Source organism: Vanessa cardui, chromosome 4 (genome assembly GCF_905220365.1).
Source record: "Vanessa cardui chromosome 4, ilVanCard2.1, whole genome shotgun sequence".
Classification (NCBI taxonomy): Eukaryota; Metazoa; Arthropoda; class Insecta; order Lepidoptera; family Nymphalidae; genus Vanessa; species Vanessa cardui.
In genome coordinates, this window is record NC_061126.1 from 1,116,710 (window position 1) to 1,188,798 (window position 72,089).

Sequence of the window (72,089 nt, forward strand, 5' to 3'; positions counted from 1 at the left end):
TTTATATACGAAATCGGTAAATCACTGAATGGTCCCCACGGTATGGTGATTCTTGGTAGCGCTCGATGTTCGGGAGGTCTTGCGAAACAAAGCAGCGACGCTGGCAACAGGTGGTAGCTTCAAGGAATGCATGGTGTGATTATTTCTCACGGTATGGTAATTCTTGGTAGCGCTCGATGTTCGGGAGGTCTTGCGATTATTTCTTAACACAATCAGTATAATTATGATATTTTTCTGTACTCAATATTTTCTACATGAAGGTTTTAGTTTTAAAACAATTATTCACAATTTATTACTCACTAGTGACAACCACGTTATCACTGGGAGGAGATAGCCCAGTGATTAGAACGCTTGCATCTTAACCTATGATTGCGTGTTTAAATCCAGACAAGCACCACTGAATGAGATCATGTGCTTAATTTGTTTTCATAAATTCATCTCGTGCTCGGCGGTGAAGGAAGACATCGTGAAGAAACCTGCCTGTGTCTAATTTCATAGAAATTCTGCCAAATGTGTATTCACTTACCCGCATTGGAACAGTGTTGTGATATATGTTCCAAACCTTCTATTCAAAGGAGGAGCAGTAGGAAATTTACAGCCTTGTATGGTTGTTGATAAACACGTCCCTTACAATTCAGTTCTATGTACTGCCTTCACTTCAAATATACATTTATGTTTATATATAGTCCACATAAATACTGTAAGTACTTAATATATTTAGTATTACCATAAAGGTACAAGTACTAATGATCTAGTACATTTTCTATTTTTTCCGAATATTTCTAATTTTCTCCTACTGCTTATTTCTTAGCAAATTAGCTAAAAATATTAATTGATGTAAATATTAGGTTGGGGAAAAAGTCTTTTCGCATATAGTATGTATGAACTTGTAATAAAATCTCTTTGGCCATACCATTTGTATCTGGCTGGTTTTGGTATCATTAAAAAGTTTTAATTTTAAAGAAGGCACTTCCAAATTCAAATTAGGAATTTGTGTGATTTTCATTTGTTTTTGTTGTTGTTAAAATGAGTGAATCTAAAGAAGAAATTCGATACATTTTAAAATTTTACTATAAAAAAGGTAAAAATGCAACTCAAGCCGCGAAAAAAAAATGTGATGTTTATGGACCTAATGCAGTATCTGTGAGAGTAGCGCAAGTTTGGTTTAAGCGTTTTCAAGCCAGAAATTTTGATATCAAAGATGCATCTCGCTCTGGTCGCCCTGTTACGGACAAAATTGATGCCATTTTTGAAAAAGTGGAGCAAGATCGGCATATTAGTAGTTACGATGTAGCTGAAGAACTGGCAATTGACCACAAAACGGTTTTGACTCATTTGAATAAAGCTGGGTACACAAAAAAGCTCGATATATGGGTGCCTCATGAACTTACTGAAAGAAACCTAATGAACCGTGTACTCATTTGTGATTCTTTATTACGACGTAATGAAACCGAACCATTTTTGGAGAAGCTGATAACTGGTGATGGAAAGTGGATCACATACGACAAGAACGTGCGAAAAAGATCGTGGTCAAAGGCCGGTCAAGCTTCACAGACTGTGGCAAAACCCGGATTAACTCGCAACAAGGTAATGCTGTGTGTATGGTGGGATTGGAAGGGCATCATTCATTATGAGCTGTTACCGCCCGGCAGGACCATCGATTCAGAACTGTATTGCGAACAATTGATGAGATTGAAGCAAGAAATTGAGAGAAAGCGGCCAGAATTGATCAACAGAAGGGGTGTGGTTTTTCACCATGCCAACGCTAGACCTCACACATCTTTAGCCACTCAACAAAAATTACGAGAGTTTGGCTGGGAGGTATTAATGCATCCGCCGTATAGTCCTGACCTTGCACCTTCAGATTTTCATCTGTCTCGGTCTCTGCCGAATTCCTTAGGCAGTGTCAGGTTAACATCACGAGAGGACTGCCAAAACCACTTGTCGCAGTTTTTCGATCAGAAGCCCCAAAATTAATACAGCAATGGGATCATGTCACTACCAACAAGATGGCAAAAAGTTATGGAACAAAATGGCACCTACATACTTTAGTCAAATGTAAATAAACTATAAAAAAAACTTTTTGAATTTTCATATAAAATACGAAGAAACTTTTTCCCCAACCTATTATTTCACAGGACTATGCGTTATTTCGTAAAGGTGAAATGAATTATTTATATTTAACCAATAAGATATACTACCATTAAATAAAATATATATAATAATTAATACAGACATCTAAGTCGTCCTCTAATCACCGGATTCGAATTAAAGTTTTATTGTTTAGTGTCGTACTGTGATCACTTATTATTTGTGAAAATATTATCAAATAGTCACAAATTTGATAATACAATGATTTTGTCGAAACTCGAAGTTACGTATTGCACTGTTCTTACGTACACGATGCTCCGAGACTTAAACGAAGCAAGTTTATCGAATTTCATACACAATTAAGCTTCTTTACTGGTAAGTCTCTATTAAACTGGTTAGTATTTTTTACAACACCACTGTTTCTGGGCTAAATCTACCGATCTACCTATTTCATAAACATAATTTAAGTAAAGACAAAACCTAGCCCTATATTTATATTAATTAAAATAACAAGAAAATTTAATTGGAGGCAGGATATATAAAAAATTAATAGTTCTTTACGAACAAACTTTATTATTAAAACAGTGAAAAAGAGTAACTATTGTGTTTCTTGGATATTCTTCTCCGTAGAATTCACTTTCCGAAGTTTAAATTTAATTCAACGTTGTATGTAACATGACGACTTAAAATTGCTTTTATGCGCCTACATGACATTGATATAACTACATATTATCTATTTATAATAGCAATATTTTAAAGGAAATGTTTAGTCTCATTGCTTATTTAGCGTTAAAAAAAACGTTTCCATTTCTTTTATTTATTTCTTTTTAAATTGTAGTAATTTATGTAATCATTCACATTGTATGGTCATGGTTATATATTAAAGATTTAAATACCTTGAACACGATTAAGGGTCAAATTATTATTGGTCAAATCTGTCTGGGATAACGGAAAGACAAACATAATGAATCGGTGTTCACTTAATCAGAAAACTGTATATTAATGAATTATAGTGCTTTTGTTGTTATAAATGTATAATGTCGATAAACACTAAGCAGCCGTAGTGCATCACGCTGTACAAGAACTCACTTCCTTAATCTAAAATTTATGAGTGTGTATAAATGTATAAATTAAAAAAGAAAATAAGAATTAAAAAAAAAACAATCTGATAATTTAGTTCTAATCCAAACTTAATGAGTGTTAGCACTCAACTTCAAATGTCATACTGCCGCACATCAATGCTTCACTGTGAAGTTTGTATTGTCAATGTCAAATGTCATTTTCATTCCAAGCGTAGCGTGGGGTTCGATGTTTTGTTACCAATTTTATGTTTGTAATCATTTAAATTAGGGAATACAATATATTAAACAAAAATGTCACGTGACTTTGCACGTAAAACGTATTATAGTCGTGAGCGGGAAAGGGATCGTGATCGCGAACGCGATTGGAACCGTCATGATTATCGTTTCGAAAAACGCCGACGATCGTTGTCGCGGAAGCACAGCCGCAGTCCTCCTCCGAGAGATCACAGGGAGGTAGACAAACGCAGAAGTCGTTCGCCGCGGAAGAGTGAAAAAGATTTGCTCGATGAAAATATACTTAGCGAGATATCCAAATTGCCAGAGCCGAGTGAACTATGGGATAACCAGTTACAAGAAGGTTTCTCCGGACCTCCGCCACCGGCATTCTTACAAGAAGTAAGCGACAATAGATTAAGCGGCAGGATGAGTTTATAATACAGTAGTATTATAATAATGATAAAAATGAAATTGTGATATTAAATATGACACTACTGTGTGAATAAAACTGTTCATGTAATATTAATGATGTGACCGAATTTTGTTTACAGGGAAATAATTACACCAGCAATTATCAGCCGTCGTATTCAGGAATATATGATGATTTTCCGCCTGTAGCTTCAATGCCAACAGCTCCCCATCCTCCAGAAATGTCATCTTGGAACCAAATGTCACTACCGCCACCACCGGCCCCCCCAGTATATAATGTTGAAGATCAGATTAAAAAAGAAGGTAAAGTTGTGGAATAATCTTATCTTACTCCAATAAGCAATAAACAGTATATCATCGTTGCTACTGCAAAAGTCACTTTGTGTTTTTTTTTATATTTTTCTATTGTTACGCCTTTTTAATCATTATTTCCATAGGCACAAACTGTGAAAACAGTTTTGTCATTACTTCTATAGTTTAAAAGTTTATAAATTTAACTATGCAATATTCATACATTGAAATTTCCAAGTATTGAAATAACGATTCAAGTGGCACAGCAATAAAAAAATACACAAAGCGACTTTTGCAGGAGCAACAACGATATAATATGTGAAATAGATAAATATGAAGTATAATTAGAATCTGCGTGATTTGAGTATAACAGGTTAGTAACTTGTAATTGTAATATTAATATATTTGCCATCTTCTCTGTGGGAATACTATATGTTTATATGAGGGAAATTTCATAAATATAATTTATAATATGTATATATTTATATTATAATTAGTGTTCTAAACAGTAAATAATTATTCTGTTTTGTTACTATTATATACACAATGCATGAATGATTGATGAATTCCTTAGAGAGTGTCGACCTACATTGATAACAGTTAAGTTGGTTAAGGGTTAAAGCAATGTCAAATTATTTATGGGTAGTAAAATAACTACATAAAATTTTCTGATAACAAAAATATTATCAGAAACATCAGTCAGGAAATTAAAAAATTATAAATAAAGTTGTTTTAAAAACTGTTCAAATAAAATTTATATATTAGTGACATTTAGCCAAATATGTAAGTGAGTTATTTTATGCATGAGCTTTGCCTCAACTGTTAGGTTGAAACCTTTGTGCTATTTTTGTGCACACTCATAAAAACACATTGGGCTTAATTGGAGGGTAAAAGTTCTATTACTAATAAGTAAAGCCTTGATAATTTACTCGCATCTTTTTAATAATGCTTTGGCCATAATGATTAAGTTCTAATTATTTTTTTCAGGTGTATTGTATAATAGTGGTTTGTTTAAATTTCTACTCTGTGTGCATTTCATTCAACATTCATTTCAGTAACATAATTTTGCCTATGCACTGCACTATCGGGCCAGTCCAGGATTTTGAGCTTTGCATACAAAATCAAAACATGTTATTTGCTATGATATCAAGTGCAATATAACTTAATGGTAAAAATGAAATGCTACAATTTGAATGTAATTTTTATTATTGTTAGTACGAATGTAATCATCACCTATGCTTTCCGTCACAGCGGCCATAGAGACCGAAATGCGTCATCAGAAGGCCGCTCTGTCGAAGCAGCGCGAAGATTACATAAAGAAGGCGGGAATACTCAAAAAGGAACTCGACACGTTGAAGGATCAACGGAGCGAACTGCGCGGGGACTCCAAGCGCTCCCCGAGCCCCGACACGAAAAGATTTCTCAAAGAGAACACCAAACTCCAGGTTTGACTATGTTCCGCTGTGATATGTTCAATTTTTATTAATTCCTTGTTCATGCTAGCTGAAGAATTTATTGTGAAAGACATTTGCTTGTTTATATCTAGGCTTGTATATAATTAAGAATTTAGGGAAGGAAGCTAACCCGGCATCGTGTTACCTTGCATTGCATAGTTGGAGATCCAGAACAAACTGAAGACAATCAACAACGTCGTGGATATGTTGAACGGTATCATCGGCGAGGAGGCACAAGAGATACACGACTCTGACGAGTCCGCGGACCGCGGTTCCAAACGTAAATCGAGGTTTGTTGCTTCGGACTTTTATTTCATCGCTTCTATATGTAGTATATGTAAATATATCTCATGTATATTTTGTCTTTCTACTGAATTTCTCTGATATTTATTTTTTATTATAATAATGTTTGGTGGTTATGACTACTATGTACAGCAGAAGTGCACGGTTTATCAAAAATGCAAGCTTGACTTTTTATCATGGAAACATATCAAGAAGTATGCCCAAGGAGTAAAGATGGGGAGCGAAGAAATTTTTTTTTTTTTTATTGTGAATTTATTATTTATATTTGTTGTAAGCTTTTTGATAATAATTGCTGGAATTATTTTTGTATCTAATTCTTGATTGCAAGCTTTGTTAATAGATTATTAATATTATGAGCCACACCAATGTTACCTTAAGTATTAATTGTTAGTTATTGTATAAATTCAAATAAATATATGTTATGTTACAAGTTTGTCGTTTTATTACAGTAACATAGAGCGACTTTTCGCTCCATTCATATTATTTTTTATTTTTTTTTAACGATTTTAAAAAAACGTCTTCGTAATCATCGTTTTCGCGAAGTGGAACATCACTAAATATATGAAATCTACTGAGATTCTTGCCGGTTTTTCTCAGTATAAACTTGAATATTTAACGTGCTCGCGTCCTGTGGTGAATTTACATTTAATTCTTGTAAAAAGAAAAATGAGTACACATTTTTGTGTATTCGAAATTTAAAAGAGTTTGTGTATGTGTTTCGTGATTATTGTTGGTGTCCATGCGTGATCATCTGAATGTCGTAGGTCTCCGTCGGGCAAGAAGTTCAACTATGTGTACTACGACCCGGAGATGCACTGGTGCCGCGTGTGCAACGAGTTCCCGCCGACCGCCAAGGAGTACCTCAACCACCTGCACTCGCCCGCACATCACAAGTCAGTTGCAACACACACACACAGACACACGTACAGATATACGCGAATGGATACACAGATATGCACATGCACCAAACAAACACCCACACACATATGCAAACACCGATACACACATGCATGCACACAGATACGCACATGCACACACATACACACACATGCTCACACAGATACGCACATGCACGCAGATACACACATGCATACACACGGATACGCAGTTGCACACACACAGACATACACAGATACACACACACACACACACACACAGACTTTAACTGCTGACTCCAGTTGGTATACGTTAATTAATGATTTAAAATTGTTCCTTATTAATATGTTTGATAAAGCTTATAATGATTTGGTACTAGCATTTCTATAATTCATAGTTGTAACCTATTATGTGGTAATGTAACATGTAATTGTAACGACACCCCGTGCGCCTGTGTCAGGATGGCCGCGGCGCACATGGAGGCTCCTTGGCATTCGGTGTCGGGCGTCAACGAGGGCTTTCCGAGCTTCCCCGCAGCGCCCACGAAGCGGACGCCCATCAGAGGTATTGTTTCGTTATATAAAATATCATTCAAAAAATCAATCAAAGTATACTTTATTCAAGTGGGCTTTTACAAGCACTTTTGAATCGTCATTTAACAATTAAGTGAAGCTACCACCGGTTCGGAAAGTAGATTCTACCGAGAAGAACCGGCAAGAAACTCAGTAGTTAAAAAAAATTATAAATTGAAATTAGTGTATTGTTTAGGAGCACCTTTAAATAAATAAATATGAGACAACATCACATATATGTATTACTCTGATCCCAATGTAAGTAGCTGAAGCACTGGTTTTATGGGAAATCAGAAGTAACGATACCACAAACACCCAGACTCAAGACAACATAGAAAACTATTAATAATCTATATCATCTCAGCCGGGAATATACACATGGAGGTCTTTGTAAGTCGACCATGGAGGTCTTTGTAAGTCGTTGTTATTTGTCCAGGTCTGCAGTTCTTCGTGCCGTCGACGGCGTGGTACTGCAAGCTGTGCGACCAGTTCATCGGCGACTTGCACTGCGCCTCCGCCCACCTCAAGTCCGTCACGCACTCCAAGAACTACACTGTAAGTCATACGTAGGGCCACTTGTACTTTGGGAACCACTGTTGGGCGAATAGTTTGGGATTTATGGTACCAAGCTACTCCGTTGTCAATTGGTAAATTGGTATAGTAGGACACAAATTAGATGTAGCATCGGAAAATGCAATGGAATGATAATAAAACCGTTTACTGCCGATTTGAACAACCTATAGAAATAGCTCCTTATCGCGCTATTCGACGCTATTCGTCGCTATAGATTCACGCGTCAGAGAAAACAAGTGCATGTAAATCCACGTGTCAAATTGACGAATATATTAGGTCATATGATTTTACAAGTTATTACGTTTGTGCAAAGATCATATTCGCATGACAAATAAATATTGATAATTTGGTATATCGTACACAATTCGGGTGTGATCGGTTTTACGAATTTTGCCGATGCTACATCTAAGTTGTGTCGTACTATACCTAAGTACTGCTTGAGCCTCATTCGTCTCCTCCAGATCTTTGATTTGGATACGATTAAAAAAATTTAGTCAATCAGGTCTTCTAAAATTCGTTCGAACCTTTGACGATCGTAAGGTATTGGAGCAGCGGGTTAGTTTGATCCGTGATCTTTCCAGAACTTCGTGGAGCAGAACCCGCACTGGGAGACGGACTGGATGTCGGACCGGCAGAAGGCGTTCGAGAAGGCGCGCGGGAAGGGCAAGGCGGAGGCGCCGCCCTACGCCGCGCACACCATCACCTTCAGCGAGGACGGCATCACCACGCGCAAGCTGTCGCCGCGCGCCAAGCCCAAGAAGGGCAAGCGCAAGCGCAGCTCCAGCTCCGGCCGCTCCAGCTCCGACAGCGAGCCCAGGAAGAAGAAGAAGAGTGAGTACACACACCGAACCGCGAACGCCAGGGTTTGTGACTCGGGTCATGTCAAAACATAGCTATATAATGATGGCCCAGTGGTTAGAACGCGTGCATCTTAACCGATGGTTGCGGGTTCAAACCCAGGCAAGCACCGCTGATTCATGTGCTTAATTTGTGTTTATAATTCATCTCGTGCTCGGCGGTGAAGGAAAACATCGTGAGGAAACCTGCATGTGTCTAATTTCATCGAAATTCTGCCACATGTGCATTCCACCAACCTGCATTGGAACAGCGTGGTGGAATATGTTCCAAACCCTCTCCTTAATGGAAGAGGAGGCCTTATCTCAGCAGTGGGAAATGTACAGGCTGTTACTTTACTTTTTACTTTACTTTACTTTACTCCATTTATCATTCATTCTCCTGCCCTTATCCCAATTTTATTTGGGGTCGGCACAGCATGTCTTCTCCTTCCATACTTCTCTGTCAGACGTCATATCACAAGTAACATTCTTTCTAACCATATCGTCTTTCACACAATCCATCCATCGTTTCCTTGGTCGTCCTCTACCTCTATATCCATCCACATCCATGCTCAAGGCCTTCCTCACAATGTGTTCCTCATTCCTCCGCATCACATGTCCATACCATGATAGCCGCCTTCCACATAACTTCTCGGCTATCGGTGTCACTTTCAAACTTCCTCTTATGTACTCATTCCTTACTCTATCCATTCGCGTAACACCACACATTCCTCTCAGCATTCTCATCTCCGCAACATGCAATTGTCTTTCAGTCATCCCTTTTGTAGCCCAACACTCTGATCCATACAGATATATTATCCATTTACTACTACATTTATATATGAGCTATACATTGTGTCCAATAAATAATAATAAAATTAATATAAATAAAATTGGAATAAAGGTTACGTTCTATGTCTGTATGTATACAATTACTTCATACAATTACAAGTTTTCGTTTCAGGTAAAAAATCGAAGTCCAAGTATGACTCGGATGACAAGTTAAGCGAATGGATGTCCTCCATACAAGTTGAGCGCCTCAACGACAACGACCGGAAACTGCTCGACAACATTAAAACGAGGTTAATCAGGATTTCTTATTATGGTATTTTTTAAATGTAATTGTCATATCCAGTTTTTAATTTTTGTACTATAAAAAAAGGATCCATTAAAAAACAGTTGACTACGATACTACTCATATTATGATAAAACCCGTCAGCTTATCTCTGATAGCGTAAGTCTTCACCACCAGTAGCATAATAACCAATCGTGTAACTAATTGCTCGCCGTCCGCAGGATCACGCTCGACAAGCTGCAGAGCGCGCACCGCTCTGAGCCGCGGCGCGACCGGTGAGCGCACACACGTACCCGCACACATCCGTACACGCCAGCACACACCCACACGCACCCGCACACATCCGTACACACCTGCACACATCCGTACACACCTGCACACACCCGCACTCACCCGCACACATCCGTACACACCCGTACACACCTGCACACATCCGTACACACCCGCACTCACCCGCAAACATCCGTACACACCTGCACACATCCACACGCACCCGCACACATCCACAAGCACCCGCACTCACCCGCACACATCCACACGCACCCTTACACATCCACACGCACCGCACACATCCACACGCACCGCACACATCCACACACACCTGCACACATCCACACACATCCGCACGCGCTGTAACGTACGGTCCCTGTGCAGCGAGCAGGAGCGCCGCGAATCGCGCTCACGTGACGAGCGACGCGACGAGTCGCGGCGGCGTGAGGAGCGCCGGGAGGAGCGGCGCGAGGAGCGCAGGGAGGAGCGGCGGGAGGAGGGCCGCAGCCCGCCGCGCCAGGAGTCCAAGAAGCCCGATATACGCAAGATGCCGTTCATCGGTGAGCGTTTGCTGGGAAATATGTTTGCTTGCTGGTAGCGTTTTGTGCAAGGCCGTCTGATGAATCTCCCAGTTATCATACATTCTATCGCCTTGAAGCAATGCTTCGTATGGTTGTGTTCCGCTTTGAAAGGTACCACAGGCACGAGGGACATAACATCTTAGTCCAAAGTTGGTCGTATCGATATTGTTAGGTATGGTTATATATTTCTTACAGTACTAATGTCTATGGTTAACAATATCTATGGTTAAGCGCTTAACATCGGAAACTACTGACTATGTAAATTTTTATATTAACGATTTTCCTTTGATTGATTTGCTTTTCGGAACAGTCGACAGTGTGATGTTTGTAATAAACTTATCTGGTATCATTTTTTCCCTTAAGGTAAAATGCCCGTTTACAAGAACCTGAGTAAAAATTCAAAGGTCGATGAAGTGAAGAAAGAGGAACAAAAGAAAAAAGAGGACGAGGAGGTATCGAAGAAGAGGCGCGAAGAAATGGACGCGGAGATACAAAAAAAGGTTCATATTTATATTGAATAATGTGAATATGATTCAAATATTTCGTTATTTCATAGATCATTCATCGTTACTCATAATGGCAATAAAGTTTGTTTAACATAGCAACCTGTCATTTTGCAGGTCTTACAGGTAGCACAAGAGTAAGACTGGAGACGTTGATAGCTTTTTTTGTGTTGTCTTAAATTTTCGCGATTATTACACATTTAAATAAAACTAGTTGTACCGGATTTGAATCGCGTATATTCACATTTTAGTCACGGGTAGACTGGTCTACTACTGGACTGGACAGTCTACCCGTGACCACGAACGCTGTAAAGTGCTCGAAACGTCGGGATGCCAAAAATAATTAATATACGCGATTCAAATCCGGTATAACTAGCTTTTTTTGTCTTTAAAAATAAATAATTATAATTGTATGAACTAACAAAATATTTTGCCAGTAGACTCAATAAGTAACGTGCCTGTCCATCCAAAGTAGCTCGTGCCCGAAGTGTTTCGGGCGGAGTCTCACGTGTGTTGTGGGTCGCAGGTGGCCGAGTTCAAGGAGAAGATAGCGAAGGCGCAGCTGGAGCGCCAGCAGGCCGAGCTGGCGCCGCCCGTGCTGCTGCCCGGCCTGCCGCTGCAGCGCGCCTTCCTGCCGCACGCGCCGCCCGCGCAGCCGCCGCCCCCGTGAGACCCCCCCCAACCCCCCCCCCCCCCCCAATACTATTACTCGTATTACTTTCCGCGAGCACTCTGTTGTGAACTAACAGGCCTTCCTGCCGCCGCCCGCGCAGCCGCCGCCCCCGTGAGACACCACCCCCCCCCCCCCCCTTATACTATTACTCGTATTACTTTCCGCGAGCACTCTGTTGCGAACTAATATTTATGCAATTGGATTGAGCCACCTACCCCCCCCCCCTTATACTATTACTCGTATTACTTTCCGCGAGCACTCTGTTGCGAACTAATATTTATGCAATTGGTTTGAGCCACCCCCCCCCCTTATACTATTACTCATATTACTTTCCGCGAGCACTCTGTTGCGAACTAATATTTATGCAATTGGATTGAGCCACCTACCCCCCCCCCCCCCCCCCTTATACTATTACTCGTATTACTTTCCGCGAGCACTCTGTTGCGAACTAATATTTATGCAATTGTATTGAGCCACCCCCCCCCCTTATATTATTACTCGTATTACTTGACCCTCTGTTGCAAACTTATATTTATGCAATTGAAATATTTAATGTAATAATTAAGCTACTTGTGATTTCGTTTCCAGAGCGACGAGCGCGCCTCCGCCTAACCTCCCCAAGGATTTCCAGGATGCGCTGGATATAATCTTTCCGTCGGAGGTGAAATCCGCCGAGATGGCTCAGCAGGAGCTTTTCCCCGGGCTGCCCGGTCTGGCGCCCCCGGGCTTCCCCCCGGGATTGGGATTGGGGGGCGTCATGCCCTCGTTCCCTCAGCTCAGCATCCTCGGTCAGCCGCCGCCCCACATGATGATGGGTTTCGACATGAACTCGCCGCTCTTCCAGCCTCGTCCGCAGCTGTACGACACGCACGTCCCGATAGTGCCGAGTCCGAAGCAGCAGAGGCAGAATAATAAGAACAGGCAGAATCAGAACAAAGTTAGCCAGGACAAGAAGAACGATCTGGTTAAGAATGCGGCCTCGGCGAATGTTAATTTAACCGGCAATCAAGCCGAGAAACAGAACACTGCGACCCCGATGGCGCTGACTAGGACGCCCACGCCCACGGTGACCACCAAGAACAAAGAAGAGTTGGACGACCTGGCCATGCTCGGCATTGACGCAGACGATGTCGGCGCTGGGATATAAAAGAACATTTTGTTGACACTATGTACAGTCAGTAAGAAAACCTTCGTCAGTTTTCAAATTAATTTCTTCATCGAGTCTTAAACTCTTAGTACCTTTTGAATCTAAACATCAAATCATTGCGACGCAATATGTCATTCTCGATCGGTAAAGCAGATTGTCGTTCACACTGAGCTCACGAAAGTAGGACTTAAGGTGACGAACCTTTTTTACCCCGACTGTACATGTAATACAGTTGTATTACAACTAGTAATAAAACCAATGATTGATTTATTTTTGTATTTTGTAATATCAGACTTAAAATGTCACTGAATATATTTCAATCTCAGTCTATCAAGTAGCCATTGACATTAGAAATCGAAATTGTATCTAATAGACCGTATTGCGCATTTATTTTTAAGATAAAATAATTTAAAATTTATATCTGACTTAATTGATTAAATAAAGTGTTGATAATTGAAAATTCTTAACATATGTATATCCAAGTAAATATGAGTTATTTACCTTTTCAGTTTGTGTAGTATTGTTTTCTTGAAGTCTGATTTGTAAAAATCTCATTTAATAATTTGTGTAACATGTGCTTAATGGATAAAACTTATTATGAATCAAATAAAGGCTGCACAAAGTGCGAAATCAGAATGGGAACCGACGACCATTCGGAATAGTCGATAGTCTCGGGGTCCGCTCGCCAGCCGTGGCGTCGGCAAACTCGCGTCTATGCTCGACGATTATTGTAGTACACATCATAGACAAAATCTCCTTTTTGCAAAAAACATAAATCTATTCTTTTTTTAGTCCAAGTCTGATAGTTATTGTTCATAAATTATTTCAGATACTTTTTTAAGTTTCGATATTCTATGTATTCTCATAGATGTATATATCTTCCAGCCTATCCAATAGCAGGAGTAATGAGCAATAAACAATTTGGGCGTTGAATTGGCGCGATATTATTGGCCCGGATCTTGAATTATCTGTGGATATCATGATGGAATCTGAATGATTTTAATGAATCGGACATAAGTATTGAAGCCTTGTGTATGTTAATCCAACGCTTAATATAGAAGAACTAAGAAAATATGGAATCTGTAAATCCAAAAGTTTATTCTGTTTACTCCTTCGATTGTAATAGATTATATTTGTAATTCTTTTTGTTCAGTAAGGCTGAAATGTCAAGTTTCTCAGCATATACCCCCCAAAAAGTTTCCTTATATATAATGTTCATTGAAAAGGTCATATAAGAATGGATAATGAGGGACAAAATTATTAGGTTGAGATATTACGTCATCATTGATTATTATGTATACATTTTGACGTATTAAAATATTGGCGAAAATTTTAATTATCAATCTATAATAATGGGTGTGATATAATTATGTATATTTTTTTTCTATTGACGATTTGATTAGTTTTGTGTAGATAGAGTATATCTATAATTTTGCAATATACTTGGTAACTTATCTTTAATTGTATTATTCACCTACAAAAAGTTTGTACATGAGCATTTCCGGTTTACAATTTACTTAAATTTTTATAACGCTAAGTTAAACATAAGAACTTATAATATATATTTCCTGTAATACATTTCTTACAAATATATCGTTTGTTTTTTTTTTGTTACCATTTTAGATCTCGTTTCTTTTTTTGTCTTAGCGTTCTATTTACCGTACGGTGTCCTGTGCTTTTCTATGTCAATAATTTCTTTGAGTCATCTCCAGCCACATAAAAAAATATAGAAACACAGGGAAATAGCATGTGACAGGGGTCCTATTGAATTTAGCAGCTAAGAAATCAAAATCAAAATCAAAGTATACTTTATTCAAGTGGGCTTTTACAAGCACTTTTGAATCGTCATATAACAATTAAGTGAAGCTTCAAGCCTCTGCCAGGTGTTCCCCACTGCGCATCAGTTGGGGTTGGTCCGAGACGTCTCGAGCTTAGGCACCAATGAATTTTAGGCTCTTGTTAGATATTTACTACCTTGTACAAATAATTTGCTTAAAGCCATGTCTCATGTATTGTTTCAAATTAACGATGCGGTAATTTACGTATCTACGTACGTACTTATATACGTATATATACGTAGGAAGCTGATTGGTTGTACAATCTAATAGTATGTTAGCTATAGTATATGTATTTATTTCTTTCATGAAGAGCACGTCTATAGATTTCTAATTTTAATGTAGAATTTCGTAACAAGCCTTTTGATAAATATGTTAGTTATTTCTTACAAATATATATAACATTCAACGTAGGCACAGCCGTGAAAAAAATTGGGTCTTCAGGACCGTCTCACGATGGGTAGGATGGCCCGTGTGAAAATGTGATAGATTTTATGGGAAAGAAGGTAATGTGGTTTGTGCGTGGCACACTTTTGTATGGGGACAAAGTCTAAAGAAGCGTCCCCAGTGTTTGAATTAAAGAATATATCATAATGGCACTTATATTATTTTCAAGAGATCAGCAGAATCATACAAAAACGTTTTCTACAATAGAAGATAAGGCTTATTATTGATACAGAATAACGATTTATCTCTTGTTTGTATCGTACGAGACACGTTTATATGTTTATAATAAACGACTGATAATATACTAAAAAACCGTATTAAACCGGAATCTTAACATTATCTTGTAGCTACTTATTATTTCATATTATAATCATAATAAAAATATATATTTTTATAACGAAACCTATTGCAGCATGATTCAGTATTATTTCACTTGAAGTTGGTACACAAAACAATCAATTTAATAATGTAAAAGAAAATATATTGCCTATTAGCTAATAAAGCTTATTATAATAACTCAATTAAAATAAATTTGGTACATACTAGATTAATATTATAAATAATTTATTAGTGTATATCCTACTTGAAAAAAGACCAAAATATATTATTTTAGAATAATTTGGTATCGTTAACCGAGTAATGATGCAAAGTGTATTTATGTTTAAAGCAATGTTTATAATATGTTTAAATAACAATCAATATTATTACAAATTAACATAATATTTATGAAAATATACATCGTTGTGATGCAATTGTAGGTACGCCTTTCATTCAAAGGTAATCTGAAGCATCAACTTTATAAAAACTTTGATCTAATTGTACCTATACACTGATATTTCAAATGCGAAAGTACCTCGTCTGTTGCCTCTTTGAGCTTAAACCGCTGAACTAAGTTATGTATGGAGATTTAAAGACATATGCTGGTTTTTAATATGAGGTCATTACATAGTATAAAGCATTGTCGCTTACTTTCGTCTGTCGCTATGTTTCTTTCTTTCTTTAAAATCTTTAAAATTACGCAAGAAATTTAGTGCGGGTATTTTAATAGATAGAGTGATTCTAGAGGAAAATTTTTGTAAATAATACTTAGACAGTATAGTAAAGTAACACTGAAAATTTTAAAAGTTCTAATGTGATATCGTAAATAATATATTTAGTATTACTATTGAACCCGTGCAAAACCGGGCTTGTCGCTAGTAGATAGTAGATATTTAATTTTATTAAAATAAAATTAAATATCAACGAAGTATCAGTGATACATTTTAATTTTAATTTTTTCATGTATCGTATGTTTCAAATGATTTGTATCTAATGGGTAGTTACAAACCAGGTTAAAATATATCTATCTTAATGCATTGTATAACGTACATGTAGGTAATAAATAATGACAAAGCACAATACTAGCAAAATTTACATGACGTATCATACGTAAGATTTTAAGGAAAATATCATCGTGATAAGAATTGAGTGCCAACTAACAAATGCTTGGTTGTTTATGCGCGATAATACAATTAAAATGGAGAAATACTAAGATTAGTCTCAGTAGAGACCCAGTTTCGTTTAAAAATAAAAGTGATTTCTTTGATTTTCGGTAATTCTTCTACAGTAAGAGGCTTGAGCGACTCTATAACTAATTATTATAGAGTCGCTCAAGCCGATAATCTCTAATATTGATTAGTTGTAGGTTTGCACTTTTTTAAAACGGCATAAGACACTTTTTGGTTTACTTGGTGGTGGGGCTTTGTGCGAGCCCGTCTGGGTAGGTACCACCCACTCATCAGTTATTCTACTGCCAAATAACAGTAGTCAGTATTGTTGTGTTCCGGTTTGAAGGGTGAGTGAGCCAGTGTAACTACAGGCACAAGGGACATAACATCTTAGTTCCCAAGGTTAGTGGCGCAGTGACGATGTAAGGAATAGTTAATATTTCTCACAGCGTCATTGTCTATGGGTGATGGTGACCACTTACCATCAGTTGGCCCATATGCTCGTCCGCCAACCTATACCATAAAAAAAAAAAACATTCATACACAATACGACTATACCTACGTATAGTAACTATTCAAACTGGCAAACATCAATTGAAATTTGAATAAAAACTATTATGATCTAAATATTCAATTTTATTTAATAAAAAGTATTTTCTCCAAATTTAAATTTAAAAGCTAAGCGTTTATTCCCGTAAACTTGATATTCAAAATCAAAATAAACGTTATTGACCGGCGTGGACTCAGACGCCAATCTTGTAAGGAACAACAATATTACATCACACGATGCGAAAACAAGATATGCGAGAGTTGACGGGCATCCGGAATGATGAATTGAGGTTTATATATAACTTTATCGTAATGGAAGTTTGTGTGTAAATTTTTAATTTCATATTAATTGGGTAGTTCCCAATAATTTCGGAATTGTCAAGAATCCTAAGCTAGAGAATAAGTGACGTTAGATATCAAACCTTTTTTTCTATCACTATCGCGTTTTTTTTAATTATTATTTTTAACCAATTCATTTATCTATTTATTATTATTAAAAAATATATTTCATTATGTTGAATCAGAAAAGAATATCTACATGTCATCATATATCTTCTACGATATGAAACGAAATAATTACGTCCAAAACATATAAAGGTCAGCCTACGCCTCTCATCAATGCTCATGTTAAAAAAAGCCGGGAAACATGGCTAGTGATATCAGATTTTTATCAAGCGAGCACATTTGATTTGCGGCAGTGTCGGCATGGTAGCGACGGTGACTGGAAGTCTACAGTCAGTCACTCGACACATTCTCCCGACGCACGCGTGATTGCATCATAATAATGTGAGTTGACTATCGTTTTACTGACGGTACTGTTACTGAATGCTTTGAACATAATTTTTTTAATTATTTAAATTTTGAACACCATTTTCATAAAACCAGTATCATGTTACAGCTAAACCTTTGTACTATGTGTAGTATATTTACATGAACTTTGAACATTTTTCATTTCAGACATATAATGGATTATGTTTACAGATTTATTAAAATAGACTATAGTTCGGAATTAAATTAAAGACTCAAATGAGTAGAAGATTAAATAAAATAATCGAATAAGATAATCAAAATTTAAAATTTTCTCTACTTAATTAAATATAGAGTTAGTTTCTAACGAATTATATTTAAGTAAAATATATATAATAATAACGCGATTAAATTAATATATTGCCTTAATTACTTTATCGTACGTTGTATGTTATATAACTTAATTAACCTGCTTAGGTATTATTATATTGTATTTGTTTTGGGATAGGTATACCGATTCAATTCCCGTTATGAATTGTTTATAGACGCATTGCGGTTCAAATGTTTGTAGTGAATACGTTCGTATATATGTCAATAAAGCGGTTATTATCACGCGTCACTTTGCGGCAAGGTAGCCTTAATCAGTGCATGTTTGTATGTCCCTGCTAATTACCAAAACTGTTTATAAAATATGTAGTTCTAAAATATACAGTATGTTATTTATAAGTGGTATCTTATGTATGTTCTAAATGATATAAGTATCTAGTATGTTAATTAATATTCGATTTCGAAAATTCAAAACATTTTAAATTAACTGGTGAAATTTATTTATTGCTTTTTTCGAAAAAGGTAGATAATAAACGTTAGGGATTTTTCATCATCACTGTAAAATATTATACAGGCATTCTTCACAACCCGGGAACTAAGAAGTCTTTCTTGTGTTGTATAGTTCAGTATACATATAATAGGTACACCAAAAGTAACCATTGCTGATTGGCGGTATACATTATTGAGTTTAACTGACACAATTTATAACGAGAATATTAAATTATTATTTACAGTAAACCATGTCTTCGGATAAAGTATTCCATTCCCGGTCGCAAGGTATCCCGTCTGAGGGTGTCAAGGACCAGTATGCTGATGGAAAGGCAGCCAGAGTGTGGAAGAAGTACATCGGAGATAGTAACCAAAGGACTAAGAATTATAGAGACTTCTTAACTGGTTTGCTCAAAAAACATGGCTGCGTACGAGTTTTGGATGCTGCTTGCGGTACTGGGTAAGTCTATAACTTGTGTTCATTCATCTTTGTTATATACTATGTAAACACAATGTAGACTAACCGTGGAGGTGCTGTCGTTACTTCGGATTTTCCATAACACAAGAGCCTTAGCTGCTTTTTTATTATTTTTTATGGTATAGTTTGGCGAACGAGCATATGGGTCACCTGATGGTAAGTGGTCACCATCACCCATAGATAACGACGCTGTAAGAAATATTAACTATTCCTTACATCGTTAATGTACCACCAACCTTGGGAACTAAGATGTTATGTCCCCTGTGCCTGTAGTTACACTGCTTATATTGGGATTAGAGATTGTATGTGATCTTTTCCAATATTAAAAAAAAAAAGACTAAACACATGATAGAGATAATCAAACGGCTAGAATAATTGAATCGTAACTGATGATTGCGGTTTAAAAACTGGGTAATTATCGTCGAATTTATATCTCGTGTAAGGTGGCGAAGAAAATTATATTACTAGGAAACTCGCCTGTATTGAAGCAGCATAGTTAAATAAGTAACATAAGTCCAAACAGTTTCCTAGGTATAGGTAGCTCAGACATAGACGTTTTTCTCTTTCTAGGTACTTACTTGAAATATTTGTTATAGAAAGTATTTTCTTATTAAATTTTCTACTTCAAACAATTGTTACAGATGTGTTATATCACATTTTTATCTCAAAATTATAATTATTTATTATATAAAACAATCGTTTTCGTGTGAATGAATAGGGTCACCAATTGTTTTTTTTTTTGTATAGAATATATGTTATGTATATTTATATTTTTTATGCTGATATATATATTTATTTTTGCTTATGGTGACAATTTTTTTATCAGAGTCCTAAAAATAATAAAAAAAACATATAAGATATCTGTGTACTGAATATCGAATAAAAACTGATCAAAGACAATGAGAGTTAGACATAGACCTCACTCCGATAATACACGACTTACATATTTTTTTATCTAGAAAAAAATATCTAATGAATGATAACTTGTAATTATAATATGAAGAAAATTGATTTTAAATTATGAGACATAATATTTCGTAACAGTAAGCGAGTAGCAACATGAGATAGGGGCTGACCTTTCATAATTGTTTATCGGATGAAATTAAGCACAGATAAGTGCTCACATACATTTTTTTTATTTAAATAAATGAACATAACATTATTTATTAGTTAATATAATGTTCGAAGAATCAATAGCTAAGGCTGGGCCGTCAATATTTAAAGATCGAATCACAACGTGCCCATTTTGTATCTCTCTTGAAGATTAAACTTTTACTAACTAAGGCCAAGAAAACTGGTATTTCAGCCATTGTTTTCATTTGTAAATATTTTACTTTTTTCCCCTTTCAGCATAGACTCGATGATGTTGGTCGATGAAGGTTTCAAGGTGGTTTCAGTGGATGCCTCCGACAAAATGTTGAAACATGCTTTAAAAGCAAGATGGGAAAAAAGAAAAGATTCCAGATACGACGAATGGGGTGCGTATAACCTTATTCAGTTAAATAATTATAAAAGTTAAATATCTATACTATAAAATTCAATTTTTTTTGTAAATAATAAGCCAGAATCATTAAACCGTTTGCTTTTTGTTTTCGGTTTCAAGGGTGAGTGAGCCTTTGTAACTACAGGCACAAGACACATAACATTTGAGTTCTTAATATAGATAGCGTATTGGCCTAGGTTAATGATCAATGTACACTATATGGCTATAGCTCGTTTGCCAGCCTACCTATATAAAATAGGTATTTGAATACTTAACAACGTGATTTATTAAAATATATCTTTTATCTATAATTTGGTCTAATCTTTCAGTTATTGAAGAAGCGAGCTGGCAAACACTCCCTGAAGATGTCGAGGGCTTCCTACCCGGGGCGTCATTCGATGCTGTGATATGCCTTGGAAATTCATTTGCCCATTTATTGGACGAATATGAGGATCAACGAACACAGAAGATGTGTTTACAAAACTTCGCTAAAGTGTTGAAGCCCGGAGGTCTATTATTCATCGATCACAGGAATTACGACGCGATGATCAACACGGGCGCAACACCTGGACATTCTATTTATTACAATGTAAGTTTACACGTAACTCATCAACGAATTTGAAATATAATGCATTTAAATATTCTTTAATATAATAAAAGCCGAGCTGGCCCAGTGGGTTCTCAACCGATGATTGCGGGTTTAAACCCGGGCAAGCACAGCGGTGCTAGTCGAATATGCATATGCTTAATTTGTGTGTATAATTCATCTCGTGCTCGGCGGTGTAGGAAAACATCGTGACATAATTCTGTCACATGTGTATTCCATCAACCCGCATTGGAACAGCGTGATGGAATATGTTCCAAACCTTCTCCTCAAAGGGAGAGGAAACCTTAGCCCAGCGATGGGAAATTTACAGACTATATATACATGTAAATTAAAAATATTATTAATTCATGTCCACTTTACAAACATTTTGATTTATTGCTTAAAGTGAACCAAAGTGAACAGTGAACTCTTTTTTGTTTTTATAAATGTTTTAATTTTAAAGATGATTTGTTCATCTTTTTAATATTATCTTTTGTTTACAAATCTCATGATCAAACGCCATGTTATAACTTCTTATCTATATTATTAAATAACAATAATGTGCGTGAGCGATAACTATTTTTTTTTTCATAATATGTTTATAACACAGATTTTAAATACTCTATTAATAAAATCAGATAATAAAAATATATACTCATGTTTAATTATTTTAGTATTTTGAGGTTCTTTTTTGTTGATTTATTTGCTGTGATAGCTTATATAAAAAAATTAGCCACTTAGAGAAAATGGCCACAAACTCTCATAGACATTAAAAGATACAGCTCTCTTTTCCACATAGATGTGTGATTTATGTACCTACCTACTTAAATTTTCTGCGAAATTTTCCGATGATTAAGATTTATAAAATTAGAATAATTAAATATGTATTGAAAATAAATATTTTTTAAAATATTACAGTGCAAATATCCTGTCGACATTAAGACGTCTGTATTAGTGGTACGTGGTAAGCCAGAGCTTGTCGCACTCGACTATTGTATCGACGCCACCGACGACGGTCTCATTACGGAAAAGAGGTAATTGCCTACTTTCATATTACAATTTATATTTATTCCTATATACACTGTACAGCATAGTAATTAAAAAAAAAATGTTTTTGATGTTGAAGTTATAAAAAATAATAATTTTAATTTTTTAATAAATAATAAATAAATTTCAGTGAATTCCGTTTGTGCTACTTCCCACACCGATTGCACAGCTTCACTCGTATGCTAGACGACGCGTTTGACAACCGCGCCAAGCACAGCATCTACGCGGACTTCCAGCCGCTGGAGCGCGTCGACAACCCCGCGTACTACATCCACGTCATGCAGAAAGCGCTTAACTGACAACTTATACAGCCAAAAATAATATATTTTTTTATGAATAGTTCGTGATGCATTTTTTATTATCTGTGTTAACAGTGTATAATTAATATTTTAACTTTTAAGAGAGGCTCAAAAACATGGCAATCATAAAAATAATAAATGTAATTAATTATCGAGATGATATACTTTTTGTACAATGAATTATATATGACCTAAATTGTAATAAATCTATACATGGGTAAATAAATATCTATAGAAAATCAAAACTGTGATAACTAGATTATTTTACTCTGTACTAAGTGCAAACAATACTTTTATAGACGCAATAAGTAAATCATGTATAAATTATTATAAAATAAAACTGTAATACATATAGCTAAAAGTCAATAAATTGTTAATTTATATTGTTATACCTTTTTTTTTTATAAATATTGCGGTATACAACTTTAACAAGGTGTGTAGGCATAATAATCAACTTTATTAGACAAATTAAAACAAATACCTGAGTTTGAAATCAATTTAAAATTAGCAAGGTCCAAAAAATGTCCTTGTTTATTGCATGTGCACCAATTAGTTAATTGACTCCAATTTTAATAATTTAATCCTACATGATTTTATAATTTTCAATTAATGAAAATCCTATTACTTTATGATTTTTTATGGCTTTTTCTTAGTAATTTAATGGTTCAACCTTAACTACTTAAGTATAGGAAATTATAGCAAAGACAATACTTATTAATAATTGAATTACAACTTGACACTATTACAATAACACTTAATTACTTAAAGTTAAAATCAAATTAATCTTAGTGCAGGATAATTATATTGTGTCAATGAACTTTTTTAGAAAGTCAGTGAGAAGGAAAACAAATATTTATTTACAAAGTTTTATTAGAAATGATGATATAACATGTTAATAAGACACTTTCCTTTTGTTTAAATAAAACAAATGTTAAAAATGAAATAATTTATTCTAATAAAATTTGTTGATAGTTTTATGAAAGTGAGAATTAACTTAGACACATCCAGGGGCTTAAGGGTAAGGTATAACTAAACTAGACTAGCCTATGATCCGACAATAATGTTGTTGATTGGAATGTGTATCAATTTTACGAAGAATCCAATGAAACCCATAATGCAGAAACCGATAGCTGTGGCGATGGCAATTTTTTGGAATTCTGAAAAGAAAAACATTGAAATATAAATGATGTCCTAATTTTACAAATATTCTATCTTTATAAAACAGTTACTTCAATTATTAATTGGTACTAGATACTGCCAGGTAAAGGTAAGCTGGTGTTATTACAGGAATGGGGTGTGTAATAACAGAAAGTTGGCAGATAATAAGTAAACATTGTTTATTAAGAATAGCTATGTTGTCTATTAATAATAATTATTAAAGTTTATTATATGTTCATTACAAAAAGAAGTTCATTCTCTTTTATTTGTAATGGGAAGGCAAACAGCTTGATAGTCATGTCTATGGTAAGTAGCCATGTTCACTTTCAGTATTAACAAATCAGACTCTTTAACGATGCATTATTATGGAATAAATTAGTAACATTTATAAGTTTTATCACACATTTTATTGAGTATCAAATTAGAATTAAATTTAATTGTAGTAGCTAGTTAAATATATATGTAGAACATGAAACACAGTGGCTGAATGCCAGTTGAACCAGCTGCTGCCCCGTTAATAGCTACATAATGTAACTGACGATATTAATGAAATATTTATGCAAATGAATATTTAGTAGTACATATAATCATTTCTTTAGTAGAGCTGATTGAATTGAGTCCATTCAAAATGAACTGAATTCGACATGACTTCAGCATCGATAGTCGGCGCTAAAGCTAAGATAAATATTATTAAACTTATTAGAACTCACCTTTTCTGTCTGGCTTTGTACATCTTCTTACTAATCTAATGGAGTCCTTGGCGAACTGCTTACCAGGCTCAACAAACTTGGCAATTTGATCCATTTTCTGAAAACAGAGTATCAATTATTTAACAAATTATGTATTAGAAGATGTAAATTAATAATTTATTTATTAATAATACGCACCAGTGATCTGTTTTATTAATCCACCACAAAAAACAACGAAACGATATTTAGTATTTGTCCCGCAAATAAAAATACCTCGATTCTTCGAGTGACGATTAGAATATGTGACAAGTAAAAGCTACGAACGTCAGCCACGTTTCGACGTCGTACGTCACGTCACCACATACTAAATCGGATACTTTCACATAACACAGGTTAAATTTCAAACACATAATAGTTAAAAATATTTTAATAAATTTTTATTGAAATGAATTGTAAAATAAATAATGTTAGAATGTTTGTTCTATTATTATTGCGCTATTTAGAAATCGATTGAAATCTTAAAAGTAATTTTAAAATTAAATGTCAAAATTGAAACGTCAAACCGATGTCATAACAAATATTTTACAAGGTGTCTACTGATTGTGATTTCTAATTTTCCAATAACTAGGCGTAGTGTTAGTTAATATAATTTGATGAAACATACAATAATATTTGCTGTCAGTCTTTATTTTCTTTAGTATGTATACATTTGGAACCTTGTAAACAGAAAACGGAAATTTAACAAGATAATATAAGAAACAATACAACAGAAAATGTATGCAGTGGAGAAGAAATTCGAAATCGAGATGAAGTTGAAGAGGGTATTTATTTTATTATATTGCAATAGTAGTTAATAGTATATATTGTTAGTAGATATTTTTTAGTGTATAATATGTTACCATAACTGTTTTTGTATCTATATATAAATGGGGCGTATCCATCTCTTTATTACTAGGAAATGACTAATATCCAAGAGCTTAAAGCGGCTGCAAAGAGAAGCTCATCTCTTGCAAGTGATGTCTGTAATGTGCTGGGTGCATGTGAGCAGAGATTGCAGCAGCTAGAGACAGCCGTCCTGCCTCTATATGGTGACACTGCAAGGCTACAGCAAATACATCATAGTAAGTAATATTTGACACCAGTTTCCCCAAGTATTTAAGTGGTATGTGTTAGGCAACCTATGTCATTTTGTATACCTTACAAATGGTATGTAATTATTTAGGAAAATTGATTGAGTAGTAATGTAGTAAATGTTTAACAAACAAACTTACTTTCACATTTATAATATTGGTATGTATATACTCTCATATCAATTGGTCGTTTTTCATTAATATTGTTTTTTCTTTTTTTAATTGATAAACTTACTTTATAATTATAACTTTTATTCTAGATATGGAACATACAGTTACAGCTTTGGATCATGTAATTAATTACTACATGGTGTCCAGAGATCTAGCTGATATCATACAAGCGGGTCCTCATGTTGGTTCCACTGATTCGTTGAATATATATCTTGAGGTATGTCTTTGGTTAATTTATCTCTATTTGTATAAAAGGTAACTTGAATTCTATACCGATTGGTTTAAAATATTTCCTATACTAAAGGGATTTTATAGAATTTTATATAGCAGATAATATATAAAAGCATTAGTTTGATGTTTCATATGGTTTTTTTTATGTTATGTATACATAGATAATATTCATAGTAATCAACAAATACTATGTATTTAAGTTATAACTAGGTAACTTTGTTTCAGGCTTTAGATAAGCTGGCAGAGGCTCAAAATTATTTCAACAAAAACAATCCACAAAGTGTTGAACTAGAGAATATTGTAAGTACAAATGATTATTTTTTAACAAAATCATTATTTTTAAAATGTTTGTTTGTTAGCAGTTGTGTATTATTAATTTAATTTGTATGATATAAAAAACCTCATTTTATTTATAGAATCAACTTTATAATGCTGGAGTCTTAAAGTTAGAGAATGCATTTGAAGAGCTCCTCAGTCGTAATACTAGACCACTGTCACCGACTGCTCTTATGGATATGATTGCCCTGGAGGAAGGTGAGCTATTCCACTGTTTGTATTGTTACTACATTTTGTTTTATAATAATTACTGTTTAAAAGTTGAACAAGAGTATTTACACATAAGCTGTTTAATAAGTTAAATAAGGAATAAACTTTTTAAAAGTATTTTTTGAAATATTTGTCAATTTACAGGATGGTGAAGAAATTACATAATAACTATCAAGCAGAGATGTGTTATTAATTTTTGAACAGTATATTCAGCCATAAAGTATTTATTGGTCCTTTGAGCCGGATGAATAATTTATTAAGATTTAGTTTTTCATTTTCAGATTCAAGTGTCGATAGTGTCAGTGTGAGTGGTGGAAATTCGACGTCGAGTATGGCTCTCGAAACTATGCGCGCCGCTGCGGCGTGGCTCAGCGCCGCCGGCAGACCTCCAGCCGGACCCCTACTCGCTATACGAGGCCCGGCCGCTTTGAATTCGCTCATAGCTTTTAAAGATTATCTCAGATCGAGGTCTATGGCCGCCTCGCCACTAATGGTAAGATATAGCCCTGGAATCTATTTTTATGAGAATTTAAACAAGGATGTTTTATTCAATTTTCTTCAATGTTTCTTGCAGAGAGCGAAAAACATCCTGCATCGGACAGATAGCACCCAGAGAAGAACTAGCAAAATACAAAAAGTGTAAGCTTTCATTCGGTACAATCATCAGTCATTTTAATGAAAAGTTTACAAGAGAATACATTAATTTCGTCCTTGCTTTATGAAACAGATTGGAGAAGCGAGCCATCAATATAATGATGAAGGCGTCCCAGACCCTCGAGCAGTCCACCGGCCTCGCCATCGGACCGCGACGCTCCATCAACGACTCCTGTAAGTGCCCGCGCCGCACGCACACCCCGTGCGCCGGGCGCGTCTGACGCGGTGTTTTTGTTCAGACTCGGAGGAGGGCAGCGACGCCGTGGACGAGCGCGAGGCGGAGGCGGCGGGGTCGCTGGCCGCCGCGCTGTGCCGCGTGGCGCGCCGCGAGCAGCGCCACGCGCTCGGCCTCGTGCCGCTGCCGCGCCTGGCCGCGCTGCTCGCCGCGTTGCTCAAGGACTGCCTCGCGCTGCTCGGTGAGTGCCCCGCGCCCCGCGCACCTCCCACCCCCCCCCGCCCCCGCTAACGGCCGCTGCCCGCAGGCGCCGAGGTGGAGCGCGTGTGCCTGCGCAGCCGCAAGGCCGCGGCGCGCTGCAACGCGGGCGCGGCGGCGTGCTGGGCGCTGGCGGCGCGCCTGCAGCGGCTGCAGCCCGACATGCAGCGCGCGCTGCACCCCGCGTCGCCGGCGCCCTACGCCGCGCTGCTCAACAGCTGCACCCACCACGTGCGTAGCGCGCCGGCCGGCCGCGGCCGGTAGGTAGGTGGGCGGCAGGTAGCGGTACAGGCGGTGTCTGTGCAGTGCGTGCGCTCGCTGGAGGAGTGGGTGGAGGGCGTGCGCGGCGACAGCGCGGCGGGCGCGGTGGACGGCACGGTGCACCAGCTGGCGGCGGCGGCGCTGGCCTACTGCCACGCGCTGGCGGCGCACATGCACGTCATCGGTGAGTGCTATGCCCCCCCCCCTCCGCTGTGTGTCCGCGCCGTGCTGACGCGCCGCCGCCGTGCGCAGGTCCGGCGCTGGCGACGGAGGCGTGGTACGCGCGCGCGGCGTCGGCGCTGACGGCGGCGGACCGGAACGCGCTCATGTTGGCGCTCTACATGCGTGAGTCGTTCCCCTTTTAACTTGCAATCTATTCTATAGTTTGTTCGCGTTAAGAATGCAGTGAGTTGTCATTGTTTACCGGCTTTACTCCGCCCCCTGACCAATCAAATCTTTTTTAACAGCAGGATGAAGGTGTATGCATATTTGTGTTAAAATTCCAACAAATTATATTTGTTTTAAAGACTAAGTATAATGAATTTAAAAAATACACATTAAAATAAAAAATCGAATCGGGTGATTAAACAATCAACAAAATTCTTAACACAATATACAATCGTTTGCAAATCTTCCCATCGCGATGTAGAAATTTACATATTTTGATATAACGTCATATAGTAGGTAACATTAATTATTACGTGTACAGCTTGAATAAATTAAATATAAATATATAAATAAACAAAATTTAAATTATAAAAATATCAGTTAATAATTAATTATATGTGAACTTGACTTTGTAATTTGAAAAGATTTGATTGGTCAAAGGGGGCGGAGTCAGGGCGGTAAACAATGACAACTCACTGCATTCTTAACGCGAACAGACTATAGTCGGATCTATTGTTAAATACAGTAAATTTCATATTGTTACTTGTAGTCTCAACTTGCATAACAATGTTGAATGCTAGTAATGTTAATTTTGTAACGAAACCAATAATTTGTCATTCGGTGATCGATGTACGATATTCAAGCATAATATTACGTTTCACGGAATCTAGGTAAAGTGTTGGCTCAATTGAATTTGTCATTGAGAAACAAGAGCGAGCAGTATCCGGATGCGCTGAAAGCGATATTCCTTCTTAACAACACTTTGTATTTATTACAGGTAAGAAAAATGGCTTATTTTTTACTCTTTATGGCTTTGAAACTCATTTTTATAAACCACACACTAATATATCCTTATTATCTTTGAAAAATAATGTAACTTTTGTTTTAATGTGAAATCTAACTTTATTCAATTAAATAATCTTTAAGGCTCTAATTTCTTTTCAAACGTCTACAAATAGGCTATTTGACAATGCGAAAAATAAATTGTAAATTATTATAATCAATGTATATTATGAGTTTAAAAATGGTTATTTACTAACGAAAGATGAAAATGATATTTAATTTATTCAAAAATCCATAAATAAAAATCCATTTTTTTTCAAACGTTTGTCACGTGACACAAAACGCTCCTGACACAAAACGGGCTTAGGATGACGCCATATTGTCCAAGTAGCGTTTTTGCGCGCTATTTAAATATGGAATTTTTAATATGATTTAAATAAAATTTTTGATATATTTGCAAGTGGTAGTGCCACACTGCATACCTCTCGGTTGCAGTCGAATGGGCCGGCACGCCCGGGGAAGTACCACTCTCTCACTTAAAATCGGCGTGAAGTGGTAGCTATGCTACCGCGTTTCGTCCGGTAAGTGAGAGTTCCGGAGGCCCGATCCCTCTCCCCCCAAAACATGGTTGTGCAGAATTTGGTGACATTACCCCAGGAGGGTACCATCAGCGACTGCGATGGAGAATCCCTCTCTGGGCATCCATGCTCAGGACGTACACCGCCTGAGCAGGGATGCCCAGGCTGCCCTCCGAATTCTGGGGGGGGCAATTTTGCGCTCGCCACTGTTCGGGGCAAGCGGAGCAGGCATCATAAGGCAACCCCTACCACACTCGCTGTGGACTTCTGCAACATAAGGGGACTCAACTCCAACTTGAATGCCGTTCACTTTCACCTTGAGACGGCGAAGCCGGCCTTGCTCTTTCTTACCGAGACCCAGATATCTTCTCCTGCCGATACGTCTTTTCTCTCTTACCCCGGGTACAAATTGGAGCATACTTTTGTGCCACGAGCTGGGGTGTGCGTTTACGTCAGAGATGATATCTGCTCTCGACGCCTCGGCAGCCTTGAAGGGCAGGACCTATCAATTATCTGGCTGCGCGTAGACTGCGACGACCATCCGCGAATCTACGCGTGCCTTTATAGGTCCCATAGCGGTAATGCCGAAACCGACCGACTGGTTGAGCACGTCCAATTGGCTACAGATTCCGTGCTGCAGCAGACTCCATCCGCAGAGATCATTATTCTGGGCGATTTCAATGCTCATCATACAGAGTGGCTTGGATCACGCACCACTGATCATGCGGGTAGATCTGTTCTCGACTTCGCTTTGGCTTATGATTTGACACAACTGGTCACCTCGCCAACGCGAATACCGGACGTGGAGGATCATACACCTTCCCTGTTGGACCTTCTGCTGACTTCGCATCCGGACGGCTATAAGATTGTCGTCGATCCCCCTCTGGGCTCGTCGGACCACTGTCTCGTCCGGAGTACAGTGCCAGTTGCACGGTACTCACGACCTCGTTTCGCGGGCTGTCGTCGCGTGTGGCACTACAAGTCAGCAGATTGGGATGGGATGCGGTCCTTCTTTGCATCTTACCCATGGGGGCGAGTTTGTTTCTCGATGGATGATCCGAGCGTTGTTGCTGACTCTGTCGCCGATGTGGTGCTTCAGGGTATGGAACTTTTCATTCCATATTCTGCGGTGCCCATTGGTGGCAAGTCCCAGCCCTGGTTTGGTCGCCTCTGTAAGACGGCTTCACGCCGAAAATGGGAACGCTACCAAGACTGGGCTAACGCATCGGCGTCTCGTGATACAAACACCAGCACATTCAGAAAGGAATATAACTCTGCCTCCAGGTCCTTCAAAAACGTGATAGCTGAGGCGAAGTCGAAGTACATTGGCAGAATTGGCGAGAGACTGGTGCGCTTCCCATCAGGAACACGTGCGTTCTGGTCTCTCGCTAAGGCTGTCCTAGGGAATTTCTGTCAGCCTTCTTTTCCGTCTTTGCACAGGGACGGTGAGTCATTGGCCCATACCGCGAAGGAGAAGGCCGATCTTTTAGGGTCTCTCTTCGCGTCGAACTCGACTCTGGATGACCAAGGAAAGTCACCTCCATCAATCCCGCGATGTGATACGACGATGCCGGAGGTTAAATTTCGGCAAAGTGCAGTTCGGAAAGCACTTCTTTCCTTGGACATTCACAAGTCGAGTGGACCCGATGGCATCCCTCCAATCGTGCTACGGACATGTGCTCCCGAGTTGGCACCGGTCTTAACGCGTCTTTTCCGGCAATCCTACGCATTAGGCGTCGTCCCGAACTCCTGGAAGACTGCTTTGGTGCATCCGATCCCTAAAAAAGGCAACCGCTCAGATCCGTCCAATTATAGGCCTATAGCCATCACCTCCTTGCTCTCCAAGATAATGGAGTCCCTTATTAACTGCCAGCTCCTGCGGTACCTAGAGGAGAATCAGCTGATTAGTGACCGCCAGTACGGTTTCCGTCGGGGTCGCTCAGCCGGTGATCTTCTAGTTTACCTTACTCACAGGTGGGCTGAAGCAGTTGAGAGCAAGGGGGAGGCATTAGCAGCCAGCTTGGACATAGCGAAGGCCTTCGATCGCGTATGGCACAAAGCGCTTCTTTCGAAGCTTCCTTCTTATGGGCTTCCCGGGAAATTATGCAATTGGATTACCAGCTTTTTGGCAGATCGGAGCATCAAGGTCGTTGTCGACGGTGCATGCTCTGACTTAAAATTCGTCAATGCTGGTGTTCCACAAGGCTGCGTCCTATCACCCACTCTGTTTCTTCTGCATATCAATGATTTGTTGCAAATCGGGAACATTCATTGCTATGCAGACGACAGTACCGTTGACACCTTATACACCGGCCGCGCTAATATTTCTCGGGAAAACGTCGAAGAAAACCGGAACAAACTTGTGTCTGAAATCGAGTCTTCGTTAAACGAAGTCTCGAACTGGGGCCGGCTAAATTTAGTCCATTTCAACCCCAAAAAGACGCAAGTTTGCGCGTTAACCGCTAAAAAAACACCATTTGTCGTATCTCCACGATTTGAGAACATCCCGATAGCCGCTACAGGTAGTATCGGAATACTTGGCGTTGATATTTCGAGCCTCGTTCAGTTCCGCGGTCAATTGGAAGGCAAAGCCAAATTGGCTTCAAAGAAGCTCGGTGTGCTCAGCAAGGCGAGACAGTACTTCACGTCGGCCCATCGCCTAAAACTTTACAAGGCGCAAATTCGGCCTCACATGGAGTACTGCTCTCACCTCTGGGCGGGTGCTCCCCAGTACCAGCTCCTTCCATTTGACCGCATCCAACGTAGAGCGGCTCGAATTATCGACGATCAAGCCCTTTCCGATCTCCTTGATCCTTTGGCTTTGCGTAGAGATGTTGGATCACTCTGCATCTTCTACCGAATTTTTCACGGGGAATGTTCCGAGGAATTGTTCGGATTAATCCCGGCTGCTGAATTTCACCTTCGGACATCTCGTCAAAATTCTAAGTTTCACCCGCACCATCTTGATGTCCGAAAATCCACAACAGCGCGATTTCTTAGACATTTCCTGCCTCGCACAACCACTCTGTGGAACCAGCTGTCGCCGGCGGTTTTTCCGAACCGATACGACATGGGAACCTTCAAGAAAAGAGCCTACTCCTTTCTCAAAGGCCGGCAACGCACCTGCAAGCCCCCTGGTGTTGCAGATGTCCATGGGCGGTGGTAGTCACTTTCCATCAGGTGAGCCTCCTGCTCGTTTGCCACCTATTCCATAAAAAAAAAAAAAAAAAAAAATGATATTTTTCGGCAAGTATGTACTAGAAATAAAATACACAACTTTTAATGGGTTCCGTAACTTCTTCTAAATAATATTTAATGGATTTTACAAACCAGTCAAATAGCCTATTGCTATGTGAAAAATTAAAACATGTTTATTAAAGAGTTAATTTTCATGTAATTATTTAACCGTTAGTGGCCACACGTGGCACTGGTTACGGAATAATGTTGTTTAATTCAGCTATAGGACATTTTTGCTGATTGTCACATAATATATGTATGTCCAGTATTTGGAACGCCGAAATCATTAGAAATGTCGAATAATTCTTTAAAAACATTAAACAATCGGTTATTCATGACGTGGTATCCCACGTGGTTGCTATGTAGCCATAGCTCGGCTACGAAGTTACAGGCTAAGCTAAAGATTAGCAGCTATTAAACCGAAAAATAAATAAATAGTAGTAACTTATTACTGTGTATTGTTGACGTGCGTCCATGTAATATATTATTTTAAATTAAATATTTTTCTAGGGATTACAGCGTAGTGGGCTTCTAGACATTTTGATGTTGGCGGAACCCGAGTGCGAGGCGAACTACCGCGATATGATACAGGACTACAAGAATTCGTATATACAAAGGTGGTTTATTTTTTATATGACACTGCACATAGCTTATAATATTATGATAGGTTTATATCCAGAAAACTATATTAAACGTATGGTTGACGTAATGTCGTTTCAGCTGGAACAAGCTACTGTCTCACCTGGTGCTGGACGAGCCCTTGCCGGCCAAGCTGCGGGACAAGGACAGGCAAATGCTGAAGGATAAGTTTTCTGTGCGTCGTTACCCCCCGCAATAGTTTAATCGAAACAAAACTGTATAATCGCACCTACTGAATTCTTGATCTCGTTTGACTATTTACAATGTAAACTAATAGGCTATTTGACAATGCGGAAATAAATTGTGAATTATTGTAATCAGTGTATATTATGAGTCTAAAAATGGTTATTTACTAACGAAACCTGAAAATAATACTTAATTTATTCAATAATCAATAAATAAAAATGCATTTTTTCAAACGTTTGTCACGTGACACAAATTGGCCGGGCTTATGATGAAGTCACTTTGTTGTAAACCTTGCTTTTTTATTATATGTGCCAGAGATTAAAATACAGCAAAGTGACGTCACCAAGCAAGCATTACAGCGCCATATTGTCCAAGTAGCGTTTTCGCGCGTTATTTAAATATGGAATTTTTATCATATTTTTCGGCAAATATGTACTAGAAATAAAAAAATCTACTTTTACTGGGTTCCTTAACCTCTACTAAATAATATAAAATCGATTTTAAAAACCAGTCAAATAGCCTATTATAACAGTACCTGGCGGCTACTGCTTTTGGTTCACTATTATAGTCTCAGTAGAGGGGGCACGCGGAGTTTGAGTTCGGTAATGCTCAAAGCGGCGATTATTATAGTCACAGTAGAGGGCGCTCGGAGTTTGGTAATCAAAGCGGCGACTGTCGCAGGCCTTCAACCGCGAGTGGGAGGAGAGCACGCGCGCGCAGCGCGGCTACAGCGTGCCCGACGCCGAGCTGCGCGAGGCGCTCAAGCGCGCCAACAAGCAGGCGCTGCTGCCGCCCTACGCCGCGCTGCACGCGCGCGCCGCCGCCGCCGCCTTCAGCAAGAACCCCGACAAGTACCTCAAGCACACGCCGCTGCAGGTGCGACCAACAACCCCCCCCCCACACACCGCCCCCCCCCACACCCGGCACGCACACACCGCCCCCCCCACACACCCCGCCCCCCCACACCCCGCCCGCACTCACCCGCCTCGCGTTGCAGATCGCGGCGCAGCTGGACGGGTACTTCGACGAAGCCGCGTAGCGAACGCCGAGGGAGGAAGTGTTCCGTCGATACTCGAGGGATATATTTATTATTTACTTAGAAACTAGGTGCTCGTAGATCGTATGTTATGTTACTCAATAAAAGACGCCTTCGATTATGTATATATTTTATTTCAACGGACAATGTTTACACCGTTAGCACTTCTTCTTCTTTTTCTTTTTTTTCTTCGGCCACTGAAACAAACGAGCTGTGATAACACGGGTTGCCATCAATTGCTGATATAAAACGCTAGTATTGAGCCAAACGAGTATCGAGTAAATTAAAATATTCATTACTATGATTTACATAAATAAAATTAAACAACATTATGACAAACAAACAAAAAATACCTTTGTAATATTTAACATGACAAAATACTTTTTTGAAATATTTAAGATTCTTTTTTAGTTACAGTATTGAGATAATCGACTGAAAACATACATGACGGAAATACGTCCTTATAGCGCTAAGTAACCGCAGTAAATCATGTTCATGCTTTTTTTGGTTAAATTTTTTTTAGAAAAAAATTTAACCAAAAGTTCAATTCGAAGATGTACTTAATGAATTTATCCACAAACAAAACCACTACATACATACTTTCAGAAGTATAATACATCTGTACAGTCGCCGAAGAAAGTCTAAAACTTTAGAGCAAAAATTATAACATTAATTATTTATTTCAATTAATCGCTTAAACTTTCTCCTTCGACGGCACCTCGGTCAGTAGTTTTCGAGGCCATCGGTGCAGTAGCTTCTGACGTATGTAATTGCCAATCAATACTGGGAGACATTGGGGGCTGCATCAGTCGCTCAAGAGAAAAGGATGTCAATACGCTCGCCGACTCGTATCGAGACCCGCGCCGGGCGCCTAGCGGAGGCCTACCGCGCGAGCGCCGCCCGCCGCCGCGTCCGCTCCCAGCTAACAAACAAACACCAAGAACATACAGCTCATTGTATTCTTAATCGAGTTCTTCCAACAAGGACGCTACAAATACACTTGGCAAAATTAACAGACAATATCAGAGTTATATTAGTTCAATATTAGATTTTAGATTAATACTAACTAGACATACAAACTCCAATCTCTATATAAAGTTGACATACAGACAACGATCTTCTTACAATCAACGAATATGGAATGTAAAAAAATATTACATCACAACTGGTGTCACAATCAATCGTCAAAAGGGTAAATTGGATTTTATAAAAATATAATTTTAAGTAAATGATAAATAAAAGTTTAATAGTTATAATTGGTAACAGAATAGTATTTCATTGGCAGAGTTGAAAATTTAAAAATGAAATATAATCTTTGAAGCAAAACATATGAAAAATGAAAAGTTGAAAAAACTTTAACAATTCATAATTATTACTTATAAATTATCTAAGCTTTAAATTACTATTCGCAATTTGAGTTAACAGCAAAACTAGTATTTATTTTAAAATTTATAACCTAACAGAAATGTCACAATTATTTCCACGCGTTAATGTTAAAAATAATTAATGATTATAACTACTTTAATATAGTTGATTCGGTTAAATATGATTGTTTTAAATGAATTTATTTATTAATGTTTTTTAAGAAAATAACTAATCATCTATTTGTGTTTAAATACTTAGTAGACATTGTGATATATAATTATAAATTAATATTTAAATGCCTAAATATAAATATAATATAATCTGTGTAAAATATTTACTTGGAGGTTATTATGTCCAAAGTGCCTTACAAGTTATTTAGCTTTTATTCACCTTCAATAGAAATAGCAATTGAAATAGCATATTATGAAGATAGAAAAGGTCTAAAATTTTCATAAAAATAAGTAACAGGTCTTTATAAAATGATTAAAAGGAAGAACAGAAAAAAACAAGCTAACTTGTTTTAATTATTTTTCAATCTATAATCGATTGTGAAGTTGACTGTATTTGGATAGTATATTTTTTTAAAGCGTTTGTATTAAACCGAAGCGTTTTTGAATCGTCAATATTTAAACACTAACACCGTTCCAGAACGCAGCCTCCGGCGTGAAGAAGCGGTATAAACTCGCATTATTGCTCTAATCAAATAAACAGGTTTATAATATCATTTTTTACAATAATTAATGTCCTGTGATGGCACCCGAGCCTAAGTCTAAGTTTTTTCTAAAAAGTATTATTTTTTTTAATGTAGTCTTCATATATTTTTTTCATTATAATTAAAGTCACTAATTATTGTTATTCTTAAGAATTAAACAAAACCGATTGAAAATATTATTGAAAATAAGTAGTTCGGAATTTTTTTTATATTTATTAAGATATATATACAGGGTTATTGGTATTTCGACGTATATCCGTTAGGAGGTAATAGATTATTTGCAATTATTTTACCCCCATATGCATAATCCAATAGTGAACCATTTTTGAGTTATCACGTTTTTTAGCTTTTTTCAAAATTTATCAAAAAAAATGTCTTATTTATAACTTAGATATGAATTGTTTCTGTTTCTGAATTTTATTTTAAATTTGTATCAAGTAAGTCACTTGAGTAAGTAAGTAACCTTTGTTTCATTGGTTGTTATTTTAGTCAATTTTATGGGAATTTTAAAGAGCGACCTTTAGTACGAATTCATTCATGTTCGACTACGAATTTCCACCAACGTCCTTTCTGGTTAATTTATTTCGATTGATTTTAAATAATTTCTTTCTTTTTATACATTTTTGGAAAGTCTAGAAAACGGTCATGTTTTTAAAATAATCTGCAGGCCACGTTTCATAATGATTTTTTAGTTTTTAAGGCATTGACAAATTTTGAAAAAAGTTAAAAAACGTGATAAATAAAAAAATGGTTCACTTTTGGATCATGCATATGGGGGTTAAAATTATTGCAAATAGTCACCCCTATCACCTCCTAACGGACATACGTCGAATTACCAATAACCCTGTACAATAAGATGTCCGAGAAGGCAAATATTTTCTATAACTACACATTAGTTTCAAGAATATAGAAGATCGTATGAGAAAAAGCCGTGGCAAAGATATTACTTAAAATTAAATTCTAATATTTTAAATGTATCTCCTTGGCAAATATATATCCATAAGAATAAATTGATTTTCAATAATATATACTGAAAGATTTCTTCCCCCATTATGAAAGGCGAAGAACAGAGAAATGTAATTTGGTCTTAACATAAATATCATCTTATATCATATTGATATTTAGTTTTGTGGTTTCATTGAAATTACATCACCAAAGTTATATAGTCCCAAATGTAGACCAGATTACAGGCACAAGGGAGATTAACATTTAGATTTTATGGTGCCATTTTAAAGAGTCATTTCTGAGTGTCAGTATCTATGAGCGGAGGTGACCACTTTAATTGTTCGTATTCCAAAAAAGTGTTATAATTGCAGTGAACAGTGAATGAATTGCATAAATTATTTCGCTCCCAAGTTATTTAAAAGCATGAAACAAGCTAATGAACAGTCGCGAGTGCAAGTCCAACGCGTGTAGCGTTGCTTAAGGGCTACTTGTATGTGTACTTGTACTTGTACTTGAGTACTGGTAGGTATATTTTACTTTTTAAATTAATTTCGTATGTTTATATTAATGTTGAAGGTAAAATAAATTTGTATGTAGTGTATGGCAGTATTTAAGTCTGTTTTGTCAGGTAGATAATTTTTTTCTACATGTAATAAATATATTTTGAAATGTAGTTAGAAATAAGTGTATCTTTAATATTGTTGATAGACGTGTAGCATCGAATCTCTCACCCGACACGCATCCTCATGGAGATTTAAAATTCAATAATAAACTCTATAGTTTATTATTGAATTTTGAAGTGCACATTCATAACGTGTACTTGTATGTAGATCTACTATTCACTCACGGCATGACTTTACAATGTCGGCGTACTTTAATAGAAGTGACGCTCCTAACAAGATTTGTTTTTTTTATTTTTGGTAGTTAAAGAAAATAATGGATTTGTAATAAAAATAATTTATAGATATACATCTACAAAGTTTAAACGCCAATCGTAAAGTGTAAGATTTCGTGAGTGAACAGATCGGTAATGGAAAAAAAAAGAGTGATAGTCGATTTTTGTCTGACGAATCAAGGCACCGGACTGCCTAAGTCGGTGGGCGCAGCGTTCGCCGAGCGAGTGTGTGTGTATGTGCGTGTGTGTGTGTGTGTGCGTGTGTGTGTGTGTGCGTGTGTGTGAGCGCGCGTGTGTGTGTGCGCATGTGTGTGTGGCGTACCTGCAGCGCGCGCGGAGGGGGGCGCGCGGCGCGCAGGCGCGGGGGCCGGCGGCACACGTACTGCTCGTGCGGCGTGAAGGCGCACGGAGCCATGCGCCGGTATCTGCGGGAGCACTGTTATCACTGTCTGATATCGCCGAAGCGTTACAGGTGAATGGTATAAGTTCGCGATTGCATTTGAATACGCGCCGGTAAAAAAAACTAATCGACGTGATATTTAATCGCCATAAGGTCGGGTATCCACTAAAAAGATGGGCGGAGGAGAGAGAATTTTTAAATAATCAAGCGTAAATATCGCTGGGCTCGTATCTCCCTGCGTATCATCTATGATGTTTGCGTCTCCTCAGCTCATCTATTCATAGGTTCACGGAGGGCGGGGCGGTAGGTACTTGTGGTAGGGCAGCAGCGCGGCGCACAGCGCGGGAGGCGTGCGGAGGCTGCGCTCGTCGTCCTCAGCGGCGCGTGCGCAGTCGAAGTGCAGACGCAGCTCGCCCGCCGCCGCGTCCGCGTACAGCAGCGCGTTGCTGCCGTGGCTCGGCTGCAACAGGGCGGGGCGTGGCTCGGAAAGACTTTAAGTAGCGTGTTCAATGTATGGATTTTTGTCCTTTTAGAGTTAAGCCCTTAAATCCTCTCATTGATTTGATTCCATATTATAGTGATTAAGCTAACCTCAGCCCTAATTAAACCCAAATATAAAATACTTAAAAAAAAAAAAGTGTGAACTTTTCCATTTCTGCTCTTAACGGGGTTCAACTAGGTGCAATTTTGGGTGTATTTTTATTCGTAATTTATATTAATTATCTATCTCAAATTTCTTCTGAATTTTCAATGCTACTAACTTTTTGAATATTATCAAGAGTGTCGTACTATTAATAATTTGGTAATCAATATTAAAAACCGAAATCATAAATATACTGTTTAACGTTAAAGTCCCAACTGACAAATTACAATTTAAACGTGGCCTACTAAAACAAAGCATATATCGAGTTATCGAGTGGGAGAGGTGCGTGTGAGAGCATGTATGTATGTATGTAGTGGAGGGCATGAGTGTACGTTTTGCGCACCTCGTGTCGCAGCACGTAGCTGCGCGCGCGCAGGCCTCGCAGCTGCGCGAGGGCGGCGTGCAGCGCGCGCGCGGCGGCGTGCAGTGCGTCACCCGCCGCGACCGCCGCCTCCAGAGTGGCCACCTCGCCCGTCGCGCCATCGATGCGAACTGTGCGATATTACACACACTGTCATAGTGCCACCTTGTAGGATGGACCCGTGAAATAAAAAACCTTTCTAATTCTATAGTAAAATTCCGCAGAAATTTTTAACTTTGCCTTGTTTAGTAAATTCAAATTGTTTGTAAAAAATACATTGGTAGAAAATGCATATTATTCGATACAAGATTTTGTAGATACATTAATTGAAATAATTGTATTTAATTAACATGACGTTGTATTTTTTAAATGTTAAAAAAGAGTAACTACTGAGTTTCTTGCCGGTTCTTCTCGGTAGAATCTACTTTCCGAACCGGTGGTAGCTTCACTTAATTGTAAAATGACGATTCAAAAGTGCTTATAAAAGCCTACTTGAATAAAGTTTATTTTGATTCAGATTCAGATTCCATTGAACATAAAGATACATGAAAAACTTAAACGTGCCAAAGGAATTTCTAATATAAGTGTGTACATTACTCGACATGGAAAATTATTTACTTAGCCCATTAATCTAATGATTAATTTGTACATTCACAAACAATCCACCCCCCATTAATTTGTATTAATTTATTTAATCTCATAATTATTACTTTATTATTAAAATTTTGACGACCAGGTAAACGGACGACTAGGTGATGACAAATATTGTCCACATAGCCATCACCATTCACCTTAACGTTGCAAATTCACAGCCAATCTTTGAATCTGCTGAGATGGCCCAGTGGTTAGAACGCGTGCATCTTAACCGATGATTTCGAGTTCAAGCCCAGGCAAGCACCACTATACATATCTGCTTAATTTGTGTTTATAATTCATCTCGTGCATGGTGGTTAAGGAAAACATCGTGAGGAATTGTATGCATGTGTCTAATTTCAACGAAATTCTGCCACATGTGCATTCCACCAACCCGCATTGGAACAAGGTGGTGGAATATGTTCCAAACCCTCTCATTAATGGAAGAGGAGGCCTTAGCCCAGCAGTGGGTAATTTAAAGGCTGTTTACTCCTACTACTACTTAGAATCTAGCATGTTATGTATCTTGTGCCTGTGCTTACACCGGATTATTCAGCCTTCAAACAAGAACACAGCAATACTTGAAATTAGACGGCGGAATATCTGATTTGCTCTCAATTAAAAGACAACTGTGTCAAAACTAACTTCAAGAATAAACAAATACAGTAATTAAATTTAGATGTCCAAATATTATTTCATGTTTATAAATTGTAAACTGTTACCATTCAGCAAGGAAACGTTCTTCCTTAGATGGAGCGCCAGTGCCAAGCTTCTAATTCGACCCATCGACTGCTCGCTGCCACCGAGGTCCAACTGATACTCCGGGATAGGCTCCAGTAACACCTCACCATTGTTGTCCTATAGAATTTCACTTAATGAATAATTTATCCTAATAATAAAAGCTATATAAGAAATAAGAGGAATCAATCTTTTAAGCAGAGCAATCAACACTAAAAAAATTCGTAAGAACAAAGCGAATGCGAACCGTACCCTTAAGGTCAAGTGACGTCATACGCAAGTGGAGCGTTGGAAAAACTATTAATTTTTTATTTATGATTAATTTTAACATTTAATCGTTAAAATAATAGATAATTTTTTGTCAGTAAATAATAGTTATGTATATAATAACGTAATTTAATGTAACATATTATTTATATTGTTCAGTATATAAGATATTGCCAATTCAACAACAACAATATAGCCTAAGTTATGCCTTAAACAACAGCTATCTAATGGCTGTGACAGTCCCCTCAAAATCGTCACAATCATTTCACAGTTAACCAAAAAATAAGAACATGTTATTTTGGTATATGTATAGGTATATATAAATATTAATTTCATAAAAGGTTATTTTAATATTACAAACAGACATTCCAATTTTATTATGTATAGATATTTAACTCACTCGAATCTTATGCGAACAGTGTATCACGATATCGAAATTCTCGTCGGTGGTTTTGTCAACGACCCGCCACTTCTTGAACGAGCGCGGGGGCGGCTGCTCGAACATCGTGTCTGAGATACAAACATTACTAATATTTAAAATATTCAATTTTTCTTGGTGGTAGGGCTTTGTGCCCAGGCGGCAGGTACCACCCACTCATCAGATATTCTACCGCTAAACAACAAAACGCAGTTTGTTGAAAGGTGAGTGAGCCAGTGTAACTACAGGCACAAGGGACATAGCGTCTTAGTTCCCAAGGCTGGTGGCGCATTGACGATGTAAGGAATAGTTAAAATTTCTTACAGGGTCATTGTCTATGGGTGATGATGACCACTTACCATCAGGTGGCTCATATGCTCGTCCGCCAACCTATTCCATAAAATAAAATAAAAAATTATCTGCAAGAGCATTTGACGCGGGACAGATTGTAATCTAACAGTTTAACTTCGACAGGTAACAATATAGCAAAAAATAACACGTTAAATAGGCTATTTGACTGGTTTTTAAAATCCATTTTATATTATTTAGTAGAGGTTAAGGAACCCAGTAAAAGTTGATTTTTTTATTTCTAATACATATTTTCCGAAAAATATCATATTTAAATAACGCGCGAAAACGCTACTTGGACAATATGGCGCTTTAATGGGGTCGGTGACGTCACTTTGCTGTATTTTAATCTGTGGTACATATAGTAGAAAAGCAAGATTAACAAGAAAGTGACTTGATCATAAGCCCGGCCAATGAAGAGCGTTTTGTGTCACGTGACAAACGTTTGAAAAAATGCACTTTTATTTAATGATTTTTGAATAAATTAAGTATTATTATCAAGTTTCGTTAGTAAATTACCATATTTAAACTCATAATATACACTGATTACAATAATTTACAATTTATTTTTCGCATTGTCAAATAGCCTATTGCAATCATATTTCACGATTCACAATGTTTTGACAGTTTACAATCTGACGAGATATATTGTAATCTAACGCATTTTGTAGTCTTACGGTGACATATATAAGTCAAAATCGGTCCAGCTGTTCCAGAGTTTAGCCGTAACAAACAACAGATAGACAGAAAAATTGTATACAAATACAATTTTTCTGTCTATCTGTTGTTGTCAACAGCCTGTAAATTCCCACTGCCGGGCTAAAAAAGGCCTCCTCTCCCTTTGAGGAGAAGGTTTGGAACATATTCCACCACACTGTTCCAATGCGGGTTTGTGGAATGCATATGTATGTATGTATGTGTGGAATGTATATGGCAGAATTTCTATGAAATTTGTCACATGCAGGATGTTTTACTTCACCGCTGAGCACGAGATGAATTATAAAGACAAATTAAGCACACGAAACAGCGGTGCCTGCCTGGGTTTGAACCCGCAATCATCGGTTAAGATGCAGGCGTTCTAACCACTGGGCAATCTCGACTCGAAAAATTGTATAAAATGTTATTTTGGTATATAAATTTCATAAAGGATATATTGCTTAATGTTCGTTTCTGCCTTGAATTACCTTTACAAGTACAATTGTAGAACTCCACATTATCTGTCTTGCTCACTTGCTCGTTTTGCTTCTCGCCTGTGTTATCACTCGTCGCTGCTTCTTGTTCGCTTTCCTTTTCGTCGTCACCTGATTGCGGTTCCTCTGTGCAACTCATTTGTGAGTTATCTGTATCTGTAATATTATTAAACACACACATACACAAAAACAATTACTTAAACACATATTAAGGTATTAATATTAATAAGATATTTAATATTGAAGGAATAATGCATTGTGCGTTGGGATGAAATTATATACAATACAAGATGATGAAAATGACGATAATGACAATTTTGATGATTTTGATAATTATGACGATTGCTATGATGATGATCATAATGATTGTGATGATTATGATAATCATGGCGGTTTCTATGATGATTTATATTTGCTGTCGAAACTCTTGGCCCTTGGAGTAGTGGTGCAAAAAGCTTCATCAAAAGTATAACACCTCGCCTCATTGCCTCCACTGGTGACAGGGGGGCTGGTTCGTTTTTTGCCCAGAGGATCGGAATTGCGATTCAACGGGGAAATGCTGCTAGCATTCTTGCCACCATTCCACGCGGTCAAGATTAATACAGTAACTAGTTTTAGTTCATATTTGTATATATATTTAAGCATTTAATGTTGTTAATTACTGTAATATGATGATAGTGGGGAAGATGATAATGATTAGTTTTGATGATAATGATAATTATGACGATTGCTTTGATGAGGATCATAATGATGATGATGATGATTTTGATGATAACGATGACGATTTTGATGATTATGATAATGACGACAATAGAGATGATGATTTTTGTTATTGTGATGATTATGACGCGGATGAAAAACCGTTGGAGGTAGAATATGTGAATTTTACCCGCCCAGAAAGGCTTGCAAAACGCCCTACATATGTCTACATGATTGATAAGACTTTATGACGATGTTGACGATTAAAAGATAATAATAAGACTATATACTATAACATTACACAGAGTCTATGAACACATGTACATAAGAATATGAGTACATACCATCTATACACAAGCTGTTATCTTCATCATCGGAAGACACATCCATGTCATTAAAGAGGCTCATTTTGCTTGATTCCTGATTACTTTTTTCTTGGTCATAAGTTTTGTAGTTCAATTTCTTTTTTTCAGCCGGTCTGAAATGATTTTCTTATTTTATTATAATTTGGATAAAATCGTTTTAGTTTAAGACGAGAACAAACTGAGATTGAAGGAGTAGCTATTTTATTATTTGGAGGATTTTTTGGAAATTGTTCCAATTTTTGTGAAAAACTGTAAAAAATTTTTTTATTAAATCTGGATGCTGAATCTGTATGGGATTGAAGCGGATATAAATCAACAGTGATACAAGGCAAGCCGTGATAAAAACATATTGAGATTCCACTTACGGTAAGAGGGTGTGTTGAAGTAGATGCTTGTACGCTTTGTAGGTCCTCACGAGAACTGACTCCCTGTTTATTGAGAACTCATTGCCTAGTACCACTACGTCAGTCGTTTCACCATCTATGGAGAGAAAATCAATGCATAATATAACAGTAAGTAGTTATTATTATTGTCTAGATGAAGGTAAAATACATTCTATATATATCTATAGTTCTAATTATTAATTAATATTAATTAGACTCACAGTTAAACAAACTCACACAAAACGCTATTCAGCAAATACACATACACTGTATACAGTTGAGCTACGATTTTTTAGCTTGCGTTTGAATGTTAGTATATACAAGTATATAAAATGAAAGAGTCTCTTTTTTCGTTATATATTGACTATTACTATACTTTAGTAAAGAAGAAGATAAAGTAATGAACGTACCGGGTCCAAACACGGAGCAGACGGATACGGGAATATCCCAGGGTCTGTCCAGTTCCACGAGACACCTGAGGGCGTTTTCGCTGGCTATATACTGGCAGCCATTGTCGGCTGCATACTGTGCCAGCTCCCTTTGAACCTCCGTGTACGGCAGTATTGAAACCGACTTTTCATCTACAAAAAAAAAACATAGATAATATAATATACTTTATGTTTCTTTGTGAAGGAAACGATCATGAGCATTAATTAGAAACCATCAATTCTCTAACAGAAGCCAGCTGCAGTACATTATGTTTGATTGTGTTGATCTGATATATTTTTATTGTGGTACACACAAACAGGTAGGACAATATATGGCTGGTTTAACTAGATTTATATATATATGTATAATTCTTCTGTGAGTCTATCACTGACCTGAACTAAATGACTGAGCCGATTTCGATAAAATTCATTAATTTTATAGTAACTGTTGTGTTACTTTTGTAACTATTAAAATGTTTGGTCTTACTCGGCAATATGAATCTGCAGGGATGTTTGTTGCAAGGCTCGGGGATCAAGCAGGGTTTCATTATACTCAGTTTCTTTGTTATTGGTCTGCATTCAATTTGAGGTAATGCTTTAATATCTACCTGCAAAATAAATATATATTGCTCAGATAGCTTGGCTTAACAGAATATATTTTCTTAAAAAGACATATATTTGTTTTCTTACATCATGAATGGAAATTAAATTGGTAATTGATATAAAATATAACATTTATTTAGGTTTTATTCATTATTTAAGCAAATCATATGGATTCAAATCAATACTATATACATAATCATACCTAAGAGTATTGTTTTTTTTTCCTTTATAAAATATAATTAGTTGTTTTAGCTGTCCTAAGTTGGCCTTTTAATCAAAAAATGTGAGTGATCATGGAACAGAATTGTTAATAAAAATCATTTGCATACATATAACTTAAAAATCGTTTTATTTGTTACCCTATGCTGTTTTTGTTCATTCACATATGCAAATTTGAAGTAAGATAAGATGTAGAAGAGGAACAAATAAAAAATGACACTTTCACATTCATGATATTAAATTTTTTGTGTAATGGAGTTATAAAAATCAAATGTGTAGGAAGATAGTTGAAGCTGCATCATCAGCCCTTAAGAAACAAAACAAAATAATACTTACATTTATCAATTCCTTGTCAAGAATTAATTCAATAGTATTGTTTCTTGTTTCCAGGGGTATCTGGGCTGCCATGTTAAATGTTTTAGGATATGACTCCATTTCACTGGCTCTCATCTTAAACCTAGCGTCATAAACCGTTTCAATTGTCGGCTTGGGTCGTAGTGCTCTAACGCAGTGTACATTAGTCCAAAGGGCTTTTGCCCACTCCATATATTCTTTTTGCTCTTTTTCATATATAGGCTTAAGTTCCTAAAAACAAATGAAATTTATAATATAACATTAAAAGTTACAACTCGTAGATGTCTTTTGTCAGTGTAATGTGTGTTTTAGAGTTTATAAAAGAATATATGATTAGTAAATGGCATCTATCTAAAGAGGTTTTCCCAAAGAGTGGTTTCGCCAAGTAAACCAACCACCAGAGTATATATAAGTTAGATTATTAAAACCTGTTAGTGTTTATTGTAGAATATGTTATTAGTAATAATATAGTAATGTTATCTGAGCAGGTTTTCTTAAAGAGCTGTTGCCAAGTATACTGATCACAAGAACTTCACTATGAAGCTATATATTCGATTATTGATCTGAACTTTTTTACCTCGAAAACTCGATGATCTGTCTTAGTCGGTCGTGGTATGAACACCTGTTCTAGGACACGGGGATGCTCTGCACAGATGACCTTGAGGATCTGATACTGCTGGTGGGCCGTGAGGGCTGAGATCTTTGGATACTGTATTTTTGGTAGACATGGCACATAGACACTGTATTCTCGATTCAACTGAAAATAATGTAAGTTATTATTCAACTATAGTAGTAAGATATCAGGACTTCATAGTTAAAAGTTATAATTATATTTATTGGCTATATACTTTTATGGAATATATTATAGGTAATAATTTTTAATATAGGTAACTAATACATAAAAAAATAACGACTGCACAAAATACATCTATTTAAAAGTAAGAAACTTTTTTAATTATAATTTTATGTTATGCATAGAATGTCAATAAACAGCCAGGTTTTTAATTAGTATAATGTTAATAAAAAAAAAATATTATTTAATAAATATTGGATAAAGTTAACTTACAATCTCTTTCTTTGTAAATACTTCATCCCAATTGATTTTAGGAGTTTCTTCTTCTGAATCGCTAGATATGAATGGATCATGAAATTTATTGCGGAGTATTTTCTCTGTTACGCTCTTACTAAGGTCATCTTCCTTTAGGAAATATATATCTGGTTGAGAGAAACACCTTAAACAAAATACAAGTGAATATTTAGATGCTTTATAATTATTTTTTAATATTTAAAAGAATTTCGCACTACATTTTTTAAACCTATTGTAAATATATACAAACCAATCAAACTGCCTTATGTGTTCCATTGTTATACAATTCCAATATAAAAATACATAACAAACAAGTAACTTAATTACTAATACTTATCACAGAAAATAAAATTGGATTTCACATGCTAACTTTAATAACTTTTTTTTTTATTGCAAATTGACGTTTTATTTTCGTCCAATGACATTGACATTGTTATTGATTTTCACCGTTTAGTTTTTGCTTTAGATCCTTTTTATTTTATTAATGAGTTGTAATTTAAATAAACATATTTAAAAAGAAGAAATTTGTATGCCCTATACGCAGGCAAACTGAGTATTTATGTAATCGAAAGAACTTAATATGTAATGACCAATGACAATAACCCTGTATACAAATATCAGCTGTTCTAAGAAGAAGATCTGATCAGATAATTTAACTAATAGGTCTATTAAAGTATGTTTTACTTTGTACCTATTTGTGGTAATAATAACCTTTTAAATATAAAATGTAAGTAATAGAAATAAACCTATAAGCCTTGTAGTTTATAACGTTTTTTAATAAAATTGTCCTAGATGATTTTGCTGTTGTAGCTTAATTTATACTTATTTTTTTGGTTTTGAATTGTAATATTTACATCTTTTTTCTTTTGCATTTGCTCGAAATGGTTGATGTTTTTGAATACAATAAATTGGGGTTCTACATAAATCGTTTGTGTGAGTGATAAGAGCCATGGCCATAGCAGCTGGCGTATGCTGAACACCTCACCAAACTTACTTATGAATAGTTTAAGAACAGGCAGACGTTTATCCTCTTCTCCATAGCTTATAGTAAAGTAGCGCGAAGTCTTCAGGATATGAAAAATGTGAACTCCAGTGGAGCTTAGAAACTTGAGCAATTCATAAAAGAATATATTCGCTATTCTATGTAAATTTACTTACTAAAACATCTCATTTTCTCCAGTGATAAATAGAGTTTTTTCTTCTATTTTCCCTATATGACTCATTTATTAATATCAAAATAGAAAAATTACGTAATAATTTCGATTTTAAATTTCAATTCTCTTTTTATTAAAATTCCTAAGGAATATTGAATTTGAGAAGCTATTCTGTTTATCCCTCGCACACGTCTTAAGTTTTCACCTGATGGTCAATATTCACTTTGATGTTCACATCAGAGGTACAGAATAGAACTGAAGGTAAAAAAACTTACCACCACGTCTAGAACATAATATTTTTAAGACTACTGACTCGATCAATCGACTTATTTAAATTAAAAAAATATATATTAATATGATGATAATCAATCGAATAATTGCTTTTAGGCTTTGTTGCCGCCTCTTCGATGAAAGCAAACATTACGAACTACCCACACCTGTCATGTGCGTTGGTTTTGACAGGTTTTTTATTGGATTTTCGTATTTCGCTTCTCCATTCAATAACTTCGGGTACGCATTACGTAGTTAACTGAGCTGTGAAATGCTTTGCGCGTCTCTCGTGCGATGTGTCAGTCAATTATGAATGTTATTAAGAGAATTATAAATTGAGTTATAATTTGGAGGAATTGTTTTAATTTTGGTGTATGATAAAACCTAATATTTGGTTTTTAACACTAAAGAATTGAATTTGTCATAAAATTACTGAGAAGTAGAAATCGATAGTAACATACACATACCTATTTTCCAAGATAATACGTAGTAATAACGTAGATAAATTCAAAGGTAGTCTTAAATAGCCTTACTACGTTGATAAACATACAAACAAATAGACTTTCGAATTTATTATATTAATAAAATAATATATTTATAGGATTATGCAAATAAATTAATCAATGTCATGTTTAGTTAATATCTTGTTCTGTACATTTCCCTTTGTTCGTGCTGAAAATTGTTTACATGTCCCCTTACATGTAGCGGTATGGTGGCAAAAATAGCGTCGAGTGCCAGAATACTCAGTAATTCCAGCGCTTCATCTAGTTTTTCTTCATAACCTCAAACTGCAGCATTTTCTAAATTTCATAGAACGTGGAATACATCGATCTAATTCTAAGGAGGTCGTATATCTACAAGAGATAGAAAATAATAAGCATAGGCATTCAAATTGTTCAAGCCCATACCGCTATTCCAAGATTAATTATTGTCAGGAGGTCTTTCGAACAGTTTTAACAAAGAGTGCCACTTGTAGTTATAAACGACGAAGGGCGGCCATTGTCCTGCCTCCTGTGTCCGACATAACCCAATAATTAATTATTAATGAAGGACCACTCTATTGGCATTTAATTTTGGAGGCTATTGTATAATGGGAAATAATACCATCCATAAAGAAGAAGGAAACTTCGGACGTTCGAATCCTGTAAAATGTCTCGTTGATTGCAACATCATCAACGTTGGAAAATAATAGAATGGCCAAATGTGGTGCATTGGCATTTGAAAATATGAAAATTGCTTCAGATGGTTGATAGAGAGCCTTTACATGGCCCAACTTTATACAAGGTAAATAATTCGGAAGTCGCTTTTAGACGTACTTTAATATTTTCTCAATTATTATATAGTAATAGCATTTAAAACATGCCTTATATTACAATAGATCAATACACTATTTTATGTGTAAAATTTAAAAAATATATGAATGTGAATTTCTCAAATAGATTTGCATTTACCACCAGAACCTCAAAACACAGCATATCGTGAATCCTTTCGAAGAAGAATTGTAGTTGTTTTAAATACATTGAATATTCACCAAGACATAATATCTTAACGGTCGGTATCAAAACGGAAATGAATAAATCGCAACTCGATAATTCCATTATGCAGGTAATATAACAAATATCGGAAGTACAAGCCCAATAGACAAGGCGTTAGAAAAAGAAAATCGCGGCTTACGCAGCATCACGTCCGTTCCACGGACATTTCGACAGATGCCTGATTGCGTTTCTGTATTCTGTAACAAAGCAAGAAAGTGGAGCTGCCATTTAAAACGGTTTCAAAGAGAATTGTATTCGCATTTATTGATACTAATTTCGTTTTGACGCAAGAGTAGTTCAGTTCCGTAAATAGGATGGAAATTGATCCGCAACAGAAAAGAAGGAACTGAAATTTGGAAAAGACAACATTTCTTTTCAATTTTTACTCTCCATTTTAAGCTTTGCTGATTATTAGTATACATTTTAAGAATACATTGTTACTCAAGTGTTGATACTTGAATTTAATTTAATGAATTGCTAGTATCTATCTAATTATGCAGAACATTCCCATGCTATATGTATCATTTTTAAACTTTTATGGATTTTTTATATGTATCAATAGATGTCTTTATTTTATTATTTTTTTAATTCACGCTATACTTTATCAAAGAAAATAACATTAGACTAGTAATACAAAGTACAAATTGACTGACAGACTGTCTTTATTTTAGAAAGGAGTGGTGTTCTAGGTAATCACAATATATGTATAACGTAGATAGCTGTTCAAAATTAGATCTTTAGATTTTTATTTATTATGTCTATAAGATAAATTTTAAAACTTAAACAAATTATGCCAAACATTTTATTGAATTACGGAATATTTATTAAAAATTATCAATTTGTAAATGTCCCTGGGCTCTTTACTTAAGTTTTGGATCAAACTCCAAGACTATACTATTGCACCGAGTTGGTGGATACAGAATCGCACCCGCCACATTCAAGTATCCTTACGATGTTTTGCTCCATCACAATGCAAGAATTATAAAAAAAAAATATATATTTTCGCACATGAAATTTCAGTGGCGCATGCTGAATATTAAATTTAATTCCTCGATAAAGATTCACATCTATCTATCAGTGGACCAGTCCAGTAGGACCACCGTGGGCTATTCATAAATTTAACAGTCGATTTTGCTTTATTAAAAGTTATTTTTATTTGGGTTTCAATATGCCAAATAATGATGTAATAACACGCAACTTACACGCTCTGGCAAAATCACTTTCATAACAAAAGAAAAATAATTATGAACTGAGTAAAACTTTTTCGAAGAAAAGTGTTAAAATAACTGTGTAATAAAGACTTTGTAAGAATTTTATAGTACTATTTTTTATTCCTGTAATATTCGCTTTCGAATTTTCATTTTCCTTAAAAGATCGAAAAAGCGACAAAAAATGATACCAAGAAGAGATCGAAATCGTAATTTATTTTTGGTTTACAAATTTCTTAAAATGTAAAAGTTCATATCAAATTTAATATTAATTACAAATTATGTCATTTAATATATGTACGTAACATGATATAATTATGCAGAAGTTTATAAATTGTCAGAGTTCTACTCTTATTTCGGCTTCGTATAAAGGGAAATATATATTATATTTAGGAGATTCCTTTAACTATGCAACTGGCTGGAAAGAATGAAATAAAAAAAAAAGAAACAAAAGCGCGCGAAACTGCATCAAGCTGTCATTATTCTATCATTTTGGGCGCGAACAGTAAGGTCAATAATATTGGCGCGACTTGTAATTTGTTATAAGTGTTATTTGTGTTCTATTTGGATTTGTAAACTCAACCGAGTAAGTAATTTACTTCAATATGTATGATTTGGTGATTTATTTATGTTAAGATATTTTCGAAGTTAGAACTATTATGTAAATGATTGAAGTTGTTTATATCCTGATTAAAGTTATTTATGATCTTGTTTTTTTTTTAATCTATTTCACTTCTGTATGCTAAATTCAGAAGTGGGATACATTTACACGCCCTTCAGGCTTCTTATTTTTTATTAATTCTGTAAAAATTACGCGGTAGTTCTGTAAAATAATTTATAAATAAATCACCATATTCATTGTTGTAAGATTAAATATTGTAAACTATTAAGGCTGATAAACAGCGTAGTTCGAGAAACAAGTCGCGTCGATATGAGACCGGTGATAGCAATGATATTCTAATAAACAGATATGTTGTACCCATGCTAAGCAACGGAAAGGGGTGTGCCGCGCCGGGGACCGTTTATTTTGAGTTTCGTTACAGGTAAAAGGGATGACTAGATGTTTTAATTGCGCAAAACGTATTACTGGCATAATTATGATGAAGGCGACTGGGGCGGGCGTCCCAATTGGGACGTTTTCTGGTCTTCACTTTTTGCGCGTTAGTGACGTGTCTGTTTACTAGAACATCATTGGGTGATAGGTTGTAGAATACGTCTCGAATGCGAAGTAATTAAAAATAAATCTCATTCTTGATGTGAAGCGGCACCGTGTTTAATATTACACGAACTATGTAGGGTCACTTTAGACTTAGTAGCTTAAAAAATGTTTCACATAATCGTGTTGAGTTATGTTCGTATATTGAGACTTGCGAGATAAATATGTGGTTAAAATTTCATAAACACAAACGGTTATTTAGATAGTAGCGTACAAATAGCGTCATTTTTTATATTGACTAACATATACCTATATCAAAACTATAATCTAGTTCCAGGTGAGCTAGAAAGTTAAAATTAGTTATGCAGATAGGTAATCAATCTAAATACAAATGATAAGTTCTGAAAGTAGTAAAATTTATAATTTTTTAATAAAAATGATTTTCCTAGGAACACTTACATATGTGCTTAGTGTTTGTAATGAGTGTATAAAAATAATAATGTAATAATCAGCATTCAAAACTTATGACAGCTAGTCTTTATGTGGATTTCAAGGTCTTCATGTGAATATATATCTTTTTATTCAAATATTTTTGATTTAGAACTTATAGTTGAGGGTATAGTCGACAATCGTATTTATCGAGTTATTAACAGGGACTTAGTATTAATTATTGCTTCAATATTTTACGCACATCAAAAGTGTAAGATCATTATTATCATAATTAAATAATAGACATTTTGGTATACGGCATGCGGTGTGACGCCGAAGCATTGAGGTGGGCGATATGGTGAATCGTTTTAGAATGGGTATAGTAAAAATAAGTCAAGACAGTTGTACTTTACCTAATTGACTCCTCAAATAAACCGCTAAAAATTAAAATGATTGGCTTACAGAAATCATATCTTATTTTAGACTGCTGTACGATGTTAAAGTATGTTTATTTCCCGCGCAAAATATATGTAACTAGTTTAATACTGCAATGTTGACAATTAAGTATGGAACGCAAAAAAAAAAAAAAAAAAACTGAAACCAATTATATTCCGTAAACTTAGGTAAATTCAGTTGTATCTCGAAAACAAAAACATTTGGTATTAAGTTTGTTATAAATAAGTACTTACTAATAGTTTATGTACAAAAAGTAAAAGTATTTCATTTTGATGAGATGAGACGTTATCCACAAGATCCCGTTTGGATGTAAGGTACCATTTTCAAAATTGTACTTCTTCATAAAACCCTAAGCCTCGAAGTCAGGATGTTTCATGACTTAATACCTTCGAAATCATTTAAATTTTATTAGGTAGTACCTTTCAAAAGTTGCCACCTCGCGTGACAATAGTGAAACCGAAAACATAGCGGCTGACATTACTAATAGGCTGATATCTATTGATCCTTCAGGCTGTAGTTATTCCTTGAATTTGTGTCTAATTGAGAGTACCATGCCCAATGTTCTGCTGACGGGTATTGTATCTGATCAGTTACAAGTTTATTTTTATTAAGTAACTAGGGGTGTCCTTTTGCCGAATTTATTAAATCTAAAATTTAACCAAAAAAAATTGGAAAGTATTTTGTGTTGAACCCGACACACATGATATTGATGTTTGGTGCGAAGAAGTTGAGAGATTCAATATTTCTAATAAATGGCTCTGAATGTTTGTCTGGCGTGTCGAGCTGTCTCAAGGGTGCCGCACATTTATGGTTTAATGAGTGGTTAACCACTGATCGCTATTGGTCCATTTTTTTTGTCGTGAATTCAAGTCATTGTTTCCGTGAATGTTTGAGTAAATGAATATTTTATATGATGCGATGATTTATAGTATGCCCGAAGGACACTTAAAATAGTTAAAGGCTTAAGTGACGAACTCGTGATACGAAGCATAAACGTGCAGGCTAGGACAGCCGCGTCTTATGCAAACCTTGCTTAGTTTGATCTATGTTAAGCCTATTCGCAGGTTACAAGACAATCGATGTCAACCACAATAAGGCACGTACGCTTAAACCTGGCACATTTTCTTTATAATGCCCAAAATAAAAGGGTTGCTAATCAAATTTCTAAGCGAAACACACATGGCGGTAGGGTAAGTTGTAATGTTTGAAAATGGCAAGGCATACTGAAACCTCTTGCTTCGCTAAAGACGGGTCCACCAGTCGTAATACTGGTAACGTTATTTGCACTGACCCGTCGCTGAGGTTATCTGGTGCCCCCTGAGATACTGATTTAACCACTGCGGCTGTCCAAGAAATTCCGGTTGATGTTCTCATCGACAGTGGTGTTTTAAATATATCAGGAGTGTCGTCTGATGATCTGATATACTTGTCATGCGAGAGTAAACCAAAACGATGAACTTTAAAAGGTATAAATAATTTAATGATAGAAGCAAACTCTTTTGTGACACTAACTGTTGAACTCTATGAGATTTCCTTCGAGGCCGGTTTTGTAATAGAAAATTTTAATAACTTCAGATATTCTCAACCGTTAAGGTGTTACATACGTACGTGCAAAAGACAGGCAATATCTAATCCGGTCATCAGAAAAATTGGTTCATGTAGAATTGCGTCAAACAGTAGAATACGTTTTTACGCCTCTTCTGGCCATTGAGCGAAATCTCTTGAGGGTTGAACATTTCGCTGAATTATATTGTACATTTCGGATTCAGCATCAACTACTGTCACCGCGGGTGAAATGCACATTAACGTCACAGAAAACACTTCTTTTGATTATCGATCATACTGGCTATCACACACAAAGCAATTCAAAGTTCGTGACATAATAAATGATCTTAATGATAAGGGTATTAATTGAGACCCAAAGTCTGAGTACGCCAGCCCCATTATTCTGGTGAGTAGCATAGGTGATGATAGAAGCATCAGGATGTGTGTCGATCATTGAGTGCTAGACCGACAGATGCTCAAGGAACGGTACCCTTTACCTCTGGCTACTGGTTTTGGATCCCTATCAATATATGATGAGTCCCTATAATGAGTCAGTTAATCAAACACTTTTTGTGACTCTCGAAGGTTAACATGAGTAATTGCGAATCTCTTACGATTTTAGTAACTTGCCACTTGTGTATCAGCGTATTATTAGTAATACACTACGTGAGCATATTGATACTGGTAATGTCTTGATGCATATTAATAATGTTTTAAATATGAGCAATACCTTAGAAGAGGCTATACTGAATGTATTTTTAACAACTCTAACAAGGGCAGGTTTTTCGATTAATCTTACTAAATGTTCTTTCATCACTTTAGAAGTTGAGTACTTAGCATGTATCATTTGTCAGGGTCAGGTCAGGCCGAGTCCTCAGAAAATCAAAGTCCTAGTTACTCCATTTTTCAGTAATATCAACCAAGTTAGACAGTTTCTGTGGGCTAGGCAGGATATTATATGCGCCGCTATATCTGAGCTATGACCACCATTATAAGACCTCCTGCATAACCCGCCCGACCCATAAAGACGTCGTATTTCATTAGGGTACTGAACAAGAAAAAGTCATACAAAAAAAAAAACACTAATTCCAATTACAGACATACAGACTGACGTGTTATTTAATTTGCTCTAAAGTTTTATTGCAGAAGCTACCTTGTACCAAAAATGAGTTCCTGGAAGGCGCGTGGTCTTCATGGACGATTGGTCATGATGGACGAGTGGTCCTGGAAGGCGCGTGGTCTTCATGGACGATTGGTCATGATGGACGAGTGGTCCTGGAAGGCGCGTGATCTTCGTGGAAGATTGGTCATGATGGATGTGTGATCCTGGAAGGCGCTTGGTCTTCATTGATGGACGTGTGATCCTGAAAGGTGCTTGATCTTCGTGGAAGATTAGTTATGGTGGACGAGTGGTCATGGAAGACGCTTGGTCTTGAACATGTGGTCCTGGAAGACTCTTGGTCTTGGACGTGTGGTCCTGGAAGACCCTTGGTCTTGGACGTGTGGTCCTGAAAGACGTTTGGTCTTGGACGTGTGGTCTTGAAAGACGTTTGGTCTTGGACGTGTGGTCCTGGAAGACGTTTGGTCTTGGACGTGTGGTCCTGGAAGACGTTTGGTCTTGGACGTGTGGTCCTGGAAGACGTTTGGTCTTTGACGTGTGGTCCTGGAAGACGCTTGGTCTTGGACGTGTGGTCCTGGAAGACGTTTGGTCTTGGACGTGTGGTCCTGGAGGACGCTTGGTTATGCTGGACATGTGGTCCATTGAGACAGTTGGGACGCCTTCTGTCTGCTGTTCTGTTCACAGGTTTTACAACGCCTGGACTCCGACTTCGGATGACTTCACCGCTATAGAAATATTTGAGGTGGTATTGGGGAAACTAAGCAATGAGAGCTCTCACTTGTAATTTTTATTGGCTATGCGAACCTTACCGTTTATATCAGTTGTAGCATATCCCTAGACATGTGAATGTTTCAGATGACGAATGTAAGCCAATCGCAGAGCCCTGGACCGCACTAACTTCTCTGACTCTTTTGACACTGCGACCGCTGACTTCGAGCCAGAGCGGCGCTACCAACGCTACGAGGACGTCGCGAAGTCAGAAATGGCCGATTTAGGAGATTCCTTTAACTATGCAACTGGCTGGAAAGAATGAAATAAAAAAAAAAGAAACAAAAGCGCGCGAAACTGCATCAAGCTGTCATTATTCTATCATTTTGGGCGCGAACAGTAAGGTCAATAATATTGGCGCGACTTGTAATTTGTTATAAGTGTTATTTGTGTTCTATTTGGATTTGTAAATTCAACCGAGTAAGTAATTTACTTCAATATGTATGATTTGGTGATTTATTTATGTTAAGATATTTTCGAAGTTAGAACTATTATGTAAATGATTGAAGTTGTTTATATCCTGATTAAAGTTATTTATGATCTTGTTTTTTTTTAATCTATTTCACTTCTGTATGCTAAATATATATTATGTATATTTTTTACCAAAATTGTAGATCAATGGGTATGCAAAGGCAGGCAAATAGGTCACCTGATGGTAAGATTGTCCTTAGACATTGTAGGAAACATTACAATTCAAACTCAAACCACTTTATTCAATGTAGAAGCATCACACTTTCTTAATGATATTCAAATTAAACACTGTACAAGAACCGACGAAAGAAACTCATCGGGTCTTTATTTTGTCAAATTAATTAAAAAACTTATTGTATATGAATAGAAACAGCCAGGAGGCGATCGTCTAACTATTTATATACTAAGTATTTCTATTTGGTGGTAGATTATTTGATGAGTGGGTAGTTCCTATCCTTATAGGCTTACACAAACCCAACCACCAAGTAATTGTCATGATTATTTAAATATACTTATATAATTTCAATTGAAATAATAATATTTAGTACGGTTTTCATTTCTAAATACGTTTTTTAAATTGAAATATAATTTATTAGTATGATTATTGATTCGGTTATCGACACCGTATAGTGGGGCTCCCGCCAATTCCTCTCGTGGCGTGGTGCGGTGACTGGTACTGCCTGGCACGAGAAAAACAAAAAGCGGTTGATTTTGAACGGGGTTGGGAAAAAGTATACTAGATGGAGGTTGGGCGTTGTTATTACAGTGTTTATCTTAAAAATTAAGGGGGATTGATTGTACAACCTGGAATTATGCCGATTGAACCTATTATATTAAATAAATGCATTTATATCAAATCGAGCTGAGTTTGGATTTTTAAAATAATATCAAACCATTTATCCTGCGCTTGATAGGTTTCCTGTCGTTATTGTCTGCCCGTCGAATAATAAGAGATATACTATTTGCGTTCATATTTTTACACCATTAACCTCTTGCGCTCTTCCTTGAAGATAATTAGTCGTAATCGAAATTCGGTCTGAAGGCAAATCCTTATTTGCTTACATTATTGCCTGAATAGATTGTATGGTGATTTCGGTATGACGTTCACCCAAATCTGTTCAGAAATGTAAAAGTTATATCGGAATTAAAAAGTATGTCATCCCTATGTTAATTAATCTTGAAAAAAAAAACTCCTATATCGGGCATTTGTGGTTTTAATCGGTTTTGCTCGGTAAAACCTTATGTAGATTCTACCGAGCAAATTAATTCTACAAAATGACAATTCAAAACTGCTAGCTAATGAGCCTACTTGGTATATAATACGGTTTATTATTTATTTTTTATGTAAGTTGAATTATATAATTTGTTTTGTAAACATGTAAAGTTTGGAGAAGATACGTTTAATTCGAAACAACAATTTAGCTTAACGTTTAAATAAACTGATATAAACGTACAGATTAATTTTATTAAACCACATAACGATAAATAGAGACATTGCACAGAAGCGAACTATAAAATAACCGCCGGCTACAACATAAAAGCAATTACATAAGCTTTCTAAAATATTTATTTTAGGCCCCATGCAGCGGGACAGTAATAGGCAATTACATTACTTTATGCAGTGCTGCGAGCGAAAATATTTTTTTTCTTTACGTCCTCTATATGTAAATTAAGTGAGCATAGGCTATGCACAATTTTTTAAATTTCGAATGACACTATCGTCTTATGAGTTAAATTTAACTTTATAAGTAATTCTTTATAAAATACGTTACCTATGCACCTGTAATTTTCTTTCGCTTTTAATTCCACGGATAATTTTAACTTTGCCTTTAATATATCTATGGATTTCAATGATTTGAAAAGAGAAAAATATTGATTTTCTTGCCGTTTCATTTATGTAAAATTATTTATACAGAAGTTTTATATTCTAAACAATTTTGTGAAATGACTTTTCAGAAGTGTTTGTATCTGAATGAATACATACATAAGAACATGAATATAGAATATTTTGATTTTATTCAGATAAGAGGATTCCCAGATGGATTTGATGACAAGTTGAGATAACCGTCAGGCATTTCACGTTACCAACCAAGTACTTAGTAATGAAACTGAAAATTAATTATTATATGGACAATTTAGCTATATGATTTTTTTATGTTGGTTACCTCTTAACTTTTGCCTGGGTGTACTGACTTTGATATTATTTTTTAATTTGAAAGCTAGTGCTTCCCGCATGGTAGTTTAATTTGGTTTAGTTCTGATCGTAAATCGACTTTTAAGTATGTAATAAAATATTTTTCATTTCACTTTACGTAAGAATACTCTAGAAACATTTTGATCACTGTTATTCATCGGTATATGTTGATTTAGATTTAAAGTAGAGAGATACCGATCTATCATCTTGCGCGCTAAATTCATAGGTCATACCTACTTATTAATTTGTAGAAAAAAGTTCATTAATTGTAGAAGAATACGCAATAATTATTTTCAAGTTTTTAGGGCATTTTAATTTGTTTTGAAATAGTGTACTGTTTTAAGTCCGCTTTTTTCTTGTTCAAAATTTTTGTTTATTTACAATCTTGGTTTAGATCACGCATTAAAACACGATTAAATTATTATAGGGCTAATTTAGTTATGTGAAAAAATGTAGACATTGTTACATTAAAAATTATTTTCATAATTTTAACTTTTTTTTATAATTATATAAAACGTCAAAAAAGTGTCAATGCGCTAAATTCCGTGCCATTGACCCATTTCCCACTTAATTTATGTCGGTGTTGCTAGTATAACGCTTCAACTTGGCATTTTATAAAATTTTAATTAATAAAATAAATTACATTTATTTTAAAGGTGAATTAAAACAATTATTAAAATAAGATTTTAATCATCTAATTCGTTTGCTGAATTTGATTAGATGTCATTTCACATCGTTTCAGATTAATTTAATAGCTGTCTTCCAGTTTAAAGGTTAGTTCTTCGATGTAGGTGTCGGAGTATAGTTATGATAAATTTACTTTGCCTCATATTTGGCTTTTCTTAATTTTAATAATTATTCCATAATTATTTCCTTGATTTAATTATGGATATAATTCCTTTTTCATTAAGGGTATTTTGGTAGTGATACTGGTCACACTCGCTAACCTTTCAAAGGTTCGTGAACTTTCGATTTCGTTCTTTTTGAATTTTGGAACTATCGGCTTCACACCGAATCCAAATTCTAATTCGATATACTGAATATATCGGTGAGTTGTCTTAATAATTGAGTTTCTTAATTTGTGGTTGTTTAGTATTCAGTGCTTTAATAGCAGTTATCTTTTCAGAATTTATATTAACAATGAAGTTTTGAAGTTTGACAGAACTTTATATCATGTTTACCGACTCGTAAAAAATTGTAAGTCTTAATTCTTGTTTTTGATTAAATGCATTGGTTTGCAATTCGAAAAGTCGTAGTCATGTGTAATTGTGGTTTCCAGTGACCCTTTGAAATGGTTCTCCGGAGTTGAGATCGTCAATTTGTGTAAGCAGGACTTTGAACCTCCAGAAGGTAAATTCGTGCTTACATCTCTCTTTAAAGTTATTTATCATTTGCTTATTTGCTTAACTTATTGAACCTGTATCTTTCGTATTACAGGAGGTTTTTCTTTTTAATCGGATTTACCCACCACGTGGACTTCTTGAATGGAAATATTAAGAGGGAACGGCTCCAGGTTCCTGGTTGAGTGTGCCCAGATAGTGGCTGGTGCAACTCCAAGGACGGCAGGCCTGTTCCCTAAGCTGTTGTCGGTATCCACGTGTAGCTGGAAACTTTGGTGATGTACCCCCTTTTAATTATATTATAAATTTCGTTTACACCGGTCTGGCGAACGGTGTATTCTTTCAAACCACATCAATTAATTTATTCGTCAGTGGCGCCTAATTTTCAACCTTAAATTTTGTATTAGTTAATATTGAATTTTCAAACTTGCCTTTTATCCCAAGTGACCCACGCTGAGTCTAGCTGGCATAATTTTTATATAATAGTCATTATAAGAAGTAACATAAGTAACTAGCAAATTAAGTAAGTGGTTGTTTATAATACTATGTTACTGTGCATTAAAAATTTTATAACCTAATATTGTTTCTTTACACCCACACCACCAGAAAGGTAACAGTGGCGCCCAACGTGGGGCGTGACTTGGGATAGTCAGTATGTCTGTATTTGCTATATTGAAATAAGGCGTTTGAAAATCAATGTTTAATATTGTTATTGTATGAAAACTATTGTAAAGATTTAACAAGTACTATTTTAATAATTATGTCCTTTATTATGTGTTTCAAATTAACTTTACAACATTTCATATTGCATTGGTAGTAAATTTTAAGTAAATTATCATACTGTGATATAACTTTAATTATATAATAATTATTACTTTAAGAGGATTAATTTAAATTATTGATGCAATTATATTTTAAACAGGTTTAGTATTAAGTGACTTACATATTATTATATTGTGAAGCCAGCTCGACTTAACTTCTTATTATCAGCATTTAATATTACAATTAATTTTACTTGCACTTTGGACTTTTGCACATTTAGTTTTATCTGAACTTTTATTTAAATTTATTTGTTTTTGAACCTTATTCATATTGTTTGTGTGGTTCTTTAGTATTACAACTTTTAGGGTTCTGCAAATTTTTATACAGGTTCAATACAATTTTTTTTACTGACCTTTTTTTTAAATAGTTTTTTTTAATTTTGTTTTATATCTATATAAAACCAGTTGTCACATTCATAGCTTACACTTAGAATATTTTTTTTTTGGGAAATAATTTTTTTTTTTACATCATGGAAAGGCCTATAGCTTATCACTTACTTAGGAAGGATGAACTTATTTATGAAGTTGAGATAAGGGATGCTAAACCTAAAGGTTCAGTGGAAGAGTTGAGGATTCAGATTCGGGACTTAGTGAATTCAATTCCTGCTGATGAGATTTTAGAAACATCTTTGGATCCAGCCAGCGAGTTTGAAATTATTGATTCTAAACTTGATGAAGTCTTACTCACCTTGTCATCTAAGCCTCAATTTAAAAGTTTTAACCGGTTAAGAGCTATAGCACATCACCTTTTCCATCGATTTAGTAGGATTGAAGTGGATGTTAATTTATTTTATATAAAGGAAGAATTGAATGTGAAACTTAAGGATTGTCTTTCGAAAGTGGATAGTTTGTTTCAATCTTTTAGGAAAACTTTTGAAGAAGCTGCTAACGATCAATCTACTGATCATTCACCTGCTTTGGTTAATCCTTTGCCTATTTCTAATATTTCTTGTTCGTCTGATAAGTCTATTGCTCGTTTAAATTTAAAATTTAACGGCAAATCATGTGTCCGTTTCTTTATTCTTAGGCTTGAAGAACTTTGTCTAGCTCGAGGTATTTCTGATGACATTTTATTTCAGTCAGCTGTTGAACTTTTTTCGGATGAAGTTTTAACATGGTACCGCAGTGTTCGTTCGGAAGTCGCAGACTGGCAGACTTTAAAGAAGAGGTTGATTGAAGATTTTTCACCTTTGGACTATGATGAGCAGCTGTTATCTGAGATTCGTCGTCGAACGCAGGGTCAGTCAGAATCTTGTTTAATTTTTATTGCGGTCATGATTAATTATTTTTCGAGACTTTCATATTCACTGCCAGAAAGGGATAAATTAAAGATTATACGTAAAAACCTACGTCCGTGTTTTACGCAAGCGCTAGCGCTGGAGAATATTGATAACTTGCAGCAACTTCGGGATAAATGAAAAATTTTAGAATTTACTTTTAAACAAGTAAAAGAGTTTAGGGATCCACCAAAGAATGATGCTGATACTTTAGCTCCTGATTTAGGTTTCAAATATAGTAAATCTTTTAAAGTCGAGATGATTCGCGGCAAGAGTAAACCTGGTTTGTTTTGTTTTCGTTGTAGGGTTAAGGGACATGATTTGGGCACTTGTAAGTCTAAGGATATAGTCTGTTTTCGTTGTGGTACTAAGGGCATCACCGTTAAGTCCTGTCTTAATTGTAAATCTGCTGATCCGAAAAAACGGATAAGCCTTCCGTCAAGTCGTTCCGCTAACTTTGATCCTGACGATTGGCGGAAGTGTTTAAAACGAATCTCACTTTTCTTTACTCATAGTGTAGCGGCTATGCAGCGTCCTCCGGATGACATTCGTCCTTATTGGTCGGTTTCTATTTTTGATGAACCGTTTTGGGGTTTATTAGATTCCGGTTCATCTATATCTATATTAGGGTCAAATTTAGGTCAATATTTTGTCGGTCAGGGTGTTCAGATGTATGACACATCTGATATTTCTTATATAGCTACGGCTAATGATGCACGATCCCGTGTGTCAGGTTATTTATTTTTACCGGTTACGCTGAAGTCTAAGACTAAGGTAATCAAATTTTATGTTGTCCCTAGTGTGACAACACCCTTAATTTTTGGGGTTAATTTTTGGCGTAGGTTTGGTTTAGCACCAAACTTATTTTTTGATGTAAGCTTTGATTCATCCGAAACGAATGTAGTTTCGGGAGTGAAGTTCTTACATCCCCTTGAGGATTTATCTTCTTCGCAAAGCGTAATTGCGAAGGAGGTGATTAGTAAGTTTGAAGAGGTTTCCTTCGAAAGGAAGGGCTTAGGTCGAACGAATGTTATAACACATTCGATCGATACGGGTGATACGGCACCCATTAAGCAACGTTATTATTGCTTGTCTCCCGAACGTTTAAAAGAATTAAATCGTCAGCTTGACGAAATGTTAGAATTAGGTGTGGTGGAACGTAGTACAAGTGCTTGGAATAATCCAGTGCTCTTGGCTCCTAAATCTAATGGAGAGTTTCGATTCTGCCTTGATAGTCGCAAACTCAACGCCATTAGCAAAGGAGATGCATATCCACTTCCCTATATTTCACAGATTTTAGATCAGCTTAAGGAAGCTAAGTATTTGTCTTCTATTGATCTTAAAGCTGCGTTTTGGCAAATTCCTCTAGATCCAAAATCTCGAGAAAAAACTGCGTTCACTGTCCCTGGACGAGGTCTTTTCCAGTTTGCTGTTATGTGCTTTGGTCTGAAAGGTGCACCAGCTACCCAACAACGTTTGATGGATAAGTTATTTGGCCCAGAATTTGGTAATCGAGTTTTTGTATATCTTGATGATATAATTATTGTTAGTTCTACCTTTGAAGAACATATTTCTTTACTTGATAAGGTCCTGGATCGGCTTAAGTCAGCTAGTTTGACTATTAATTTGGATAAATCTCACTTCTTTAGAAAAGAACTTAAATATCTTGGCTACATTGTAGATCAAAGGGGCTTACATACAGATCCCGCTAAAATTAAAGCTATAGTTGAATATCCTACTCCCACTAATCGCAAGGAAGTTAAAATGTTTTTAGGTACTGCCTCCTACTATCGCAGGTTCATTAAAGACTTTAGTTCAATCGCAGCTCCTTTAAATGCTTTGACTAGTACCCGTAAAGATGCTCCTGCGTTTTCCTGGTCAGCGGAAGCTGAAAAAGCTTTTTTAGAACTTAAATCCTGTTTGGTGTCGGCTCCTGTTTTGGCATGTCCCGACTTTTCAAAGCCGTTCTCTGTCCATTGCGATGCTTCTAGCTATGGAATTGCTGGAACTCTTACCCAAATAAATGATGACGGTCAAGAGCATCCCGTTGCTTTTGCTAGCCGTTCGCTTATCAGAGCCGAACGAAATTATTCCGCTACGGAACGAGAAGCCCTCGCTGTCGTTTTCGCGGTTGAACACTTTCGTGCTTATCTGGAGGGGGGCCCGCAATTCAAGATCATAACTGATCATTCTAGTTTGAAGTGGTTTTTTAATTTATCCAATCCTACCGGCCGTTTAGCACGATGGGGGTGCAGGTTATCTCCGTTTGATTTTATCATCGAACACCGTAAGGGTAAAGACAACGTAGTTCCGGATGCTTTGTCACGCTCGGTTCCGGTGGTTTCTGAAATAAAATCTGACCTATCAGATCCCTGGTTTAACAGACTTTATACTAAGTGTAACCAATTTCCTCGTTCTTGCCCTAACTACGTCGTTGAGGGAGATAAGCTCTTTAAATATTCCAAAAACAAATTCGGGTTTACAAGTGAATTTGATTGGAAGGAAGTTGTACCTTTGAAGCAACGTGAACATCTGCTAAAGTCCAATCATTGTAGTGAGACTTCCCCCCACTTCGGTATTTTTAAAACGTATAAACGTTTATCTCTTCGTTACTATTGGCCGAATATGTATCAGGACGTTATTAAATTTGTTAGTAATTGTGATGTTTGTTCTGCACACAAGCATCCACAGACCTCGGTTCCTGGGTTAATGGGTAGTGAAAAGAATTGTTCCCGTCCTTTTGAAACCATCAGCATAGATCTAGTTGGTCCGCTACCACGTTCCAGAGCTGGTTATACATTTTTACTGTTGATAGTTTGCTGCTTCAGTAAGTATTGTCTTGCTTTTCCTTTGCGTAGGGCTGTCGCTAAGTCTATTGTGTCTCGACTGGAGGAAGGTGTATTTTTGGTACATGGTATCCCGCGTACAGTGATTGTAGATAACGGTACTCAATTCACGGGTAGCGAGATGAAATCCTTGTTCAAAAAATATCAGATTCCAGAAATTCACTTTACACCTAAATATTGCCCCCAAGTAAATACTGTGGAGCGGTATAACCGTACTATCATTACGGCCATTTCTACGCTTGTTAAAGAGGATCATCGCTCTTGGGATTCTTTCGTGCCTAAGGTAGTGTTTGCAATGAATTCTGCGGTCAACGAAGCCACCCGCTTTTCTCCGTTTTTCTTGGTACACGGCAGGGAATCCGTCTCTTGCGGAAGCCTTTATAACAGAGGTTGTCCTTCTAAACAGGGTACTCCTTCTTTGGAGGCTTATGGCAGTGGATTAGGTGCGTTAGAAGGTATTTTTTCTAAGGTTAAGACAGCACTCTCTAAGGCCCATCATAGAAGCAGAATTTATTACAATAAATCTCGGCGACATTTAGAGTTCAACGTTGGAGACATTGTTTGGAAGAAAACCTTTCCTCTTAGTGACGCTACAAAATTTTTTACAGCTAAGCTGGCTCCGAAATTCGAAAAGTGTCGGGTGGTACGTAAACTAAGCCCATTGGTTTACGAATTAGAAGATTTTGATAGTGGCAAACATTTAGGTAGTTGGCATATTAGAAACCTTAAAAAGTAAACTTATTTATTAATGAACGTCCGGACAGCAGAGAGGAGAGGGGTGTAACATCAGTCCTGACAGTTGGTTTATTAAGGTATGATAGTGTCGTTAGGTATTGCAAAGTGTGAACGTCCGGACCGCAGAGAGAGGAGAGGTGTGAAACATCAGTCCTGACAGTTGGTTTATTAAGGTATGATAGTGTCGTTAGGTATAGCAAAGTGTGAACGTCCGGACAGCTGAGTTTATAGGTGTGAAACATCAGTCCTGACAGTTGGTTTATTAAGGTATGATAGTGTCGTTAGGTATTGCAAAGTGTGAACGTCTGGACAGCTGAGTTTATTAGTGTGAAACATCAGTCCTGACAGTTGGTTTATTATGGTATGGATAGCAGTGTCTTTAGGTTTCGTTTGCGTTCGTTAGGCATCCTTTTATTCCTTTTCCTCACCCTAAAATCCTTATGGAGCGGTTGGTAACTCCTTAAATAAGCCTTAATACTCAGAGCGGATTGTAACTCTGTAAAAATAAGCCTTACGACTCAGAGCGGTTTGTGACTCTGTAAAAATAAGCCTTAAAACTATTCCTTCACGTTTGGTGACCGTCCAGTATCAACTTTATGATGGTGTTGTATCTGTTTGGCATCCTTTTATTCCTTTTCCTCACCCTAAAATCCTTATGGAGCGGTTGGTAACTCCTTAAATAAGCCTTAATACTCAGAGCGGATTGTAACTCTGTAAAAATAAGCCTTACGACTCAGAGCGGATTGTAACTCTGTAAAAATAAGCCTTACGACTCAGAGCGGTTTGTGACTCTGTAAAAATAAGCCTTAAAACTATTCCTTCACGTTTGGTGACCATTCAGTATCAACTTTATGGTGGTGTTGTATCTGTTTGGCATCCTTTTATTCCTTTTCCTCACCCTAAAATCCTTATGGAGCGGTTGGTAACTCCTTAAATAAGCCTTAATACTCAGAGCGGATTGTAACTCTGTAAAAATAAGCCTTACGACTCAGAGCGGTTTGTGACTCTGTAAAAATAAGCCTTAATACTATTCCTTGACATTTTGTCACCTTCCAGTGTCCACTTCTGTGTTGGCGTGGTATCTGTTTGGTTTCCTAATATTCCTTTCCCATCCCATATTACCTAACAAGTGTTGTTGTTTGTCTGGTCAGTGGAGAGTCTTATGTGTGAGTACCATCAGTCCTGACGGTTGGTTTTATTAGGGTTTGTTATGTCTGTTGGTTTGTATATATTTTTTGTGTAGTGTGTTAAGACTGTTAACTTCTCGTGGGTTCGAATAGTTAATTAGTCATATTATTTTCGCGAATTTTGGTGTCGTGATACTATTTTATAGAGGTTAATTATATTCTCTATTTAGTGGCATAGACTACTAGTAATTTTTTTTTAAGATGCTTATGAGAAGCATTATTTTTATATTATCTGTGTTAGGGCAGATATTAGTTTTGTTCATGCGTCTGGTATTGTATGCAGCGAAGCTTGTGTTGAGCTTAAGCTTAGGTGGAGTTTGTCCTGCATATATCGTGGGAGCTCGGTTTGATTTATTTGGTTGTAGCCGAATAATTGAGTTGTGGTGAGTCTACTACACACTCACTTTTCTTAAGTTGGATTTTCCACTTTTTTTTGTCATTTTATATTTCACATTTGAAATGTGATTTAAATTAATTATTTGTGTTGTTCGAGGTTCTGAGCTGGAGGGCCAGCTCGAATTTTTCTCCTTTATCCTCGCAAAATTCTTCCGGGAGGGGAGGTACTGTTACATTAAAAATTATTTTCATAATTTTAACTTTTTTTTATAATTATATAAAACGTCAAAAAAGTGTCAATGCGCTAAATTCCGTGCCATTGACCCATTTCCCACTTAATTTATGTCGGTGTTGCTAGTATAACGCTTCAACTTGGCATTTTATAAAATTTTAATTAATAAAATAAATTACATTTATTTTAAAGGTGAATTAAAACAATTATTAAAATAAGATTTTAATCATCTAATTCGTTTGCTGAATTTGATTAGATGTCATTTCACATCGTTTCAGATTAATTTAATAGCTGTCTTCCAGTTTAAAGGTTAGTTCTTCGATGTAGGTGTCGGAGTATAGTTATGATAAATTTACTTTGCCTCATATTTGGCTTTTCTTAATTTTAATAATTATTCCATAATTATTTCCTTGATTTAATTATGGATATAATTCCTTTTTCATTAAGGGTATTTTGGTAGTGATACTGGTCACACTCGCTAACCTTTCAAAGGTTCGTGAACTTTCGATTTCGTTCTTTTTGAATTTTGGAACTATCGGCTTCACACCGAATCCAAATTCTAATTCGATATACTGAATATATCGGTGAGTTGTCTTAATAATTGAGTTTCTTAATTTGTGGTTGTTTAGTATTCAGTGCTTTAATAGCAGTTATCTTTTCAGAATTTATATTAACAATGAAGTTTTGAAGTTTGACAGAACTTTATATCATGTTTACCGACTCGTAAAAAATTGTAAGTCTTAATTCTTGTTTTTGATTAAATGCATTGGTTTGCAATTCGAAAAGTCGTAGTCATGTGTAATTGTGGTTTCCAGTGACCCTTTGAAATGGTTCTCCGGAGTTGAGATCGTCAATTTGTGTAAGCAGGACTTTGAACCTCCAGAAGGTAAATTCGTGCTTACATCTCTCTTTAAAGTTATTTATCATTTGCTTATTTGCTTAACTTATTGAACCTGTATCTTTCGTATTACAGGAGGTTTTTCTTTTTAATCGGATTTACCCACCACGTGGACTTCTTGAATGGAAATATTAAGAGGGAACGGCTCCAGGTTCCTGGTTGAGTGTGCCCAGATAGTGGCTGGTGCAACTCCAAGGACGGCAGGCCTGTTCCCTAAGCTGTTGTCGGTATCCACGTGTAGCTGGAAACTTTGGTGATGTACCCCCTTTTAATTATATTATAAATTTCGTTTACACCGGTCTGGCGAACGGTGTATTCTTTCAAACCACATCAATTAATTTATTCGTCAGTGGCGCCTAATTTTCAACCTTAAATTTTGTATTAGTTAATATTGAATTTTCAAACTTGCCTTTTATCCCAAGTGACCCACGCTGAGTCTAGCTGGCATAATTTTTATATAATAGTCATTATAAGAAGTAACATAAGTAACTAGCAAATTAAGTAAGTGGTTGTTTATAATACTATGTTACTGTGCATTAAAAATTTTATAACCTAATATTGTTTCTTTACACCCACACCACCAGAAAGGTAACAACATTTTGTTGAGGCAAAACCGTGTTTATTATGATATAAATACTTTCTAATCATTATATTTCTCTGACAAGTTATGCTATAAGTTTCAGTATCAGTATTTACTACCGCTGTTGTATGAGATACAGATGTAATGGATTCGTCGTTGATTTGTGCGTAGAAAATAATATGGACTAACATTCGATACTTAACTGAGCTTAATTCTTATTCATATACACTTCGAATAGTGACTTTAAATTGTATCCATTAAAATAATTGCCTTGCAAATTACAAGCTCGACTAATTTCATCAGCGACCAGGCGTCTGGCCAAGTATTGTTTCAGCTTTTTACTTGCGTTGTTCCATCGCAAAAACAGTCATTCCATTAATCTGCCAAGAAACGTTTCATTAGTAACTCACAAAGTGAATTTTAATGCAACTCCTCTGTTCTCAGCGGAACAAGGTTCGAAGTTTAGCCAAGTTTTTTTTCGCTCCGGCCCCACTCCTCGCAATCAGAGCGAAGTTCGGAGTTTATCGTGGAACTAACAACGACTAGCAAGTTGCAGTTTGTAGTAACAAAAAGTAGTACGTTTCGCACGTTTTTGCGAATCAGCCGCACCGCGGACGGTTCGGCAATATTCATAGTTTCGATGTTGCTTAACACAACACTCTATGTGTTGGGTTAATCATGCTCAAAAAATATATCCTGCATCAAAAATAAATAGTAATTACATTTCTCCAAAAAAGTATTTGAGTAGACACCACACATGGGGTCAACCGGGGTAGATTCTCAATGGGAAAATAAATGTCATCGTATAGACCATTCCCTTTTCAGATTTAAAAAATATTATGATAGTAAAAGCATTTTTCAGATTTTGTCGCAGAATTTTTTGAGAGAATATTTCTCTGTAGTGCCTTTGATAGTTGGACAGGTTTAAGCAATAGGGGGTAGAGACAGGTTGGGCGCAGATTAGTCGCGCTTTAGATAAAAAGTTCGACTGACACGAGGATTTATTAGTCTGTCACATGGCCGATACGCGGATTATCCCCGATCATACGCCTTCAAACTCTAAAAAGGAAATCACTGAATTTGAAACATTTTCAAGATATTTCTGTCCGACTATTGCTGATAGTCGAATACGTGTGTAGTGTATTATGTATTCCGATGCATATATGTATTTAAGATTTCGACAGCCCAGTACCATGTGAATTATTTTAAATTTTCTTTGTAGTATAGTTGCAAATAATGTTTTGGATTGTGTATTGCGAAAATAAAAACATGTAAAAAATATGTAGCGAGCGCTTGCTAAATTTAAGCTAAATTTTTTATATATTTTTTAAATCTTTGGTTAGATATTCTAACCGCGTTTAGAGTTTCAAATCATTAAAGTTTAATAACATTAAATTAAGAATTATTTGTTAGATATATATTTATAGAATATTAATATCTTTATCGAAAATTGATATTCACATTTATTGAACGATAACAACATTTACTGACCAATCAAAAAAGACTATAGTATCGATATTCGTTATCATACATTCCAGTTTTATGATCTCATTGGAAAAACTTTGAGAATGCATTTTCCCCTTAAACGGGGAAAAAATACTCCCTTCTCTTCG

General features: G+C 36.2%; 5 protein-coding genes across 5 annotated transcripts; 3 read left to right on the forward strand and 2 right to left on the reverse strand.

Annotated features, from left to right (window-relative positions):
- The first annotated feature begins 3,355 nt into the window (after positions 1 to 3,355).
- Positions 3,356 to 13,558, forward strand: LOC124544205 (zinc finger matrin-type protein CG9776). Its single transcript, XM_047122667.1, has 14 exons — positions 3,356 to 3,788; positions 3,941 to 4,121; positions 5,361 to 5,554; positions 5,723 to 5,853; positions 6,631 to 6,759; positions 7,203 to 7,306; positions 7,751 to 7,869; positions 8,469 to 8,718; positions 9,688 to 9,805; positions 10,020 to 10,073; positions 10,453 to 10,628; positions 11,013 to 11,149; positions 11,679 to 11,818; positions 12,414 to 13,558. Exons 1-14 carry the CDS (start codon positions 3,465 to 3,467, stop codon positions 12,970 to 12,972), a joined length of 2,616 nt encoding a protein of 871 aa, XP_046978623.1. The 5' UTR covers positions 3,356 to 3,464; the 3' UTR covers positions 12,973 to 13,558.
- Positions 13,559 to 17,925: 4,367 nt separating this feature from the next.
- Positions 17,926 to 22,789, forward strand: LOC124544373 (glycine N-methyltransferase). The gene is made up of 6 exons (XM_047122893.1): positions 17,926 to 18,076; positions 19,099 to 19,313; positions 20,682 to 20,809; positions 21,144 to 21,403; positions 22,319 to 22,434; positions 22,578 to 22,789. Exons 2-6 carry the CDS (start codon positions 19,105 to 19,107, stop codon positions 22,744 to 22,746), a joined length of 882 nt encoding a protein of 293 aa, XP_046978849.1. The 5' UTR covers positions 17,926 to 18,076; positions 19,099 to 19,104; the 3' UTR covers positions 22,747 to 22,789.
- An 888-nt stretch (positions 22,790 to 23,677) lies between these two features.
- Positions 23,678 to 24,939, reverse strand: LOC124544136 (protein transport protein Sec61 subunit gamma). Its single transcript, XM_047122589.1, has 3 exons — positions 24,792 to 24,939; positions 24,615 to 24,711; positions 23,678 to 23,903 (listed from the first exon to the last, which is right to left on the reverse strand). The coding sequence occupies exons 2-3, from the start codon at positions 24,706 to 24,708 to the stop codon at positions 23,791 to 23,793; spliced, it is 207 nt and encodes a 68-aa protein (XP_046978545.1). The 5' UTR covers positions 24,709 to 24,711; positions 24,792 to 24,939; the 3' UTR covers positions 23,678 to 23,790.
- A 218-nt stretch (positions 24,940 to 25,157) lies between these two features.
- Positions 25,158 to 34,986, forward strand: LOC124544073 (exocyst complex component 7). The gene is made up of 17 exons (XM_047122492.1): positions 25,158 to 25,414; positions 25,549 to 25,714; positions 25,984 to 26,111; positions 26,351 to 26,425; positions 26,542 to 26,659; positions 26,953 to 27,164; positions 27,246 to 27,310; positions 27,399 to 27,499; positions 27,565 to 27,741; positions 27,808 to 27,989; positions 28,065 to 28,203; positions 28,272 to 28,364; positions 29,078 to 29,184; positions 33,515 to 33,621; positions 33,725 to 33,818; positions 34,511 to 34,705; positions 34,827 to 34,986. The coding sequence occupies exons 1-17, from the start codon at positions 25,367 to 25,369 to the stop codon at positions 34,866 to 34,868; spliced, it is 2,049 nt and encodes a 682-aa protein (XP_046978448.1). The 5' UTR covers positions 25,158 to 25,366; the 3' UTR covers positions 34,869 to 34,986.
- A 430-nt stretch (positions 34,987 to 35,416) lies between these two features.
- On the reverse strand, positions 35,417 to 48,327 carry LOC124544206. The gene is made up of 15 exons (XM_047122669.1): positions 48,169 to 48,327; positions 47,898 to 48,063; positions 47,409 to 47,588; positions 46,814 to 47,062; positions 46,143 to 46,263; positions 45,638 to 45,808; positions 45,210 to 45,324; positions 44,824 to 44,957; positions 43,775 to 43,936; positions 42,225 to 42,334; positions 41,542 to 41,677; positions 40,169 to 40,317; positions 39,494 to 39,642; positions 39,105 to 39,207; positions 35,417 to 35,787 (listed from the first exon to the last, which is right to left on the reverse strand). Exons 1-15 carry the CDS (start codon positions 48,192 to 48,194, stop codon positions 35,737 to 35,739), a joined length of 2,022 nt encoding a protein of 673 aa, XP_046978625.1. The 5' UTR covers positions 48,195 to 48,327; the 3' UTR covers positions 35,417 to 35,736.
- Positions 48,328 to 72,089: the final 23,762 nt, after the last annotated feature.

What these genes read in the sequence shown, in the direction of transcription:
- LOC124544206 (XM_047122669.1), bottom strand. Translation starts at nt 48,194, where the DNA reads ATGGAACACATAAGGCAGTTTGATTG. An exon ending in CACATAAGGCAGTTTGATTG is followed by an intron (nt 48,064 to 48,168) that starts GTTTGTATATAT and finishes ATTTTGTTTAAG; the next exon opens with GTGTTTCTCTCAACCAGATA. An exon ending in CCCCTCCGCGCGCGCTGCAG is followed by an intron (nt 35,788 to 39,104) that starts GTACGCCACACA and finishes TTTGTTTGTTAG; the next exon opens with CTGGGAGCGGACGCGGCGGC.
- LOC124544205 (XM_047122667.1), top strand. Translation starts at nt 3,465, where the DNA reads ATGTCACGTGACTTTGCACGTAAAACGTATTATAGTCGTGAGCGGGAA. An exon ending in ACGCAAGATGCCGTTCATCG is followed by an intron (nt 10,629 to 11,012) that starts GTGAGCGTTTGC and finishes TTTTCCCTTAAG; the next exon opens with GTAAAATGCCCGTTTACAAG. An exon ending in ACGCGGAGATACAAAAAAAG is followed by an intron (nt 11,150 to 11,678) that starts GTTCATATTTAT and finishes TGTGGGTCGCAG; the next exon opens with GTGGCCGAGTTCAAGGAGAA.
- LOC124544073 (XM_047122492.1), top strand. Translation starts at nt 25,367, where the DNA reads ATGTATGCAGTGGAGAAGAAATTCGAAATCGAGATGAAGTTGAAGAGG. An exon ending in GCTACAGCAAATACATCATA is followed by an intron (nt 25,715 to 25,983) that starts GTAAGTAATATT and finishes CTTTTATTCTAG; the next exon opens with ATATGGAACATACAGTTACA. An exon ending in TCAAGCACACGCCGCTGCAG is followed by an intron (nt 34,706 to 34,826) that starts GTGCGACCAACA and finishes CTCGCGTTGCAG; the next exon opens with ATCGCGGCGCAGCTGGACGG.
- LOC124544373 (XM_047122893.1), top strand. Translation starts at nt 19,105, where the DNA reads ATGTCTTCGGATAAAGTATTCCATTCCCGGTCGCAAGGTATCCCGTCT. An exon ending in GACATTCTATTTATTACAAT is followed by an intron (nt 21,404 to 22,318) that starts GTAAGTTTACAC and finishes AAAATATTACAG; the next exon opens with TGCAAATATCCTGTCGACAT. An exon ending in GGTCTCATTACGGAAAAGAG is followed by an intron (nt 22,435 to 22,577) that starts GTAATTGCCTAC and finishes AATAAATTTCAG; the next exon opens with TGAATTCCGTTTGTGCTACT.
- LOC124544136 (XM_047122589.1), bottom strand. Translation starts at nt 24,708, where the DNA reads ATGGATCAAATTGCCAAGTTTGTTGAGCCTGGTAAGCAGTTCGCCAAG. An exon ending in TACAAAGCCAGACAGAAAAG is followed by an intron (nt 23,904 to 24,614) that starts GTGAGTTCTAAT and finishes TTTTCTTTTCAG; the next exon opens with AATTCCAAAAAATTGCCATC.